Source organism: Pollicipes pollicipes, unplaced genomic scaffold (assembly GCF_011947565.3).
Source record: "Pollicipes pollicipes isolate AB1234 unplaced genomic scaffold, Ppol_2.1 Scaffold_4295;HRSCAF=5057_pilon_pilon_pilon, whole genome shotgun sequence".
In the NCBI taxonomy this organism is placed as follows: domain Eukaryota; kingdom Metazoa; phylum Arthropoda; class Thecostraca; order Pollicipedomorpha; family Pollicipedidae; genus Pollicipes; species Pollicipes pollicipes.
The window spans coordinates 8,318,531-8,386,566 of NW_023596461.1; the positions used below are offsets into that span (position 1 = coordinate 8,318,531).

Here is a 68,036-nt window from a genome sequence, read left to right on the forward strand (position 1 = left end):
AATACATTTCATCCCCAACACCATCAAGCCTTTACGTAAATACCTTTTACCGTACTCTGCGCCCAATGGTATCTTTCTTGGGCTCCATCCCAACCCCGCGACAAAAATGTTCTGTGATTTTTAGTTGGTCGCTGACATTTCGGTGACAGGTCGCCGACAAATCAATGTGTTTCTTATTGCCCGGCCGGTCGGCCAACTCGCTGTTTTTACCAGCCGACTCTCAGTGCACCAAACTAGACAGTAGAAAATACTGAAAAAATGTCTAGATATGGCGATTTATTTGGCCGCATTGGTATGTTTTAATCGTTGCGACGCAACTGAGATATGTGAGGTTGGCAGTGACTTGTAATGCACTGAGGCCTTGCAAGCGGCATTCGCATTGCAGTTTCATGAATACATTGCTTGGTTTAATTGCTGGGCCTTGTTGACTTCGTTGATTGAAGTTTCGGGAAGTCGGTGGAATAATCCAACCAAGGCAGAAATTGACCTGTGATTATTCAGATTGACTTTTAATGCACAGAAAAGCAACACAAAGGGCTGTTGACCCACAGAAGTAGTCGCAAGCTCCAAACTTTCTTCCTTTTGAAGAGAAACATGGGTTCGGTGCTGTGGACTGATGGCACTCCTCAGGAAAGGGAATGACAGGAGGTGAGAATGGTTCTGAGGTGCCAATATTTATGTTCCTGATGGAGATGGTTACCAGTCAAATTGATCTTCAAATCAGGGTTTGTACCTAGCCCTTTTTCAGATCAGGCCTCTAGCCCCCCTCCCCCCCCCCGTTTGTGAAGAAGTGGGTGGGGACTTTCTTTCAGGGACGGTCTTTCCACTTTAAAGTGTACTTATAGTTATGAGTGAGCTTGTTTCATCTCATCTGGTCCTTGTTTCAGTATCTTCAAATGCCGCACATTCCTTTTAACATCAAAACGCCTTTCAGTGGCCAAGAACGGAACATAGGCATATACAAATTTGTGGAGCCATTGGTTCAGAGTTGAATGAATATATCCAGAGGTGCATTTAGTGTCAATGGCTTATTGGAACGGATGGTTCCGCCGTTGAGTCTTAGTTTGAGCGCGACATCGGCGGATTTTAATGAAATCATTTCTTTGAATGGAGCGTCCTACGCGTGACGCTGAATCATAAATAAATTGGCGCCGGTTGGGCATAGGCTCCCCGTGGTACGGTAATGCCGCCAGCCATCAAACGCCTTAGGTGATTTGTGCTAGCCATGTTACACTGTATTTATCACGTGATCATGTGTTAAACGTTGGGTTGAACGCTGGGCTTGGCTTGCAAACAAGATAAATATGGTTTTGTTGTGCTTTCTAGCGGCAAGATTCGAAAGAAATTTGGTTCTTGTGTCATCTAGCCACAGGGCTGAATGATATGAACATTGGACGTTACGAATTTGGACATTGCGAGTTTCGATGCCTTGGACTCCGCCAATGTGTACGAAATTGCACGCATTTTGGATGTTATGAATGCGGAATGCTGTTATTTTGGATGACATGAATATTAAATGCTACGACCATGGGGGTTTTGATGGCTCCCCTACTGGATTAGTCAGTTGCTGCGTGGTGTTATTGTTATTGACGTAAGCTTCTGAATGTGAAATGGTTCATTTTGCACCGTCCAAAGGTTTTACACTGCGGCATGTACGTCCTATACTTTTTAAAGTTTTCATATGCTTGCTCAAAGACGTCACCAATAGTGAGGCCTGTATTTGTCAAACGTCGTCGTTCAATGATTGCCAATACCGCGAATGGCTTTCGATTTTCAACGTATGCGCGAACATATTTGACGAACACTTAGGATGTGCTGGTTAATAAAAAGCAAATCTAGAGTAGTGGACAGGGATGAAGTGTAATTGTACCGTTGTTGAGTTTGTGCAATCGGTGCAATGACAGACATCGGTGCTGAACTAAGCAATATATTGTATTAGCAGTGTGATGCCTCCGTGTCTCATTCATGTGAAACGAGGATCAAGATTCAGCCACGCGCGTCGGCTTCGGTACTGCCAGGCCGGGACGCGCAGCGGCACATCGCATACCGCTTTAGTTCCGGCCAACGCGCGAGACCCTGCGTGGGTCACGCGTGCAGCTGCTAATATCACGACGCGAACGATCGAACGACGCCACACAGGGGACCGTCCTCCCGCCCAGTGAGAGTCGCGGAGGCGCCGTGCCAAGCGCGGTCCCCACCTCGCCGGAGCGAGGTACGCGCGAGGCCCTGCTGCGGTTTTTACATGACAGACCGGTGGCCAGTGCAGAACAAAACCGGTGGGCCTGGAGCGAGGGCCCACATGATTCGACGTTGCAAACGCAATCCTGGGCTGCGTGCACCCAGTGGTGAATCCAGAGGAAAGCCGCGGGACCATGGCTCCCCTTGAGCCACGAAGTGGTCCACATGGGCTCCGAAGGGTCCCATGGCCAGCCCGAACGGACGCACTTTTTGCAAATTAACTTTTCGCATCACAAAGTGCGACAAAATTTAACATCTTTGGACCTCCAGGCGACCAAGGCCAGTCGTAAATGAGAGGTACAGATCCACAAGCAGACAAAAATAATTATTTCCTGATTGAGGTAATGGTAATTGGGGACATCGTAGGGTTTATTAAGTTGTCCAGAGTCCCTTTGCTATTGCCGGGGGCACTACACGCCCACTTGCAGGATCAAGCCAATCGCTAAGATGCCTTCCACATTGCCATTGATTTGCTCACATTCGCTCGGGAGCCCTACGCTGTTGTAGGGGCCCTAGCAGCCAGTATGCTGGGGCACTCTTATCGATCAGAGGTCCTCAACGGTTTGTTCCCTTCGCCCAAAATGAGATACATGCTATAACCGTGGACCCATGTGTTAACCTGCCAGAGTACTTTGGTTTCTGAGGGGTCCCTCACACTGGTCTCGGTTAACGTTCCGACGCATTCGCAATATGCTAGATATGCTGGATATAATGGGCCCCCCACATTGGTCGAAGGGCCTTCTGATTTCCTGTCACTTACGGAGGGCCCGACGCTCGTGTCAGGGGCCTCCAATTGTTCACCTACTCAGGACTACTCAGTCGTTCGGGAGTCATCCACACTGGGTCTTGGGTACTCGCTTTTTCAATGGAGGGCGGCACACTCTTATCGGGGGGCCCAACTGTCAACCTGCTCTGGCACTCTTGATCGCACCGGGCGGGCTCGATCGCCGTGGTTAGTGTAAAGCAATTCGGTCCTCATTTTTAATCCCATTTCGAATCATACGATGTCGAATAGCCCGCATTCGACAACACTCCTCAGTTCTTGGCGAAACTGAAATAATAAATGATCAGAGTTAAGTAGGCCAATAATGTTTATTGACACGGAAAATGATAAAGTTTGCACCGATCCCGATCATGCGTTGTTTTCGGTCACCGATTCCTGATGCATCATCAACGCTATCTCAAAAGATTTTCCCTCCCCCTCTTCTCTACCGGGCCAATCATAACATCCTGGGGTCACCAGACCGTCCCGTACTTCTGATCGATATGTTTACTCTCCCCTTGGTCCTCTCCGACAGATCGATCTGCTCATGGAGCGTCCACCCACCGCCCCGGAAGCGATAACGGAGTCGCTCGATCCGGTTCGCGCCGAGCTGCCAGTGCTCGCCAGTCTGGCGCACTGAGAGCACTCCCCGCAGCACGTGCGACGTGATAGATGACCGTACGGAGCAGATCCTGCAGGCGCTCTCGCTTGGATGCGCTGCAGCGGCCGCCGCCCTGGCAGGCTGCCCGACTCAGTCCAGCGTTCCCCATTTCCCGTCCCACGACTGTGCTGACGGCGGTTAACCGTGTGCTGTTTAGCCAGTAATTTGTAATAAACCGCTTTCATGGCTTTTATTTTGTGGCGAGGTGAGGAGCTGGGTGGTGATCGCGAGTTACTGAACTGACATGGGCCTCGTAACACTTGTGCCGCGTCAATGCAGTCGGTATTGCGTCCGCAAAGACCCCTGCGAGCTCGGTGGCGTGTCCTCCTGTTCGTCGTCATAGATCTCCTGAATGGCGATCGGAGGAACGGGCAGTGGCCATTTAACGGGTGACATCGGGAACGGGGTGGAGCTGGTGGGACCCGCCAAGGCTTGCGATGGGATCATCTCCGGGGGAAGTGCCATCATTGCGCTACTGGTCCGAGCCGCAGCCCTCCGCGCCACACGCCGTCTTGCTGTAATGCAACGTAACACCACCCCTGTCAACAGTCCCAATCATTTCTGGCGCTCCCGTGGTAACGCTAGCAGTAGCCGCAAATGATGGAGCATGATAACACTTTATGAAATCTGGTTCGTGCCACTTCAGCTTTCCAGTATTATATCGTCCAATGCTATTTTGTATTATTTTAGTGGCATTTTGAGCAGTGAAGAATTTTTAAAGATTTCTTCAATTCTCGTATCACTTCTGAGTCCACGGAGCCGCCTTGGGCGATGGACTTCCAGAGCTCAGGTTGCAGCTGGGAAAGGGGCGGTGCACTGGCAATCACTCGGAAACTGGTTCGCACACCTGAATGTGCCGTGAACACACATCCGTTTTCTCGAGATCAGCCTCATCTCAGCACTGTTTCATCCCGGTTGCCTCTTTGTCTGCGTCCTCAGAACTGGTTCTAACAAAATCTTTAGCAATTTCGAACGTCACAAGCATTGCATCCGGCATCCCAGCGGCCCACATCGCATCGAAGCCTTGACTCAATGGCGTCATGCTAATGTTAAGCAAGGATGATGCGAGAACCAGCCGGACAGGCTTTACCGTCTTTATAGCGACCTTGATTGCATCCCCAAAGTTTGTGACCAGTGGTTGACGGTGCCGGTGGGAGTCGTCGGCTGGTTCTGCGTATTTGTCCGGGATCTGAGATATTTGTCGTCTATTCGTAAGTCGATAGGTCGACATTCGTCCATGCTGAAATCACCGGCCCCTGCCCCCGACGAAAGAAGTTTGTTGTCCCATGCGAGACAGGATCGGACCTGCCTTAAATATATCGTCCACTGGTCTCACTTCTTGCGGCCAGATATGCAGGAGACGTACAGAGTGTCAAACTCAGGCTAGATTGAATTGCACCGAATTATTGAATGACTTTGGAATGTACAAGATGCTTTTTGCAGTATTGCTGCCTGAAATTACCTTTGCAACATGATAGTCTTTTGAAATTGGCTCTGTATAACCGGACTGCAAACAATGCAGCTCATGGTAAACATAGTATGGTTCTGGAGCAACACCTTGGCAACAGAAAGGTTTTGGTGCAGTCACTGCCAATCTCAGTCCATATAGAGCCAATGTCTCAAGCAATTGTGATGTTGCTTCTGGTAATTCAACAGGAAATGCCAGCCAATGTTTCCAAATAAAACTTTTCGAACATTCAGTACAATTTAGTGTGGCCAAGTTTGGTGTAAGCACACTCTGAGGTCCATGAACACATGCAAATTCAGGAAATCAAACAAAAAACATCCAATTTTTAGCCACAGTGGACAGATGTTTGCAGACTAGCCTCTGATGAAATTGGAAGGGACTGCAAACTAACTTGAGATTTGAATGCTCAGATTGATGGCATACATATGTTTAGATTTTTCCTGGAAATGTTGTGTTTTGCCTGGCATGTGAAATGTTTGGCACAATGTTTTTCAGTCTTGTTGGTAATGAACCATAATGGGGTTGGGTGCCAAAAGGACTTGAAGAAGGGTTTCCATACCTGCAAGCAGTCAGTTCAATTTTCATGTTCTTTTAAGCCTACTCCTTTATGACAAACAGCACCAGAAATGAATTATATATCAGGATCATAGAAAATACAACACAGTTGTAGTTGGAAAGATAAATATTTTATATTATTTTATCAAAATGTTTCTCTTAACACATCAAGCCATCTGGTGCTATTAAGTGAACCATTGATTCATCTGGTGCTAATTAGGTGCACCTGTGATGGTCTGATGGAAATGTTTAACTGACTGCTATAGCATAGTTTGCTAAAACAGTTTTTTCTATTATGTGTGCTTTTGTTTCCAGGTATCTCACTCTACTATGTGCATTGCATGTGAAATTGTACAGTTTGTTTGTGTTCTGTGCTGTTGATATTTTCTCACCATTTGTTTTGGTAGTTGCAAGTAGCATATAATTGTTCAGTGAGATTCAGTTATGCAGTTTTTTCATTTATTCCTGCCAGGGTGACAGGCAGGGATGTCATGTAGCCTCAGTAGCTGAGTATGTTGTGATGCCCCATTCATTCACACATACACACACTGAACAATTTCATCACTTCCTTAGGTAAGCAAGGAAGTTATTTGCCTCCATATGTTGTGGGTTTGCCAGCACCATATTTTCATTCAGCAATAAATGAGAAGTACTAACGAAGTGCTTACATGCTGACTGCTAGCATGCTCACCAAGCACATTTGTAAAAGAGATGTGCTTGTTAAAAAGCATTGCTAGCTCATGCTATTTATGGAAAGTAAGTTCATGGTCATCAGTTCAAGAAAGTAAGTTCAAGATATTGCCCTATCATATAAAGTGGCATATATTAAAGCAAGTCATAGACATAACAGTATGATCACATATGGGAAAGGTTTTGGGTTGGATAGAATGTTGTTGTCAAACCTTCCCAAACATTGCTGTATTTTGCAGTGGAGACTGCCCATTGTTGAGATTACATATGCTGCTCCAAAGAAAGCACAACAATATTTATAAATGATATCTGCAGTGTGTCAAAGAAAGATATTCAGCACTGTCGATCCCATGCCTTTATCTTGCAGCTCTTTCACTCAGAACTCCGAACACATAATGACCTCGTCATGACCTGGCAGTCAGTCTGCCTTGCATCCAAAGTTATCATCCCAGCACATAGCTGGAAAGTGCAAGGAATGCTCGCATAACAATCCGCCACGCTCGTGCGCAGACGTCTGGATCTTCCCAATGTCGGCCCACGCCATCGTCGCGGCGGTGCTGCTGGCTGCGCTGCTGGCCGGGGAGGCGGCGGCCGACACCATCTCACCGGGCGGCGGCAGCCTGCAGCTGCCTTCGGACGTTGCCGCCGCCGGTGCCATGCCCGACGACGTGCGGGACAGCCTGGAGCGGGCCCGCGACGGCTTCTACAGCCAGTGCCGGGCGCAGGGCATCGCCGACCCGGAGCACTTCGTGACCGAGCGGCGCGACCGCGCTGCGCAATGCGTCAAGGACAACGTCGACGTCGACGAAATCGTCCAGGACATTTCGCGGCACATGGAGAACGGCGAGCTGGACGTGCTGTTCTCGAGCCGCTGCCGCGACCTGCCGCCACGCATCTTGGACTGCATTGAGCGGCCGCTCGTCGAGCTGGAGCGCTGCCTGAACGAGACGGAGCGCGCCAAGAACTACTCCGCCACGCTGATGGCCGGCCTGCGCGAGGCGGTCGACTTCCTCTGCTTCAACGACGGCGAGCGGATTGCCATCTTCCTGGGGGAGAAGGGTCAGGAGTGTATGTCGTCGCAACAGGTGCGCGACAGCTTGACTCAGTGTCTGGAGAAACACAATCTGACGGCGTCGACGGCGCCGGACGTGCTGGACAGCACGACGCGCGGCTTCACACCCGCTTTTTGCCACCGCATGTTCGTGGCGCACGACTGCGCCGCCGACGCCCTCCGGCTTTGCGACGATCCGACGCCGTCCAACGTGGTCGACAGCCTGCTGCGGGCCTTCGAGGGGCCGCTGCCGTGTCGGCGAAGCACGTCCGCTGCCGGGCCGCCGGCGCGCGCCGCCGGCTTCGCGCCGCTGCTGCTGCTCTGCGGCGGCGCGCTCCTGCTCAGCCGGCGGAGGTAGTGCGCTGCGGCGTTACCCGCGCGAACGCGGCGCGCGCCGCCGTCCAGCGCGCTGCCACCGCCGGCGGGGAGCGGCCGGGACCCGGCTGCTGCAGCGGGCCCCGCCTTGTACGCCCCAGGTCTCTGGTGTCGTGATGGCTTGCGCGAGAGGCTTCGCTTCCGTCGGGGGCGAAACGCGTGTGCTATGTTTCCGCTTAGCGCTGGGCGCCGGGCACGCTCAGCTAGTCAGCTGCGACACGACGGTCAGTGCGAGGCCACAGTGAAGCATCGCGATGCATTGCGATTGGGATGGATGACCAGGGCGTCGGCAGAAGGGCAGCGTGTGGGCGCCCGTCAGCTGCGATTAAGGGCGGACGGGTCTGGGCTGGAAAAGGCCCGCTTGTTTTGTGTCCGGCGTCGGTGGCGGACTGGGAAGTGCGTGCGGTTGGTGACATGTCTTTCGCTGACGTAGTTGTTAGGTAATGCGTGATCGTGCCCAATGATGGGGCCTTCGTGAAGGTGACTGTCAAGTAAGCAGTGCGTGGCTCTCCTGTGCGCCTGGGCCTGCGGATGTTAAGCCTCTCGGGCCGAGCCGATGTCGTTCGTTCCTTTCTTTGCTCAGAATGTCCTTGGGACAGGTAGATGCACCTAAAGGATCTAAGCGACGAGAAAACACATCGTTAGTGTTTGCCGACTTTCGGATCTTGACCTGCTTACCACTTACCCGCTGTGGTCGATATGTTGTACCTTATTGTCTAGACTAGAGCGGGCATTCGGATGGCGCAATACCTGTGACTGGAGTTCGTCGTGTTCCCGTAACATTTAAAACGTCGAATCCTATTTCTTTTGCCTGTTTTAAACCCAGAGGTCACAGGTGGTAGTTCTTTGAACAGAGGACGGCTTTATTGTGCCCACTGAGGAATGTTCGTGTGCTTGTACGAATCCGTTCATTGTTTTGTGCGAGTGCGTACGATGCCGATTAAGTTAGAGCTTATAGTGCACGCCCACTCGCTGAACCATTCCCTCATTCTGACGTTTTCGTCGCAAGATGCCGTTAAAATAACATATATCGACTTCCATTTCGTAGGTTCGCCTCTACAGCGTTATTATGTCAATGTCGCTACAGGAAGAACGGCGCTACGGGGCTCATTAAATGATGGTTGTACTTAGTCGCGCCTTGTTTGTATTTTCTGGTCAACTTTGTTAATTATTTTCCAAGAAACAGTGTGATCATGTCTCGTGCCCAACGCACCTCATCAGCTTGAGTCAGCATTTTCCGCCGTGCACATCCCATGCCGGTTAAATAATTTGCGCTGCTCTCAACCATGTGTATTTCCTCTCTGGCGTAGAGTGTGAACGTAGCCAAGGGGTCAGGCAATGGCCAGTGCCTTCCTGGAGGCGTATGCTGGTATACGTTACAGCAATATTGATTGGGCCGAACCACTCGCTTGCCGCGGCTTTGTAAGGATATATATATATCCGGTCCGAGCGGCTCGGTGTTTCACAGCCATGCGCAGTGGATGTGGCGATCAAAGCTGTCATTGTACTTCATGCAATTTTGTTTATGCTTCGTAATGTAACCTAAGACGTAAGACGTATCAAAGGCGCCGTGTGTAGTGCTCTTGGCGCTGTCCGTCGTCATAGTCACTTTCGTGTACTATTGAGCATTTACCGTGAAGGCTATTAGCTTATACAGAAGAAGCATTATGTTTGAAGATAGGCGCATCGGCGCTGTGTCGACTATATAGACAATACATACTGGTCACCGACACAAATGATGGTCTCAACTGCCGGTGGAGCCTGTGCGACAGAGGGCCGCTGCAATGCGCGGTAATGCCGGCATCTGTCTGCTGCTCCGGGGCTCCCTCCGGCCAGGGCCAAGCGCCACGCGCGGCTGAGTCACCGCTGGCGCCGGACGTCCCGCCCCTCGAAGGCTCGCGACGCCGCACGCTCGGCCCAGATGTCGGGATGTGGTGCGCTCTGATCACTACGACAGCCCCGACGCTTTGAGGCCGAGTGGGGCAGGCTCCCGGAGGAGTCCGCTTCGAGGGTTTCGGGGAGGGGTGACAATTTCTGATTTAAATTTTGACTAGCGATGCGGGGAAAGAGTGACCTAAAGAGACTTTTTACTGCTGTCGTAGGCCGGTATCCCCAAATCATTTTTCAAAAGCGCGTTCTCCGGTGGGAGATAAGAGTGCGGTCAAGCAAGCTGATGGACGATCCAGCCTTCTCCGTGAGAGTATACATATGTGTATATATATATATATATATATATATATATATATATATATGTATATATATGTGTATATAATTTGAGGACCCGTCTGCTAGGTGCCTTTTGCATAGGCCAAGAATGAGCTCGTCTTAAAAATTTCAACGAGAACCTACACATGATTAAACGCTACAATGCTTCACAGTTGAAATGCTTCACAGAATGGTGAGCAAATCTGGCATCCGCCAACTGTCCTTTTGTTCGGGTCTTTGTTTACAAATGCAAATGAAGGCTTAGTCCAGATCGATCGACCTGGTGTACCCCAACGCTAATTCCGCCAGGACATGGGCCACCATTTTGCCATTTTGCCGCACCCGCGGTCTGAGAGGGAGATGCCGGACTCCTTATTCGGCGGCACTGGACACGAGTCCCAGTGCGAGCGCGTTGCTTGACCGAGCCGGCATGGCATGCCAGCAGGCCCCTGGCCGGTAGTAGTCATCCGAAGTCCGGAGCGGCTCTGTCGCAGCGTTGTCTGGCAAGTGAAACCCTTGCGAGTCCTTCCCAGCGAAGGGTGGAGACAGTCGTCCATGGAACTGGACAGCACAGCTGGTGGGTGAGTTCAGGGTATACGCAACAAGCTTCGCTTAACAGGGGCTTGAAACCGAAGCCACGCGTGCAAACCACACAAAACCAGTAATTCAAACAGCATTGAAATCTGTTTCATTTTGTGTTTCTAGTTTCTCCCTTTGCGGGCCTCATGAGCGCGGGTAAGCGAAATTCGGAAGCAGTTGTTGCACATGCTACTGATTCCCATGCTCTTGACTTTGCTGGCTGCAATTTCTTATAATTATTTTTTGTGGACATTGCCTTCACAAGGGCGTCAGCAGGAGCCAGTAGCGTAAGCAGAGGGGGGGGGGGGGCACAGGGGACACATGCCGACTCCTCATAGATTCCGAAGGGCCCATCGGGCCCCTCGGGACCTACGATTAAGGGTCCGAAGGGACGAAATGCCGGCCAGAGGTCGTATTCAGGGGCCCTGGCCCGCAGGGCCAGGCACTCCAATCCCAGAGGGCCCTACGCGCTGATCAGGGACCCCTGGGTCGATAACGGCCTTTATGTTGGTCAGGCACCACCAGTAACGCACATTCGGTTCCGTGGTAGCATGGGCCTGAGGGCCCATTCTACAGTCAAGGGCTCCAATGAAGGGTCTAAGGGAACGAGGGGCTGGTCGTAGTTTTATTCAGGGTTCCCAGACTTCAGGGACGGACCCTCAAATGACAGTCAGATGGCCATCTGCGCCGATTAGGGATACCCTGAGTCGATGTGGGGCAACATATCGGTCAGGCACCATCAGCGCCGCACAGTCCGCTCCGTATCAGTGTGGGACTGAGGGCCCATTTCCAATCAGCTGCAAAGCTGGGGCCAGTGGTTTACGCTGGTCGGCGCCCCTGTATCTGCCAGGTGCCTGCAGCGCTTAACAGAGGATCCTTTGCTCACAAGGGGCCCCGAGCCGACCAAGAGTACTAATCGATGAGGCCCGGAGAGGGGCCCGGACCCAACGGAACCGACTACCAAAGGCTCTGGGAGGGCCTAAGGGCCGAAAGCTGTGTGTCACATCAGTAATCGCGGCTCGTAGGTTGGTGACCTGAAATGTCAGTCAGAGGTCCCCCTGCGCGGCTTCCTGTCAGTCTGCACCTGGGGACCCATTTCCCAAGCAGGAGCAAACCCGGGGGCCACGATTTGCATTGATCTGGGTCCCTGAAACAGTGGTTGGGGCCCCTGTGTCGGTCAGGGGCCCGCAGTACTTAACAGGGTTCATGTTTCGGCTCGTGTCGCTGGTCGATCACGGGCTTTGTTTGAGGACGCCCGAAGAGGGGCCGGAGGACCCCTCGGGACCGAAGATCAAGGGCCCAATTGGACTCAGGCCCAGCCCTATCCCGCCTGTAGTGTCGTAACCTGAAATCTCAGTGGGAGGGTCTCTTTTATGGTCCTCTTATTAGGGCTATTTATCCCTCTTATACAAAGCCTCGACACGGAGCAACAGTCGGCTCCATGTCCGTCTGAGCCTTTGAGGACCCATTGTAGTAAGAGTGCCTCTTGCACTGATTAAGGACCCCCGAGACAGAGCATTCTTCTGCTTCGGCCTAGAGGTCACCAATCACTAACAGTCAGAACAAAGCGCAGACCGTGTCGGTCTGAGCCCAGGGGGCCCATTTCCCGAACAGGGACACGGCCAGGCCCGCGATTTATATTGGTCGGGACCCCTGCAACAATGCGGGGCTTCTGTATCGTGCAGGGACCCATAGTGTCTAACAAGCTGACCTGTGTCAACAAGGGGCCTCGAGCCGTTCAGGGAAGGATTTGATGAACAGGGACGCGGACGAGACCCCGAATTACAGAGGACCTCTTACGTTGTCGGGGCCCACTGTCAATGAATGGAAACATGAAAATTATGATGATTGCTCGTGTTGAAACAATGGAATTATCCTATAATAATCAGGGCCCAGTACCGGCCGTTGCAGGTTCCATCCCAATTCCAGCACGGACCCTTTAAGCCGAACTGGAGTCCACGCGCCAATTATTGGCCAATCCGCGGCGATCAGAATTGTTGTTGCGTCAATAGGGGTCCCTGCGTCGATCTAGTATCAACTGCGTTCTGTGCGGGTCGGGAGGTCTTCCGCGTCAGGGAGGGAACCAATGTGATATGATGTATACCTCTAAGAGCCTCCGGATCGGCCGGGGGACCCCGTCCCGTGTCACAATAATGACAATTGTAAAACATCCTGTGGTGGGGCTGAATGGCCCTGCAACGCTTGACCGGGTACAGCAATGTGCATCCGCTGGTGTTTTGTCAAGCGGGCTCCTTTCCGGAAAAGAAATAAGGGGCCTGATTAGTACTGAATAGAGTGGGTAGCAATAACTTAAAAAAACGAACCAGACCAGACCATGTTTACCTGACAACATCTATTCTTTTGCTGAATCGACTATTGAATCAATTTATCAACATGTTTTGGCCTGCGCACCCGCAATCTCGGAAGCAAGGGCAGCGATAGCCTGGGTTTCAGTCTCCGTAAAACCGAACAGCGTTGGCGCTTCAAGTAACACCAGGCGGCCGGTGCGGCGCCCGCGGGAGGAACCGGCGTGGAACAATGCTCTCAAATGCCTGAAAAATAACTCGTTCGTTCAAAGATTAGGCTGAGCGTATTTGTTTTCCAGCTTTGAGGTTGTCCTCTGGGGAGATTAACAGCTTCAGCAACACAAGTAGAGATTCTACCTGCACTCCTCCAGTTGTACCATCAGATTCCAGCACTACTCCGCGGTGCTGTAAAAGCAAATAAATCCGTTCAGTTTATTGAAATAAAAAACGAACGGGTGAAATACAACAGGCCACCTTTTAAATGTACGGTTTGATGTCCTTAACCGCTAAAACGTACTGATTTAAAAGGCGTCATCATTTCCGTTCAACCGTTTGCCACAGGCGTAACATTAGCCGCAGGACCGACGCTGCGCGGCCTATGGATGTTGCAACGCGAGGCACCGAGGTTTTATTTGCTAAGATTGGCGAGAACTCATGCTTCAAAACTGTGCCCTACAATGTCCATCGGTTATCAATTCAGACTCAATGTGGAGCATTTTCAGACCAACACGGTTCGGCCATGTGAGTGCAAATTGTTAGCCCATTTCGACGTGCATTAGCGGGGTCCGTAATATCTCTGCACAACCCAGATAAAGATTCTGACAGAGCCTCTGAGTTCTGTCGGCTTAGAAAGATTCCACTCAGCCATTGTACAATGACAAACGCCAGTGATGTATTTAATGAGGTCGTTTAACGCATGATTTCTGGAGTTGACTAAGCATGAAATTTGGAAAGAATTGATTTCGCGGTGGCTTCCGGCTTTTGCTCCAGGTATAGAAGGTAGAAATGAAAAGTACCAGAGAAAAATACGCTCTTATTGACAAATGGACCATATTTGGTGATTTTTTGGGAAGAGACTTTTATTTATCGTGCTTGTCTGGATATTTTCAACATTAGCCTTCAACAGCAGCCTGAATTGATCAGCGATACAAATTTGCCAAATTTGGGCATGTGCGCTCGCAAATCTTAGCTACAAATACCTCGATGATGATCGATGTTGCAGTCTCCATAGGCCGCACAGCGTCGGCTCCGCAGTTCTTATTGAACATTGGCCTACGGTTGGACGAAACTGATGATGCATTTGAAAGAAGTAAACTTCGACGCTTTAGTACATCAAACCGTACATTTAAAAGATAGCCGGACGTATATTTCACCCGTGCGATTCTTAGATTGATCAATTGATTAATTGAATGGATTGACCTTAACCACACTGCGACGTGGTGCTGGATTTGGAGGTATAATTGGAGGAGTAGAAGTAGGATCTTATTGTGTTGCTGTAGCTGTCAGTCTCCCCAGAGGACAGCCTCAAGGCTGGAAAAAGATACACCAAGCCTAATCCTTGAACGAAACGAGTTATTTTTTTCAGGCATTCTAAAGCATTGTTCCACGACGGCCACTCTCGCGCACAACGCACCAGCCGCCAGGTGTTACTTGAAGTGGCAACGCCGTTCGGTTTTACGGAAACTGAAACCCAGGCTATCGCGCCCTTACTTCCTAGACTGCGAGTGCGCAGGCTCAAACTGCTTTTTGTGAACAATTTTGTTTGTGAACAAATTGCCACTGCTTTTATGTGACAATCCTCAAAACCCTCATGTTACAGTCCATTGTCAGACGGCTCCGACCAAGCAAGAGGCCCTCTGTCACTCGGGCTCTCGTCCCCGCCCTTGGTGGGCAAATATTCCCCTGACCAGCTCGAGGTCTTTTTTGACACAATGGACGGACCCAGAGGGGGGCCACGGGGCCATGCCGCCCCTCTTGGGCCCCGAGGGTCGAACCCGTCCGCTTATATGTCCTCTTTTATCACCCATAGCCGGCTGAACAGACGCGGTTTTTTACCCAACGCGCAACAAAATGGGACGGTCTTTGAGCTTCCAGGCGACCGAGAACAGTCGTCAGCGAAAGTGAAGGGCCAACAAGTAGACAGAAATTACTCTTTACTGTTTGAGAGGGTGGTGATTAGGATGTTGTAAGGCTCATCCAGCTCTCCATGTGCCCTACACTGTTTCCAGGGGCCCTATATGTCCGCTTTATGGCCAATCCGATCGTTAAGAAGCCTTCTACGTTGCCCTTGATTTCTTTGCATTTGATATGAGGGCCCTGCGCTGCTGCTGGAGCCTTTCCTGTTGCGTGCCGGGGCACTCTCGTCAATCAGGAGCCCTCCACGGACTCATTCCATTCGCCCGAAATACTAAACGCTAGAGATGGGGGCGCTAAATATTAACCTGCCATGGTATTCTCGGTTGCTCAAAGACCCTTCGCGTTGATCTCGGTTAACCTATCGACACACGATATGATCATAAGTCCTCTCAAATCTGTCACTTGCTTAGGGCCTTACGCTCCTGTCGGGCGTCTTATCTGATAGCGTTTGGCACACTTGTTCGTTCGGAGCCCTCTACATTGGATCTTGGGTGCTTCCTATTTGAATGACGGGCCATGTTTGCACCTTCGCCTGATCCAGTAAGGGAGAAAACACTCCGCTCATTGTGAGCTAGCAAAAACACAAGTCCAAACCACCAGCAGCTTCTGGCCACAACCTAGCAAGGGCAGGGGTTTGAGCAGGGCGAGCGCACACTCAGCCAATTCATTAGTATTTAATCGACACGGGAAGTGAGTACGCCTATGCAGAATACTGATCAGGGTTTGTGGGATCTGTTAGTCCGTTCGCGGCACGCAGGTGGGACTGGTAGGCACGGTAGGTGGGGCATGTAGGTACTGCCAGTGGGGCTGGAACTCTCTCGTAAAAATTAGCCCCCCCCCCCTCCCCACTCCGACGCACCATCGCAAATTCTGGCTGTCCCCGCCCTCCGAGGTTATGCACACCTATTGTCCCGATTAGTGGTTTGTGCTCCGCGTCGATCAACGCAGGCCTACAAATATTCCAAAACCGCGACAGCTATCTGCATCGTCTCAAATAGCAACCTCACGGTGCAGAGCAGTAGCTGCCTGCTGTCGTGTGACGTAAGCTGCCATGTGGGTTTATAAGTTCCAACAGGACACACAGCACAACTGCGTCAATTTATTTGGAGCGCCGATACAGCTGAATCACCCACAATGATGTCAGAGACGGCCAATTTCGCGTGGGAAGTGCGGGAGGTGCTCAGTACAAAACATGTGACCGTTTCTTCGCAGAACGGAACATTTCTTCAAAAGACTCTGCCCCTTCAAGCACAGTGGAGCTCCAGACGACGCATCAAATGGATCAACATCACGCATCATACAAAATATCTTGTAGGTCCGCCAATAAGGCAAGTGTTAAGGCAACTCCACCAAAGACTTGCACAATGTTAATGCACTACTGACCGCACGAAGTCAGTCAAATACGCATCACAACACATCGTCCCAGAAATGCCTCCATGACTGGACGCGACCAAAACGGCGCTTGGATTCGCACATTCGACCTGATATTACAAGCCGTTTCCACAATCGGCCAAATGGCCGGAAGACGACCCAAATGGTGCTTGGACGGAGTGACCGCGGGAATATCATACTCGACCTACGCCTGGCCCACCAAAGGAGCACTCCGCTCACTCCGGGCTAGCAAAGACACAAGTCCAAAATACCAGCAGCTTCTGGCCACAAGTTAATAAGGTTACGGCGGCTGCGCACAGCGACACGCACAACGAAAGGTCGCATTGCGATTGGCGGCAGCCTGCTGCTGCTGGAAGACATCGGCATGTAGACAGCGAACACCATGGCGGCAGCACATAACGGACCGGCACACTGTCCATCAGCAAGAGTTGAGCCCCGTGCTGCGACTGATTAACAGCGTCATGTTCTTCCTGAACGACTACCAAACACAGTTCGTCTGCTACAGGGCACCATTGCACGAGCAGCAATTAACTGCGTGCGCACGATGCGACACCAGACGATGCATTTCAGAACTAATGGAAATCACATGTTCGCATGGAATACTCGTATTCTCTCGGTTAACTGTCACTAGCTCCACCAATGCCATCACAGCATAAACACAGGATGGAAGCAAACAGCACCAAGCATCGCTTCGCGGGCTGGAATGAGAAGTGCTTATCACGTGGAGCACAAAAGCCAGGCTTCACCAAAATATTAATTTCTCATTGTATTCTACAAGTCGACCGCTCCGCTCCCAGACGTGCGAAAGCACGGAAGTGGGCAAGAGATGGGGAGCAGCAAGCCAGACGTTTGGGAAAGGCATCACCGGTAGCCTGGCAGTTTTGCATGGACAACCCGCCAAATCACGCGCATCCCACCCTCACCTCACAAGACCCCAGCTTGCAAGTTTCTAGATATCTGGGGACACATGTAACGACTGATTCCAAGAAATACATACTCCATTCACAGTCATGGAAGACATGATGCCTGGGTTTAATCTTACGGGAAATTTTGATGCTTTAAGTCGCCGAAAACGTACGGGCCATACAAACAAAAAATTGACATGACATGACATGGTGGCATGCATTTCGCAGGACTTGGCTACGCCCTAATGCACCTGGAACACCCGACGAATTGCATGATTAGCTACCTTAGTGCTCACGCCGAAATGGAAGCATCGGTCCACCTTTGGTTATGGCACATTTGCAGCCTGCAGTCTCTACGAAGCACCATATCGACGATAAATACAAGGGGCAAATACGCCTCCAGCTGTCAGATTTAGGCCATAGATACCGGTCATATTGTGACACCGACTAAACACCGTTTACCACAGCGCTACGTAACACTGCTTTGAATCGCATCAATTACTTCAGTTAGTAAGCCTTTCCAACAATCAAAGCGGCTCACATACCTCCACAGCGAACCTGCAGCGGATCGGTAGTGCACCGAGCGCCCAGCGTCTGACCCGGCTCAGGCCACGTCCGCGAAGCCAGCCGCCACACCGACGCGACCGTCGGCGTGACAACCCCGCCAGACGTGACCTAGGGCGAGCTGGGGCCAGCAGCGGGCGGCGGCCTCTCGGCGGCGCCCGCCGACAGCTCCTCGCAGGCGGCCGCCTCGAGCGGCGAGACGAGCGCGGTGGCGGCGCGCGCGCCCCGGCCGCGTGTGTTGTTGTTCAGCTCGGCGCGGGAAGCTGCTGCTGGGCGCGAGACGCGCGAACTCGCGCGGGTCGCGGAAGCTGGCCGAGCGCAGCGGCAGCCGGCCGGCCTCGCCCGGCGGCACCGCCGACTGGCGCAGTGACACCTCGCGCTCGCGCACGCGCAGCTTTGACTCCACCTGGCCCTTGGTGCGCTCGGCCGTGATCAGCTTGCAACGGGCCGCCTTGAGCTCTCGGTCGAGCTTGACACGACCCTCCTCGACCTCTCGCAGGCGCAGCTGCGCCTCTTCCAGCTGGCGCTGCTTGCTTTTCTGCAGCACCTCGAACGCCTCGCGCTTCTGGCGCTCCTCGTCCAGCAGCGCCGTCAGCTCAGCCTGCAGCCGCTCCAGGTCCTCGCGCTTCTCCCACTCCTGGCGGAGCACGCGACTCTGCGCGCTGCGCACCAGCTCCTCGTCGCGCTTGGCCTGCTTCTCCTCCTGCAGCAGCCGCTCCAACTCCAGGCGAGTTTCCTCCAGTTCGGCCAGCTTGCGCTCCTCCTCGGCCTTCTGCAGCTCCAGCTCGGCCGCCTGCGCCTCAGCGGCGGCGCGCGCAGCCGCTCGGCCTCCAGCTCGGCCTTGGTGCTGTCCATGATGTTGATCTGGCTGAGGCGGCGCCGGTCGTCCTCGTGTTGGCGCGCCTCCGTCTGGTGCCACTCGGCGCGACGCGCCGCCGCCAGGTGCCGCTGGCAACCCTGAGGCGAGCCCGAGAACGAGACGGCCGTCTCCAGCGCCGACAGCCACTGGAACTTGGTCTTGTAGTCGGGCGCGGCCAGCTCCAGCGCAGCGCCGTCAGCCGACACGGAGAACCGGTTGGGCCGCACGCCGCTCTGCTCGATCAGGTTGACCACCTGGGTCTGCGGACTGAGCGGCAGCCGCAGCTGCGGCCGCGCGTCGTCGCGCCGCCGGTAGCAGCGCAGGTCGCGCGGCGTCAGCACGCACCAAAGCGGCCGGAAGCCGCGTACGCAGTCGGCGCGCCGCTGCAGCGGGCCCTTCTTCACCACGTCCTCGACGACCACGTCGTAAACGTCGTCGATGGCCTCGCGCAACGCCTCCGTCTCCATGTCCTGCGTGTAACGTGTCTCCAGGAAGGCGAGGAAGATGGTGAACTTAAAGTGGTGGATGATCTCGGCCAGCTGCTGGAAATCGGCCGAGTCCCAAACGCGACCCAGCGCCTGCACAAACTTGCTGGCCACGAAGTCGACCTCCCCGGCGTTCATGACCACCTGCACGGCCAGGTCGGGGTCGGACATGAGCTCACCAAGACAGCAAAAGACGCGGAACAGCTGGCGCACGCATTCCTCGGGCAGCGTGGGCATGTCGCGCTTCATGGCCGTCGGGGCGGTACAACACCCAGCACGTGTCCTCGACGGCCTCGTGGTAGACGCGCAGCTGGTCCGGCGTCAGGTCGGCCGGCAGCCGCGAGAACACCTCGTGTGTCAAGTAGTACTTGTAGTGCTCGAACGTCAGCGTCGGCGTGCTGCGAAACTCGCTGATGCCTGCCTCCACCTTCTGGTCGGCGAGGTCCAGCAGCGTGCCCAGGTTCTGTGTCAGCACCTTCAGCCTTGACTTGGTCACGTTTCCATGCTGATCACTGTCCCAGACTGGTGAAAGCATGCCAGATGCTGTTTTCGAGCATTGGCAGTAAATCCATGACGTGGCTGGGTGGAGTGCTCTTGTGGTCAGTGTAGTAATGAAATATCAGCAAGAATATTGCATGCTTTCCTTCATGATATGCATCATTCTGAGCATGGACTTCTGGCATGAAAACCAGGAAAAGCTTTCACTCCTTGATGCAGACTTTCAAGGACACACTATCACATAGCAAAATGCTTGTTGCCAATCTACATTGTTATCAATCACATCTCCCCACTGAGTGGAATGTGTTCATTACTGCTATATAACAGGCTGTTCAAGTCAAACACCTTCCAGCTATCCCACACATTCATTTGCAATATCTTGATAGCAAATTACCACCCAGTAGATTGGGTTTTTGAGTCCTCATCACACTGTGTCACCCAACACTACAGGCTGACTGTACTAAGAATGACCTTTTTCTTGGGCAATTTTTGGCCTGAAAGATCAGAGTCATGTCACACATGCAGCTTTGCATCTGCACCTGTGAGAAAACACCAAACACATATGTCATATGTACTTGACAGGTCCAGGATGTGGGGCAGGCTAAGAACATCTGTTGACAAACTGTGCCAATGGGTTTCAGAACCAGGATTGGTAAGGACCTATCCTTAAGTTATTTGGGTACCTGGGCATGGGTATTTGCTTATAGCACATCCCCTAGCATGCACTAAATGCTGTGATGTGTCTTCTAAGATTCAGACACAGTGGATAGTTGGCAGTCCACTGCAAAATGGTTGACATTGAAACTTGGATGGTTGCCAAACTGCCCTGGAACTTCTATATACCACAGCACAAGGCAATGCAACATGAAAGACATTATGCCAACTTAATATCACTTAGTTAAAGGCATATATTGCTGTTAATATCTTATGCTCTATACCATTCTCCTTTAAAATCATCATAATTGACCTGCACAAATTATTCTGGAAAGTTTGGCTTGAGCACTCAGAGTCCAATGTTAAGTTCACAATCCAATGAGAGGAAAGCGGAACTTGCCAGTTTCGACAAGAACTATAAAGCTGTCGCTCAATGCATGGTAATCAAGCTAAACCCCTGGCTTCGAAGTCAAATCTAAGCCAAAGTTCAAGGTGGAGCCAAAGCTGAGGAATTTAAACCTGCAGCTGGGAATCTGAAGCTAAAGCTGGCATCTGCATATCTTTAAAATGTGAAGTTGAATCTGAAAAAGTGGCTTCAACCATAGCATAGCAGGAGTAAAAAATCAACAGCTTAGAAAGTAGGAAATATAAGGTCATACCCAAGCTTTCAGTTTGAAATCATTGGGTCAAAGTCTGAGGTGAATCAAATGTTCAATGTTGTTCTGCAAGTCGCAAACCCATTTTTTATGGAGGCCAAAACTGCATCAGATAAGAAAACATCATCAGTTTTGCAGTTGATTGAGCCAAAAAGAATAATAGAGAGGACCTCAAAACCAACCTAAAATGGAGAGCACCATAACCAAATATGGCAATGGAAGCATGAAAGATGGCATCTCACATAAATAAACTAGAACACAACCAGAAAAGGCAAACCACAAACACATGCTGATAAATTATCCTCAATGTACAAATCAACCTTGGGGCTCAAATGGGTACCAGAAGTGAGACCCCACCAGCACAGACCAGAGGGCAGGCCTGCAAAGCTGCAACCTGCCCGGACGTCATTGATATAGGGCATACCGAAAAAGTATCCTGGAGTTACAGATGTTTTTTAACAAGACTGCACCCCGCGGACGGGCAATGCCCCTCACGAGCAAACTCGCCTAAAGCTTTGATTAGCGTAATCGAATCATTAGCATGCATTAGAACCCATGAAAGGAAATGTTTTCTCTCCTTGATCAAATAAATTTCCCCACTGCCAGGTACTTCCCTAAATAGTCGTTGTTTTGCAATACAACGCAAAAAAGCTCCATTGCTGCATAAAAACAGGTCCAAAATAAAAAATATCCCTTATTAGAACTGTGTTTCTGTCAGGACCCAGGAAAAACGCAACGAAAATCTCCAAAAAAAATATGGTGAAAGAGGAAGAAAAAAATATAAGAAAAAATTGGGATATGGTAGTGTTTGGTATCTCAACTTTACGACAGACACAGCGCAGCATTTTTGTTTTGTTTACGTGCTAGCCCGCGGTTCTCATGCTGCCCGAAATCCAACTTCCGTAGAGTAGGGCTGGTCTCAGGGGTAGGTGTATTATGTTTATGTGCGCATACGTGAGAGGTGGAGAGACTAAGCCAAGGATTTTTGCACCTTTTGTTCCATATTATCGTCGTGACCTTCTGTTGCAAGGCTAGATGAGGTAGTTCACGAAGGTCAGCCATGCTGAGTTAACCTATGTTTATTGCAATGGTGGGTTTAGGAAATGTAGCCAGCGGTCACCAGTAGCTGGGCCCCCTTGTTGCCAGACTGTGAAACATACGCTACACTGAAAAGTTAAGGTTTTTTTATATTGGCGATCAGAGTGATTTGCTTTACCATGTTGTCTGCACAATTTCAGCTGTTAGGGAGCCAATGGTCATGTTTCAGGGAATTGCGATGTTGTGGAGCCAATTCCAGGCATGCCCCCAAAACCCTGAAAACATTTCATGGAAAAGTTATCTAGCTTTCACGTCTGTATGCCAACGGATGTTGCTGCTTAAACAAATTTATCAGCCACCCATGCAAAACCCATAGTTTGCCTAATGTAACACATCCTGTCCTTATATAACGCTAGCTAACAACAGGTTCAACTAACCTGTGTGACAGTCAGTGTGCAAGACCCGCCCACTGTACGTGATAAATGGTGTCATTGTGATACAACTATAGCATGTATGCTTTTAATGAGTGTAACACATAAATAACCAAAAACTGCCATCAATACTTTTATTAATGTCATCATCAGCACATGTCTTAAGTGAATGTTGTATATTTCTATGGGGTTTTGAATAGAAATAGCCATATTGTCATTCCATAAGCCATGCTGAGAAAAATATTATCATCTAGGTATTCATATCTTACATTCATGAACACAATTTTCAGATGTTACAATATAACTAAGAGCTGTCAGTTGGCTTTCAATCAGTGATGTGCAAGGCACATAGAAAACATTCACAATAATGGCATCATTTAAATCCTGTCATTCCATACACAATGCTGAAAAATATTGTAGAGTTCTTCATATCTTGCATTGATCATGATTTTCAGATGTAACAGCATAACAGCTGCCAGTTGGCTCCTGAATGACAGGACAAGTACAATGACATAATTAAGCAATGATGTATCGAGAGGCATATTTCCTAAACAGACAAATTGTGTTGTCAAAAGCAATCTTTTCTTTTCAAAAGTATACAACCTTTCAGAAGTGAGCTTGCTTCATTATATCTGATATTTGCTTTATTATTTTCAAAGATGAAAGATTCCCTTCAATTGTGGCCTAATTAGTTTTGCCTACAGCCCTTATTGTGTTGTGTTTGCATGCAATTATCATTATTTTCTAATTCTGTCAGGCAGTAGCTCTTCATCTACTGAAGTTTGTGGTGTGGTTGGCCAAACTCAGAGCACTCAAATGTGCAAGGGGATACATTGTTGATTTTTTGTATGCAACTCTGTCAATGCAATAGACATGCTCAGCATGTTCAGTATTTTGTCCATCCTGGTCTATCAGGGGCCACAGACAAATTATCTACTAAGCTGTAGCATCATCTGCTGCTTGGTGGGCTTCAGTGAAAGGCAGCAGGCACATTGTAGCATGTAATCTAATTCCATTGCCAATTGCTGCTCATGCAGCTCTTTCTTAATGAATTTTGATTGTATGTGAACCTTGAAACTCTACATCCTGTTAACAGTTATCTTGGGAACCATGGCGTCCTTTGCACACTTCTCCCATGTTAAGCATTCAGGATACATATCACACATGTTTATGAAGTTGCTGTCTAGGAAGTGCCTCATTACTAAACTTGATCTTCACAGAACACCCCACCTTACTTGTTAAGGAACAAAAGTTATGGCATGCAGTGTTGTGTCAGTGCAGTGTGTGATGTGATGGCTGTCAGGACCCCTTCCTCCATGCCTGTCACATGGTTAATGGATAACCATTACACTTAATGCTTTCAACCCAGTTGTAAATGCTAAACTGTCTATGCATATTGTAAAACTTGAAGATTTTTCATGTCCCTTTACTGCCACCTGGGGTGCATATTGTAAAAAAACTTGAAATTTTTCATGTCCCTTACTGCCACCTGGGGAGCTGCTATTATTTGCTGCACATGGTTCCCACAATCTTAATGTTATGGGTCAGAAGTATGGTCAGGAAGAGGCAAGCTGTAAGACTCAGCTGATAAACTGTGCCCAGAAAGCCTGAGGAGCTCTCCATCCATCAACACAGGAAGAGTGCCAAGGCTGGGATGCTGATTACTCAGAACAGTCAGTGACTGGTGCCCTGTTTCTTAGGCCACATACCTTTCCATGGTGAATTGATTTGGTGTTTGTGCATCATGTTCATGCTGCACAGCTGTTGATTGTCAACATGTGCCCCCTCAGTAGTGTGGAGCCAACTTCATGGGATGCAGCCATGACAGCTGACAGGGGGCCACAGTCTTCTGCTCAGTCAATCACATGGAGCGTGGAAAACGAAATTCACCTGTTTGATGCAATGACTGGCTACAAACCTGTTGGTAATTATCTATAGCTAGTTCTTAGATAATTGTTTTGGTGTTTGATGGTACATACTGTCTTGAGTGCTTTTTCTGGATTCTATCATATTCTGATCCTGTCAAAAGAGGCAGTGTATGTCAATAATTAGTTCACTTTGCAACCTTGTAGCTATTTTGCCTTAGGATACATTATTTGCAGTGGAGTTGAGAGACCTGCTGTATGTGGCTCATGTATTCTGTGAACATTTTTTACATGTGTGCATTATTAATACATGAATGCATTTTTCTCCACTTGTTCATAACACCTATTACAAAATTAGTTTTTACTTCTTGTTACCACTGTACATTTACACAAGAATGCCAGCGTGATGCTGGTACCCATTAACCAATGTTGGTGATGTTTGTCTCCAGGGGTCAACAAACATTTCCAGATGCTGATGATACTGGAGCGGTTCTGCTCGCGAGTGCGACAAGACGTGCCTGCTGCGGTCATTTGGGATCGGCTGAACCAGCTATATGACATGACTGCTCTGGTGTGTATGCCACGGTTCAGGGTTCACCATCCATTGCAATGACTTATGACTGACGTTTCGTGGCCGTCGAGCACCAGCAGCACGCAGCGACATCTGATGGTGCGTGTGACCGAGCTTGGGTCTGCGGCCAGGACGAGCTGGAGAATCTGCCGTTCCCGAACAAGCAGTCGGAGTTCGGCCTCCCTGCCGACGAATTCGACAGCCTGATGCAGGAGAAGCTGCGCGGCGGAGAGCAGCGCGACGACGAGAGGACCCGCGACGACGGCAGACGACCCAAGACCAAGGAGGACAGGGGTGAGTCAGGAGCGGCGCCCGCCTGCCTCGCCGCAGCTGACGCAGTTGGTACTGCCTGGCGCTCGAGCCGTGACATGACCTGGTTATGTGCGCTAGCGAGGCGCTATGGCAATGCACTCGCGTGTGTTCCTGCGTACGGTTCGCTAAATTATTGTTCCTAGTGGCAGGGTTCGGTCTGGACGCGGCAAATGAGGTGCAGGTGCAGCTGTGACAAGTATCCTTGATGTACATAAGCAGGCATTGCGTGAAGATGAGCACGCATTGCTTACAAATGTATCGAGGCAGCTCCAACAAATCCGCCACGCTGTGCCAGACTGTCCTCAGCCTTTGTAAAGCGAGACTGGTTAATTTGAACATAGGCATTGTTTTGCCCCCCCCCGACCATATTACCATTACCTTCCATACAGGCGTCGCTTTTTAAAACGCGATTCTCCGACAGAGTCAAAGTTACAATGGGGGGGGGGGGGGGTGATAATTAGGCGCTCGTGGACCATATTGTACTACACGACTCCCCCATTGGCCCCTTTGGCACAAAGCTTTACAGACAAATTGCAAGAGACAGACATAACATTTGATGAACATCAAAGTGTCATGAGAGGCAGTACGATTCCACAACTCTCCACGTGCTAACTCGGGAACCTCCACCGCCCACATCTGCACTTGGGAACCGTCCCACCAAGCCTTCTCCGCCCTCACTTCAGCTCGTGTGGCGGCAGGGGCCGGCGCCACGCGGGAGAAGCGGAAAGGCGACGCCGGAGACCAGGTGCGGCGCGCTCCGAAGCGGGCGGCGCGCGACAGCATGGGCAAGGCGGGCAGCCCGGCCGGCACGTCGCTCCCCAAGCGGACGCGTCGCATCTGACCGCGCCCCGCTCCGGGCGCCGGCTACACAGCGTTTTCGAGCGGTGTTTGTGGGACGGTGGCGTGTGGGACCAGTCGGGGATGAGCACAAGCCGATCTCGGCGCCGGCGGTCGTTGGTCGCCGGGCCTGTTTTTACCTCTTGTGCACGCCGGACGGCCCGCAGGCGGAGGCAGTGGCGGGGCCGAGCTCGGGCTGCTGGTGCCTCGTGCGGAGCCGCGAGGGCGGCATGTGTTACTCCATGCTCCGCGTTGTAAGGCCGTGGGATGCGCTCTTGACTATGTGGGTGAAGCTCGGGGTTCTGGCCCCTTCTATTGAATAAAGCCTTCGTAGTGATTCGTTTACGGGAACGTGTTCAGTGTGGAGTTACTGCTATCGCCAGCACACCTCAAATCGGCCTCCCAGGGCCTGTACCATCCGGAGCGCATCCAATAATCCTAAAAGCTGACGTTAGTCTGTGGTGCTGCATGGTGAGGATGGGCCAAGTCACAGCGATTAAGCATTTGGACGGGGATAAATCTCTGGGAGTGCTGTCGGGGCTTGGAAATATGTTCTGTAAGACGCAATCGAATACCGCTCTGATACAACGCAGCGCCTGGCGCTCTCCAACCAACAAGAGCTCGAGACGGCCAACACAGCGGCGCCTGGGGTTGTACGCCGGTTCGGTTTATTGGAAAGTCGCAGAGAGCTGGTCCCAGCGTGGCTGGCCGGTCGGCGCCGGTGGTCACGACCTGGCCCGACCGCGAGCTGGGGAGCGGCGCTCAAGAATAAATACTATGACCCGCGCCGCCCCGACGGAACGTTAACACCCGCGGCCCGCGTCGGGCGCCGGACCGTGACGTCACGCCCCAGCCGCGCTGTCGCTGTCACGGACGGCCGCGGCGGTCCACAATCACGGCGCGTCGGAGCGCGAGGCGGCGCACCACGTGCCCCGCGCGCCCGGGTCGGACGCAGCGACGATATTGTACTTCCGAGCGCCGCCGGAGACAGGACCGGACACTGGCAGCGGTGCCGGCGCGGCTACGACCGTCCCGCTCCCTCAGCGAGAGCGACACGCGGCGGCGCCGCCGCCGACACTCGGAATAAAACCCGCCACGACACCGGCACCGACACGTCTACCCACAATTGCGGAATAACTGATGCGCTGTCGGGCAGGCCCGGTACTGGCCCGACCCGCCCGCGGCCGCCGCCCACTGACTGGGCCACCAGTTGATACCCTAGCGGCCCGGCTCGTTACTGCCAGAGCGGCCCGCTGAGCGGGGCGCCGCTGCCCAGCGGAGCGTAGGACGTGGGCGTGCCGCCCAGCGGCATCTGCTGGTGTCCCATTGTCATGCCGGCCATCTGCTGGTGCAGCTGGAAGCAGAAGTTGTGTCAGATGTACGTTTGCTCCTGCCGGTGGGCGCACGATATTTTGCGTCAAGTTTATGTTGTGACGGCTTGGTTGGGTGCATAATCCCATTCCAGCCGATCTTTGACAATCAGTTCCTCCCAGTCGTCCTGCTAGTGACCGTCAGTCGTGCTGCACTGCCCACCAAGACACGTTTGTAGCGTCCAGATGTCTACTCCATGCACTACATATTAGCGCAGTTGATGCTTTTACGAGCTCTATCAGCCTTTAGGGAGTCCGTGGTAAGGTGCTAGTATAAAGTAAGGTAGTTAGTATAAAAACACTTCAGTGTATCACTTGAAAATCTTTGAGCCGTGGTCCGACGATTTTTCCCAGAGCATGCGACCTTGGCGTCCCCATTTCAATGAATCTCAAGTCGAGGGAAAATCATATAAATGATGTCAACAAGCTTTGCAAGAAAAGCCCGCCACCCGAGGATCGCACCTGTGCGCGCATGCGCATCACGCGTCTCGACACGATCTGCGACGCGTCGGTGCGTCTGGCAGGTGCGTCCGAGCGGACCAGCCACTCACCTGCGGGTACCCGTTCTGCGGTAGATTGGTAGGCGGCATGGCTGGCATCGACTGGTTGTGGCTGTAAGCGCCCGGCCCCGCCATGTATGGTTGCTGCTGCTGCTGCTGCTGCTGCTGCAAAAGGGACGAGTGGTCTCGGTGCTAGGCTGGAGTCTAGGTTTCCCTTCACGCTTCTTTTGAAATCTCGAGGAAACCTTTTCTCGAGGTCCCGAGTGAATAGCACGATTTTTGGCTGTTAAGCTCACCAAGAGAGCTGATTTGCCAGCGTATGATACGTCCTTATCTTTATCGAGGCGATACGTTGTTTTGTTTTTGCTTTTTGTTTTATTGGGGGTCATCACGGGTTTTTCCTGAATATTACTACGATGTTTCCAAATCCTGAATTTGAGTTGACGGAGGTTCATCTATTTGTACATGACAGGACAAGTGAATTCAATTTCGGCCCAAGGGTGGGCTGTGCTTATGTTCGAAATGCAGCGCATTTATCGCAGGTGTGGGAGATTGTAAAGGAGGGCGAAACGGACGCCCGCTCGAAGCTGGGAACTATTTAACCCCACTCCCACATTGAAAATGATCATCATAAATATCATGGCGTTTCATAAGAAACCACCTGGAAGCCAATTTTGCTCTCATTCCCAACTCTGAACAGACTCCACCACCGCCGGTGGATCAGTGCTCTTCCGCACCACTCCATCTGCGAGAGTTAGCTTTGTTCTTCATAGCCACTGGTCTCAAAACCACAGTGCTAGTTCTGTTCAGATGCAGCGCCGGTCTAGGCAGTCAAATGCACACTTCAAAGCGGGACAAAAATCAGACGCCACACACGAACGCAGACCAAAATATCAGTCGCCCGTGGACACCGTCCATATCGATGTGGGACACTCATACTGCTGAGACGGGAGACATCTGGACAGCTGGCACCCAAGCGAAAGAAAAGCTAACCTGACCAAAACAAGCTTCAGGGTAAGGGCGGGGACTTCCCACATTCTGGGGACTATGTGTCTGCATGCACTTGCCTCGTATACATACAATGCACTACCATTACACCCGTAAAGACGTTGGTCCGTGCATTGATGTCCAGACGATGTATCACACAACCACAAAACAAACAAAACACCATATATCGATCAATACTGGGAATTTTAGTGATTCATGATCAAGTCTGACCTTTGGATTTCGATTGGTCTTGACTTTGACCTCACACATTACAGATAACTGCAGAAATGAACTCCCTGCCACACAGCACCCCTCAAAACCGGTATCCCACGAACCTCCAAGACACCGAGAAAAAAAAAACTTTGACACCGGACCAAAGTTCAATATGGCGGCGGCCGCCACCTTGGATTATGAAAAAATGCTGAAAGTTGCACATCACGCAACTAAGCTAAGCTGGATCTCCTGGCCACATAGAACATACTTCTGTAAAAAGTTTGCGGTAGCCGACATTGCATGGTCTCATGTAGGAAGTCTAAGGATGGTAACACGACCATATTGACAACAGCTATTTGAGGACGATTGGTTCATTTTGATAAAAAGCAGCCTACGTTTTTTTCTCCTTTGAACGACACTAAACGCACGCTCGATGCGCACTGACGCCGCTCCGTCGCCCACCTGATACTGGAGCCGCGTGGAAGGCGCCGACTTGTGGCTGAAACTGCTGCGGCTGCTGCTGCGGCGCCGGGTATCCCATGCTGAAGCTCTGGGCGGCCGGGTAGCCGACCGGCGGCTGCTGCTGCTGCTGCTGCTGGGGGAACCCTACTCCAGAGCTGGCGGGCGGCATGCCGGCATATGCTCCGAGGACACCGCCGCCTGTTGGCGGCGCAGTGTGCTTATTAAGTATCGTGGTGGTTATAGACACGTGCAGCTTGTTTGGCAATAATCGACGCCAAGTGCAGTGCAAGGTTGTTGCCGCAATAACGCTGGTAACATGCACAGCCAACGAAAACTGAACCCATAACAATCCGTGACGAACAAGCTCTGGACCAAAGCGTAACACATCACAGCCGTTCGCGCCTCGCTGCACGTTCGTCACGCCCGGCGCACCGACCGCAGAGCAACGCGCCGCCCGAGCAGCCGCCGACGAGCGGGCGTCTCCGAACCGTCGCCACCTGCCGCGAACACGCCCACTGGCCGGAGACGCATTTGTCTCTCAACGGCGGCGGGGACAGAACGAGACGGAGGCACGTTACCTGGCGGCGCGGCGCCGGCGGCCGACTGGCCGTACAGCGCCAGGATGGAGTCCCGCGACATGACCTTGGCGGCGGCGCCGCCGGCGGCCGACTCGGCCGGCTGGCTGAAGAAGCTGGCCTCCTCCGAGAGCAGCTGGGAGTCGCCGCCGGACGGGGCGGCCGCCGGCGGCTGCGGCGCGACCCCACGTGTGAGAACGGACCTCAGCCGCACGGGCCGGGGATGTTAACAGGCCGGCGGGCGATCCGTCCGCTTCAGTTTGACGACCAGACCACACCTCTCCCGCCACAATCTCGACTTTGTCTTGTCAACGCTGAACTAACTTACGACTTCAAGATACGTTTGGTCAATAACCTATATTTCAACTGCAGGTTGAGGCACAGCTACCTACATGACAATAACCTGGCAACAATACCGCCGCTAAGGATCTTAATGCAAAGGTGCGGCAAAGTAAGTCGCTAAAATTGCATAAGCGCGGCAAGCAAGTCGCTGTATTTCATATAGCTGTTGGGCCCCATCATGCATCACATTGTTGCAATGTCATTCATGCAACAGCCAGGCGCGGGCGACGGGCGGATGTGACACAGCAACACTCACCGCGGGCGCAGCAGCCGGTGCGGCGCTCAGGAAGTCGCCGAAGGGGTCGGCCGAGCCACCCCCATCGTCCGCCGGAGCAGGAGATGGCGTGTCTGCGACAGAGGCTGGGCATCAGCGGAGGTAGCGGCGGCCCGACGCTGCGGGCCAGCTGACAACGCGGTCCACACTACATGGGACGGCAGACAGAGCGCGACTCACACTGCATGGGACGACAGACAGGGCGCCACTCACACAGGCAGGGGACGGCAGACAGGGCGCCACTCACACAGGCAGGGGACGGCAGACAGGGCGCCACTCACACAGGCAGGGGACGGCAGACAGGGCGCCACTCACACAGGCAGGGGACGGCAGACAGGGCGCCACTCACACAGACATGGGACGGCAGACAGGGCGCCACTCACACAGACATGGGACGGCAGACAGGGCGCCACTCACACAGACGGGGACGGCAGACAGGGCGCCACTCACACAGACAGGGGACGGCAGACAGCGCGCCACTCACACAGACATGGGCACGGCAGACAGGGCGCGACTCACACACAAGGGACGGCAGACAGGGCGCTCACATTACATGGGACGGCCGACAGGGCACCACACACGACCGGGGGAAAGCGCACAGGGCGCGTGTCACAATGCCACTCTCCCACAAACCGAGGCGGTCTCGAGCCGGACGGGACGGACGAGTCACGCCCACTGACTGCAATCGCGTCCAATGTCGTCGCACAGGATGTTCGGGTCGTCAAAATGAGCATACCTAGCCCGAGCAGATCTGCGGCGCGCTGGCAGCGGCGGCCGGTCGAGCACCGCCGGCGTCTCCTTGGTCTTGACCTCCTTGGCCTGAGGGGCGGCGGTGACCGCGGCAAGGCCACGGGAGAGGGCGCCGCCAGCGGCTTGGTCAGCAGCGGCGCCGGACTCTCCACCCGGCCGCGCGAGCCCTTCCTGTGCTTTTGGTCCCTGATCATGGCGTCAATCTCAGCGTCCCAGTTCACCTGCAAAGGACTTCGGGCTCAGCGGTCGCCTTGATCCGCACTTGTGTATAGGAAAATCAATGACACGGAGAGTGAACGCAGACATGCGCTGCACAGAGCAGTAACACACAACATGAAACGTCTACGGTATGTTTACATATATATATATATATATATATATATATATATATATATATATATATCGGCATCTCTTAGCAGAATATCTTCTTCGGAGCACGTTTAATTAATAACGACCGCTGACTCCGCACTGATGGGCTTTTTTCGATCGAATGATCTGCGTCATTCCAGTTCCTGGCTTTTGTTTTAGCAGCATCGCCCCGATAAAAGAACTTTCCCGAAAAATCACTCATATGTTCGTCAATCAGTACATTCTTACATTTCGAAATCCTATCTCATAGTCGGAGAAAGAATGGCACGAAAACTGACGCAAGAAATAAGTTTTGAGTTTTTAAGGACTAAAACTGTTCATCACTATCTTGAGAACATCTTAGTACTACGGAAACGACACCCAAAGTAAGACCAAGTTGAAGTAAGACAAAATCCTACTGTCACTTTAATACACATAAAATGCACCCATAATAACAACAACACACACACACACATTGCCACAAGTACATCTATGGTACCAACCGCCCATCACCTAATAACTCAAGGGTTGTACAAGGCTTTGCTTAGGGCTGGAGAGAATTCCTTACTAAAAATGTTTCCCCAAATTTGATTGGGTCTTCTGTCATTGTACGTCTGAAGCATGCCAATGTTCTCCGTCAGTTGTTGTCGTGCCAATGTCCTGTCATGTTCGTGTAGTGTGTGCTCTGGGAGTGCCCTGTGACGTAAGTGCATTGTCAGGCGTCGTAAGAGTGCTATTGTGGTTACGCCGAATGTAAGTAATGGGACGAAATTTGCAGCCTTCCCGGTTACATCTGAATTGATATAAAAAACTGGTCCGCTTTAGTTAAGTCCGGTTTGTCTGAGCTGTCTATCGTAGGAAAGTTGGAGATTTCCCCATTGCAAAATAAATGACAATGTCTCTTTTGTGATCTGATTGATTCAGGCCAATTCCTAACGCGATCCTGTCCAATCAGGGCAATGCTTAAACCCACGTCTGAGGAATGGCCGTATGACACTAATTTTGTGGCATCGAGGACGCTCACTGTCAGCACTTAAACACCATCTGATGTTAGTCTGCTTCTGGTATACCGTCGTTCTAAGTCGTTCTTCTCGTCAATCAACAGTCACGTCAAGAAAGGGCATTATATTTGCAAACGTAGTTCTTTTGTGAATTTTAAACCAGATTGCCATTCAAAGATATTTTTGCGACGTCCTAGTTGGTCAGTGTCCCTGACCGCCGCAAAATTATCGTCCGCATAGCGATAGTAAATGTCCGATCTTATGTCGTCATTTTGTAGTGTGTCGGCTGCTGCATGTCCCGTAAAGAAAATGGCGAATAAAGGCCCAAGAAGAGAGCCCATCGCAACATCCTTAACTTGGGGGGCCTGATGGATGAGTGTATTACCAAACTAGGGGCGTATTTTATACGTAACAAAGTAACAACAGGATTTTGTTTTACTTCGATTTGGTCTTACTTCAGCTGACTTCTCCGTACTTAAAGATGTTCTCAAGATAGTGATGCACCTCAAAACTTATTTCTCGTGCCATTCATACTTCTCCGATGATGAGATCTCGAAACGTAAGAATGCCCAGACTGGCGAATATGTGCGTGCTTTTGTACGAACTATCTTTTATCTTAACGATACTGTTCTTCGAAAAGCCCCGAAAAGAAAAAAAAGAAAAACTCGAACAATGTATAAAAAAGCTCGTCAATGCGGAGTCAGCAGTTGTTTTTAATTAAAAATGCATGCGTGTATATATATATATATATATATATATATATATATATATATAATTTATTTGTTTTCATTAAACAACGGGATAGCGTCACATGATTACCTTGGGCCAACAACACACACTTCAAATTATCGAGTAATATCTCGTCTATGCAAGACGAATGTAAAAAAGTAGCCATCCGGGGCGACACGGCTCTGCAGAGCACCTATGCGAAAGCGCCATACCCTGTCCCAGCTCAGTGCGCACCACCCAACGGACCGCCAGCTGTGACAATGCCAACGCCTGGCGAGACACGGAGAACGCCCCCGTCATGAGTAGGCGGCGGGGGGAGGGGGGGAGGCGGGCGAATACCGACCTTGGGTAGCCGGGGCGGCACCCACTCGCGCGCCGTGTACTTGTTGTGCTCGTACTTGGCGCGGATGAACGACTCGAGCGCCGAGTCCGTCTGCGGCCGGCGGAAGTTGTCCGGCAGGTTGGCCTCGTACACGGCGCGCGCCCGGCTGTTGCCCATCTGCTGGAGCGCCTGCGGCAGCGCCAGGTCCCGCTCAGGGGGGCGAGAGGCGCCTCGGACGTGGGACGAGGGGGACAGAGCGCTCCCGGCCGCTGCTCGGCGAGCGGCGGACTGGTGACGGTTGGGCGGATCAGCACGACTGCGCAGAACTTCAGCGGACCGTTGTGTTGAAAGGCTGAGACGTTGCGAGATGTAAGGATGTAAGGCCAATGGTGAAGGGGCGCACTTGCGCACAACTGAATCATCATTTGAAGCAAAACTGGTGACTTGGATAAACAGTGGTTTTCCGAACAACATCCAAACGTGACTAACGTCTGTTTTGACTGCACTTGAGCTACAACTTAACATAGCTGCATAAAGACAGCTGTAATCTGCCAAATCATTCAAGAATGCTAACAATCTGTTGAAGGATAGGAAAATTGTACACATGGCGTCCATCCCCATTTCACGTGAAAAACAAATCGATGCCTCTCACCTCCAAAAAAGGTGCCAGATTGGCACAGAGCTACACACGTATGCCACGTGACCGTGTGGAAAGCCTAATGTTTTACTCCGACCATACGAGACTACAGGGGGACAGGGGGTCACTTGGAGGGAGGGAGGGGGAGGGATAGAGATGGAGCTGACCTAGATAGCTCCACCTAGTTCGCAGAAGCCGAGGGCTGCTTAGCATTTGGCCCGGGTTCGGCCGGACGTACCCAATTAAGTTCACGCGAAATATGTCACCAGACAGCATCATCGTTGACAACCCGTGCCAGAACCCAGCAAACTGCGCCAAAGTGCCGGACGCCCGGCGGGTCCGCGTGCCACGAGCCGTCATTAGAAACGCAAGCTGGCCCAGCACAGCGTCCGCAATTTGACACCGCGTCTGCTGTCTGCTGGCGGGGCCGCGCTCCGAGCAGCGACCACGACCGTCACACCCCCACAGCTGCGCTGTACCGGGAGAGTGGCCCGAGGTCGACGCACGGGCGGATGGCGGCTCGGAGGCGATGTGGCGCATCAGGGGCGCTGTTCGGGCAACAGGTGGGCGCGGGGTCACGGCGTAACAACACGCTAGGAAAGGAGTTTATTGTGACAACACCTACACGTGTTCGGGCACGGCGCCGGCATACCGGTCGTCGAGGATCGAGCCTGGGTAGGGCATGTCCCTGCATGGCCGCTTGCGTGACATTCATCGGGATGGGTGGACAGCGGTTGAGTATGGGGATTGGTTTCTACATCTAAACGGCGCGTCACTGCCCCCCCCCCCCCCCCCCCTACAGTGTCACTGGCACTGCACCTACAGCAACGATTATAGCGGACTCCGTTTCTGGTGAGGAGCTAGCGGAACGCGGTAGAAAACGAGAAAAATGAAGAACTTGAGGCGGCCGCGAAAGACTTCGGGCATGAAAAGAACAAAACGGAACAAGATGTAATGGTCTTCAGTAGGTCCTAAGGGCTGATTGCTGCTGCATTGCAAATTGAGCACGGATTGTGATGTTTAAGCTAATTGAGATGCATTCATCTCCAGCATTTGACTCACAACTACATGGCGTGATGTCACAATAACATGGCGTTATGTTTCTCGAAGTGTCAAATACAACGTTCATAATAGCAACAAATGAAGTATGTGCACCTGTAGCGAGTTTTAATGCTTACGTGAGGCATTCAACATATCCTCACACCTCATCAAAGTGCGTGATTGTCCATGATATTGTGCAGGCACCTGCCTATAAAACTAATTTTACTGATTTATCTCAATAATTTTTTTACAAAATATTTTCCACAAGCGGGTTTTGTACTAGTCCTTTGCCTCACATAGCTTTTTACAAAAATCCTGACACCACCACCCAGTACAGCAAGTCCAGTATAATAGGTAACTGGCCGAAATATTATGGTGTACCATGCAATGTTGTGGCATGACCAGCCTGTGCCAGCCTGAACCTCTCATAAACAATGGTCAGTTGACTGCCTGACCAGCAAAATAATCTAGTTATGATTCAAAAGCGCCAATTCATCGTTGTTGATCAACAAGTTGCAACAACAACAACAAAAACAATCCACATTGTCTACAACACTGGCTATCAGGTGTTCAGTGCTCGACTGACTGAACAGCTGGAACAGTCTTAACATAACAAATAACCAAGATCCCATCTATCCAATACAACAAAGGGCGACAGCAGCAAGCATGATGGGTGCTGGCTGCTCCATGGCCAAGCCTCCACCACGATCCACTCACCACTGCCTGCTCTGGCTTCCATGTGTCCAGGTTGACTGACTTGACCTTGGAGATGTGCACACCCAGGTTCCTGTGGATGCCCGCGCACCGAATGCAGAGGAAGACGCCAAGGTTCCAGGAGGCCCAGCGAGGACCTGCGGGACACAGCAGCCATGTGACGGTCAGCGCAGAGGAGTAGCTGAGGGTCACTGATTCTGAGGAGAACTGACTATGCTGCGGAGGGTCATTAATGTATACTAAATCTGCATCTATCTTTTAGAAAATGTGTCATGATGGGATCAGACTTGCAGGCTTCATTTTGGTGGAACCAATCACAAATCCAAATCAAAGTGAACAGAGTCGAAGCTTAATGTACTCCAGCATGACTGTGGAAAATGGGAATGAGATCCAAATCTTCTGCTGCATGGTTTGAATTGCCCCACAACCTTATGCCTATTTTGTGAGTCAGGTACTTTAAAGGCAGAAGCTAATCTATCCTGATTATGCTGCAACCTATTCAGACCAATTCAAAATCCGATTCAGTTAGACATTCAGTGTAGCTGGCACAATCTGAGTCTGAATCTGGCCAAAGCAGAACTCATTCCACACTAAAAGTTTAGTTGCCTGAGTCACACACAACTAGGGCAGGGACCATTGCAATAAATCTTGGTTAAGGTCAGTCAAGGTCAGGGAGGGGATCTGTGGGGCCCCCAGATCCTAGGGAGACATCACCTGGGGGGAAAAACCCAGGAACAATCAGTCATGACTGTGGACAGGCAGGCTGATTTTGAGCAGAAGAAAAAGACTCCTAGTTTATATCCATAATGTTTGTGGACATCCCAGTGGCATTCAAAACAGCATGACTAGCTGTTACAGGCACAAAATGACCATTGATGCCTGTGTGCCCTAGTGCCTCAAATCATCATCAACCACACTGCTGGCCGTAGCACTGTTTTCTGGCCAAGAGACATGATGGGAACAACTGGAGCATGACATGAATGAGGACCATCTACCTCACTGATGAGCATATGGCAGCTGACAGGCACCTGTTAAGTGATGTTACCACACTACATGCATTACGATCATGATAACGTGCTTTCCTGGCACGTGGCTTGCAATTAAAATAGACAACATCATCAATATCTACCTGGACTACAATGACCTCACCTTTGGCATCACAGTCAACACAGTACTTGTTGTCATCATCCTTCAGCATTCCTGTGAGTATGGCCAAACATTTCTCCTGGACTATCTTCTGTTTCTCTGCTGCCAATCTATTACTGCCATTCATGATTTCCCTGTAATGTCCTAGGGGTAAAATTCATTAGGATCATTCAGTATACCCATTAAAATATAAACGACGGCATGACTGAGTGACATCACAACATATGAAATATGTCACAAACAGACTTTTAATAGACCGCCTCTGCTAAAGCAAAAGCCGGCAACATTGGAGCAGCCATACTGTCAACTAACATTGCGTGAGTCATCATTATCAGCCACTTCTATTGGTTGTGGCAATTGATGTTTATCAAATAAACAATGTATATGCTAACACATTTGTTTATGATGTGGTTTCGATATCACACATCATATGCTACTAACAAAGTGATGGATAGATTAGGCCAGTCAGCAGCAGGCTTGAAGGAATAAGCATTTTGGCCACTTCACATTAAAAGTCATATACACTATGTCTAGTTTATTGGTTGTGCCCCCACCCCATTTACCCACAGGCCACTTCATCTGTAACTGGGCACTACTTTAGGACCAACAACAATAGGTTACAATCATATGATTATCTTGAAAACTAGACAATACGATATTTGAGGGATACTGTTTTAGAAAATCATGCTGTTCATACCCTAAATCCACTCATACATTGCACACATGAGAAATAGCGGCGTCGGTCGCGAAGCCCCGCTTTTGCACCACTAGTGCTGTTGGTAGATGTGCTGCGCATCTCTCAAGTGGTCTGGGTTCGTCAACACAAGTGCCAGCTGATGATGACGTCAAAGCCCAGCGAATACTTATTTATCCTTTACTACGCCATGTTGTTGATAACGCCGTTGGGACACCAAACAATTGCCGCGTTTCCAAAAGCGACTAACTGTTCATGGAGGTTGAGATTTACGAAGTCGCCTCGTGGTGTAGCCGTGGCCGACTCGAGGCACTTATCGCCACACGGCCCCTGTTGGGCACCATGGCCCCTGACCGACACAGGGGCCCCTCATTGTGTCAGATACCCTGCACATTACAAATCGCGGGCACCGACCTTGTTCCTGCTTGCGAAATAGGCCTCAGGGACTAAGACGGACATGGAGCCGACTATTTGGCTCCGTGTCGGGGCCCTTTATAAAGGGGACAGCAAACCCCAATAAGAGGGCCCTTATAGAAACCCTCTGACTGACATTTCAGGTCACGGTACTTCAGGTGGGGGCTGTGCCGAGTCCAATCGGGTCATTGATCTTGAGTCCTGAGGGGCCCTCCGGCCGGCCCCTCTTCGGACTTCTTCATACAAAGCCCGTGACCGACTAGCGGTCACAAGCCAATACCTGAACCCTGTTATGCACTTTGGGCCCCTGACCGCCACAACCGCCACACAATCCAAGGATCCAGACCAAGGTAAATCGTGGTCACCAGTCCTGCTCCCGCTTGGGCAATGGGCACCCCGGGTTCAGACTGAGGGGAAATCAGCTGTTCAGGTGCAGGACCTCGTAATGATGCTTCAGGTCACGAATCTACGGGCTGCGATTCTTTGCGTGACCCACAGCAGTCCTTTGCGCCCTTACGCCCTCCAACCGGGCCCTTGATAGTTGGTTCCGTTGGGCCCCTTTCCGGGTCTAATTAAACACTGCCCTCGGTTGGCTAGGGGTCCCCTGCAAGCACAGGGCCGTCTGTTAGGCGCTGTGGGTCCCTCGCAGATACACGGGCTCCGAACAGTGCAATTCACGGGCTCTGGCCTTATAGCTGATTGGGAAATGAGCCCTCAGACCCGTACCGATACGGAGCGGACAGCGCGGCGCTGATGGTGTCTAACCGACATATCTACCCATATCTGCTTAGGGTGTCCGTGATCGACGCAAAGGTCCCTCTGACTGTCATTTGAGGGTCGTTCCGCAGGCCAGGGCCCCTGAATAAGACTCCGAACTGTCCTTCCTGCTCCCAGGCCCTCCAATCGACCCCTTGATCGTCGGGTCCAGTGGGCACTCAAGGCTCTTCGTGCCCCCTCGAACACTACCTCTGGCTGACATGAAGCTCTTGCCGGCACGGGACCCTGTTAGGCGCTGTGGGGCCCCGACTTTTGTCAATCGCTGGCTCCGGCTTTGACCCTGTATGGGGAAATGGCCCCCAAACCCATGCCAACACGGAATAGACTGTACGTTACTGGTGACGTCTGGCCGGCATGTACGCCATTATCGACTGAGGGGCCTGATCAGCGCGCAGAGCCCTCTGGCTGGTATTGGATTGCCTTTGCCGTTTGTTTGATATCCTAGCAACGTCACAGATACCATGCAATAAAGAGTACAGAAACCCAGCTCGTTTGCTAATGACGTCATCATTAGCTGGCACATGTATGTACGAACGACACTTCCTTGAGAAGACAGGCCACAATCATCAACAGAACTGGCGGGGAGAACAGGCAGATCCTTGACGAGCACTATCACTGATATACGAAAAAATATGAATGGGCTAACGATATCAACAGCATTATTTTCTGAAACGACACACATGAAATAACATTTTGTCACGTTTTCAAGAAAATCATAACATTGCAAACCATTTTTGATACATGAAAAGTAACATCTGACTGGAGAGTACCCATTTCTACACTTAATGCTTAGCGCGTCACATGCTATGACAGATTCAACAGTCTGGTCTTTTCAGAGGCTGCATGAGCATGTTATCCAGCAGTGGCCAGTAGAAAGACACCCTTGCATTGGCAAGAGGTGTGCACTGAGGACATGTCAATGTCCTTTGACCTGCCATTGGCTCTGGTATCATCCGGTTAATGATAGTTTAAACAGGTAATCACAGCCCTGACTAATTGTAAGTAGTGCCAGAGTTAATGTCAGCTTTCTTGTGTGCAATGTAAGGTTCTTTTAATTAGATACCTGTACCGCAGACAGAGGTAGAAGCTACGCTGGCTGCAAGGTGTGGTTACTGTCGTGCCGATTAAATTGCTGAGACGCATCAGCTGATTGTGTGACGTCACTGATAACGGTTGCTTAATGATTCGCCACCGAACATTTTTTTTTAGCAGTTTCAGTACTCTCTTTCGTACCTGGATACCGGCAGAGCGCAGAGAACTGCGTGTGCCGAGCGCGTGCGGGTGGCAGATAATCTCGGAAAATTATCGGCAATGTTGGAAGAATTTTCCGGAATTGCGTTTGGCACTGCCCCTACATAAAAGCATCTCAGATAATTTTCAGTATCGAAGGAGAATCGAACAACTTCAGGGCATAGTCAGGATGAGGAATCTTTTTTACTGTGCCTAGCTATGCCATAGCGCGTGTATTTGTTTCCAGGTCGCTAGAGACTTTTTGCGTAGATAATTCTAGAGGAATTTGTTGGCATCTTGCGATTTTAGAAATGTCTCTAGTTTTATCGAGGCCTCGGGGACCAGTACGAGCTGTCGTGCCGGGGTCTTGATTTTGGCGGCGGATTCAATGTGGTGATGGCTGGAGCGATTCTCGTGTTATTCATGTGTGTTTACAAAGTCGCAACTGAACACATGTATTGTGTTTGCAAATGATGGTGTGGTTGGCCACTGAGCTCTCTGCAGGTTCAGTTTCCTAGAATTGCCGATTTTGGGTGTAAAGCAACATCATATGGGGAGGAGTTTTTCACTCCTTTTCCCCATATTTTTTGTGAATTTTTCACTCCCGGCTGACATCGTCTAATCACACGTGCCAAACTATTTCTCTTTCTGGGGTTTTCAAATGTTATCCAAAACCGAGCTCACTTGAAACCACCAAGCATAAACGAGGCTCCACAGAACCTAGACACCTATGGCTATGTCCTGCCTCACCTACATCTTAATCATGTCTATGTATGCACAGCGCAAGGGCGCTAGGTACCTCCAATCCCAAGAACCCCAGCGACTCCAGCCGCTTGCACGTATTAAGTTTGGTTTGTTTACAAAATGCATTACAACGGGCAGCTGTGTGCCAAATGCAAGGTTTTCACGCATCCCCTATTTTTTCGTCTCACCACCGCACCACGAAAGCAGAGCCTAGTGCAAACACCAGCAAGGCCTGGTATATAATTTTACTCCACGTGTGTCTTTCCCCGAGGAAACTTGACCACTAAACTGCATCACTCCCGAAATGCGGGAATGAAGGATTCAAGAAATGCCTTCCAAATTAAATTTAGAAAATGAATACCACCATTTGAGAACTTGTTTTAACAGATTTTAAGTCAAATCAGCTGATAACACAATTTTGCCAGAAAAGTACCAGTCTTGTATTTATTTAACTGCTTTCCTTTTTCTTAGTATCATACCAGTGCGATACCACTTTATTCTTCCCCCCTTTTTGATGGTCTTTAGAGGGACCATGTGTTGCTTAAAATGTTGACCAATTTCTCTGCAAGATTTTCCAACTGCAAACTTGTACGTATTTCATACGTAAATTGGATTAATTCGCCAGCCGCCCAAACATGTTTGATATGTACCCAAGAGTGAACAATTCACAGGGAATAAAGGAGACAATTTGAACCACGAAACTTATTTTTACCGCCATTTTTACCCCGTTAAACCCTTGTTTAAACGTTTTCTTGGTTCATGGCGGTGCTCAATAATGATAAATCTAAGCCTTTCGAGTGTCTAACTCACCAGGCTACCTGACAAGGCCATCCTAATACTGCCATATAGAGCTTTGGGACAGAGCTGACGCAGCTAATGCAGAAGTGCTTGATGGCGAATTTCTGCCCTTTGGAGGTGTTTATCATGCATACCTCTTGCTTGTTTCGCATTTTAATCTCGTAGGTTGGTGGGCGTGACTGATATTTATATTTGGTGGGTGAGTGGGTGATTCTGTCTGCCAGCAGACCACACAAGAGGTACTGACTTTTTGTTTTGAGGGAGCAGGAAGAAGCCGGTAAACCTTCTGCGAACCAAGTGATTGCTTACCTTACGTGCTTTGAACACATGATTGGTAACTAGAGTTAGCCATTTTCTGTTTCAATCAATCGAGTTTTGTCAGAAGACAAATTATGATGCCACAGGGCATGCATTGGGCTTATTTTGTTCCACATTTTCGATTATTTGTCTCAAAGTTCTTGAAGTGGTCCCTCATGGTTGCTTTAAGCAGATGTTTTCTATAGTTGCCATGGTTTGGTGACTGGCAAATGACTGTACTGTGTATATGCACTATACACACACAGGGATACTCCAAGCTGCATAGCAATTATAATATGAGTTCAATATTATTATGTATCAAATAGACCATCCTATTTAAATCATTAAGCCAACATGTCAAAAAATTGGTTAATTGCATGGCAAGCGTCAGTAGAAATTGTGCCAGAATCCGTAGCTCACAACTGCTGCTGTGATACAAACAGGTTAGACAGGATGAGATGAAGTAAGGTCTCTTTGCGTTAGCATAGTTAGGCTACTTTCATGGAATAAGCACTGGTATTTTGTAAGAAACAGTTATAAAATAGTTGTTTTCCTTGACCCCATCTCAACAAAAGCCAGAGGTATGTCTATTGTGTTTGACTTGGTGATGGGCTGATGTGTAGGTATCCAAAGTTTTTTCTTTGAGCGTTACGCTTGCTGAATTTTCTGTTATTTTGTTACTGAATTTCTTTGCTTTGTTTTGTGTTAAAGTGCTGCGGAAGGGAAGTGCAAAGTGCAGCATCAAATTATTTGTGTTAATAATTGTTTATGCTCATTGCATTGTCATGAAATAACTATGCTTTAATGTATTCTGTTTCACTTTAACGGCTTAAGATGTTAAAAACCAGGAAGTTTTGTCAGGTTTATGATTTTACGTCCATGCCAACTTGAAATAGATGTCTTTATTTGCTGAAGCATCAGTCACGAGGTCATAAGTTCCACCTTTTGTGACTTGATTTTGTCATCCCTGCACGTCTTTTTGCGATGGTATTTTTCACTCCCACCCTAGTTCAAAAGCAATTCTAGCTCCCTGGGTTAGAATGAGCCCACTGCAGGTCAGAATGGGACATCCACGGGCCAGAGTGAGCCCTCGTTACGGCAGAATGGGCTCTTTACATGCCAGAATGGGTCTTCTGCAGACCTGAATGAACCCTTCTACAGGCTGGCATGGACCCTCCATAGTCGATAATATGTTCTCTGCATGTTAGAATGGGCCCTCTACAGGTCAGAATGGCCCGCCCCTTACAGACTTAAATGTGCTCCACACAGCTTGTAATGGGCCCTCTGCAGGCCGGAATGGGCCCTCCGCAGCCAACAATGACTCTTCTTCAGGTCACAATGGGTCCCCCGCGGGCCAAAATTGGCCCTCCACAGTCAATAATAAGCCCTCTGCTGGCCAGAATGGGTCCTCCACAGACTACAGTGCAAGGAACTGTAGTCTAATGAAATGGGCCCCTAGGGTTCAGACTGACAGAGAGCCAACTGTTTGGTGCCCGTGGTATCTGGCCGACCGAGACACTTACATTATGACAAGGTGTCATCAAACGGTGCAAGAGGACCTCTGACGATAGGCGGACCCAGAGGGGGAGGGGGTCACGCCCTTTGGGCCCCGAGGGGGGGGGGAGCCCTTTGCTCTGAGGGCGACCATAGCTGGCAGAATGGACGCAGTTTTTGGACACAGAACATAGCGAAATCGGTTCGTCTTTGGACTTCCAGGCGACCAATAACAGTCTAAGCGGAAGTTACCGGCCCTCTAGCAAACAATCATTTTTCACTGAATGAGAGGGTGGTGATTTGGAGATCTTAAGACTGCTTACGCTATCCAGAGGCCCTACGCTGTTTGTGGGCCCCTATTTTACGTTGCTTTTCATTTCTTTGCTTTTGCTCGCAGGGCCCTGCACTGTTGATGGGCCCTTCTCGCCAGCGTGTCGGGGCACTCTTTTTCAGTTATGGGCCTGCCATGAATTCTTAACATTCGCCTGAAACGCTCTATACGCCAGAGCCGAGGGCCCGATATGTTGACATGCCGGAGTATTATCGGCTGCTCAGGGGCCCTTCATGTTGGTCACAGTTAAGCTACCAGCACACTCAAGATGTGCTCATGGGCCCTCTATATTTGTCTAGGGCCCTGCCAATTTTCCGACACTTGCTTAGGGCCCTACTCTCTTGTCTGGGGCCCATCTGTTAACCTACCTGGGCTGATTCGGTCGTTTAGGGGCCTCCAAATCAGGTCTTGAGAGCTTTCTATTTGAATGGAGTGCTCTATGCACTTGTGGGGGCCCTATCCGTTAACCTGCTTGGATGCACTAGATTGTTCGGGGGCCCTGCACATTGGGTTTTGGTATCTGAATGCAGGGCTTTACGTTCCCGTTAGGGCCCATCTGATGGCCTGCTTGGGCACACTCGATCGTTCAGGGGCCCTCCACACTGAGTGTTGGGTATTTCTTATTTGAATGGAGGGCCCTACACTCTTGTCAGGTCCCCATCTGATAACCCGCTCGGGCGCACTCGATCGTTCGGGGGGCCTCTTTCGTCGGGTCTTGGGCCTTGGATGCTTTCTTTTTTAATGGAGAGCCCTGCGCCCTTGTGGGGGTCCTATCTTTTATTCTGCTCTGGCCCACGCAATCGTTGGGGGTCCTCTACATTGTGCCGTGGGTATTTCTCATCTGAATGGAGAGCCCTATCCTCTTGTCGGCCCCCCCCCCCCATCTTTTACGCTGCCGGGGCATACTTGATCGTTCGGGCCCTCCACACTGTGTCCTAAGTACTCGTTATTGGAATAGAGAGCCCTACGGAATTGCCGGGGGCCCCATCCGTTCACCTGGCACCTGTTCACCAGGCACGCTGGATTGTTGAAGGGCCCTGAACTTTGTGCATTGGCGTGTGAATGTAGGGCTTTTCGCCCCTGTCAGGGGTCATGAGATAGCCTGTACGTGTACACTCGATCTTTCAGGGCCCTCTACACCAGGTCTTGGTACTTTTTATTTGTATGGAGGGCCTTACGCTCTTGTTGGGGCTCCTTCTCATAGCCTGCTCTGGCCCACTCGATCGTTCAAGTGTCCTCTACATTGTGCCGTGGGTATTTCTCATTTGAATGGAGGGCCCTATGCTCCTTCTGGGTTTCTCCATGTGGTACCCTGCTAGGGCACACTCGACCGTTCAGGGGTCATCTAAAATGGGTCTTTAGTACTTCCTATTTGGATGGAGGGTCCCACGCACTTGTCGGGCCACATTTGTTAACCTGGTCGGGTGCACTCGATCGTTTGGGCCCTTCACGTTGTGTCGTGGGTATTGATTATTTGGATGCGGTATCCTAAGTTTCGGGTTCTTTCTATTTCCTCGAAGGGCCTTGTGCTGCTGCTGGGGCCAATATAAGATAAGGCGCTGCGTCACTCGATGCTCAGTGGCCCTCTGCAGTGGCCTAGGGCTCTTTCGCTTTGAGGTCGATTGCGGAGGACCCGTCACTCCCTTCGCGGCCTTTTCCGTCAACCTGCCCGAACGCTTTTTATCGCACAGGGGCATTCACTCACGCACACTGGTCTTGGATACGCACACGGACACCAGCCCTTTATACAAATGGCCCTTTGCCCTGGCCGGGTCCTATATGTCAGCCTGCTGGGGCACTCCCGATCGTACAGCAGCCTATCATGTTGCTCTTGGGTTCTTCTCACTTGCCCTCAGGACCCCGTGGTTGTTAACGGAAGCCTTTTTTGGCCTGCCGCGGCATTCATGATCGCTCAGGTTTCGTCATTGCTGGCCTTGGTGCCTTAGTCTGAGAGCAGCAGCGGGATATGCGCCGATGAATTTTCACGCGTAACGGTCGAGCAAAATCTTACGTGCCGGTGTCGGCGTCGTGTGACATTTCTGTTGGTTGTTAAATTTGTGACACTTATTATACTTATGCATCACATTCTTATCCATTTCATATGGTATTTTTCAATGCTAGGATATTTTGTACTCCTTCATAACAAACAAAGCAGGAACTCGGCAGTTGTCATCAGTCATCAACTCGTCACATGGACCAGCCGGCTAGCTGTAAATGTGCTAGGGTTCAAGCTCTTGATTGTATTGGTATGTAGCAACCAACGTTAGCTTATTTTGCCAACTTCTTTCCGAAAAAACTTAGCCTTAAAATGACAGGATTCGCCATGATCTGGAGAAAGTCAATGAGCTTCACGTATGCACATACGTAGCATGCCAGGTTTGCTGGGGATGCGAACAGCAAGATGGGTTTCGGTATAAAAAATAGCATGCTAAGAATCTTAAAATTCGATGGCCGGACTCTGAAGATTTTTTTGGGTGAGGGGGTTAAATTATATGTGTCCAACAACCTTGCTTCCCCCCTTGGCGAGATCCTTGACCGTCCTGCCTCCGACTGACAATTAAGGATACGATCCTACGGGTCGCGATTCTTTATTTAGCCTACAGGGAGTCCTTCGAGGTTTAAAGTCCTCCAACCGAGCCCTGATTGTCGGTTCCGCTGGGCCGTTCAGGCCCTTCTTCAGGCCTTATCGAAAACTTCTTTTGGTCGGCTCGGGACCTGTTGAAAACACTGGACCCTGTTAGGCACTGCAGGCCCCTGACTGATGCAGGGGCCCGACTAGTGTAAATCGCTAACCCGACTTTGTAGTTGATTGCGAAGTGCGCCCTCAGGTCCATATCAATACGGGACGCACTGTGCGGTACTGGTGTTGCCTGACTGACTTCTAGGCCCATATTGGCTCTGGGGTTTCCTGATCGGCGCAAAGGGCTCCCTGTCATTTTAGGGTCCGTCCCTGAAGACTGGAAATCCCGAATAACACCCGGCCAGCACTTCATGCCCTTAAGCCATCCCATCGGGTACTTGATTTTCGGATCCGATGGGCCCTCCAGGCTCTTTGGGCATCCTCGAACACTTCCTCTGGTCGACCTGGCCGCTTTGCCAACAGAGATCCCCCTGTTAGGTGCTGTCAGCCCATAGCAGGCGCTGGAGCCCCGAATGACGTAAATCACTGGCTTCTGCTTTGCCCCTGCTTGGGGAATGGACCGTCAGGCCCATGCGGACACGGAGCCAACTGTGTGTATTTGGTGAAGTCTGACCAACATATAGAGCCTTATATAGGACGACGACCTTATCAACTTAAAAGGCTCCTGATCAGCGCGCAGGGCCCTCTAGATGGCATTAAACTGCCCGGGCCTGCGGCCCGGGCCCCTCAATGAAACTTCCAGTCGGCCTGTAGGGCCCTTCGGGCTCTCAAATTGGGTGCGTAATTGAAGGTGCCGACGGGCCCGAAGGGCCTCTGAAACCTAAGGGGCACGTGCATTCGGCCCCCTCCCCCCCCCCCTGTCTGCTCCACTGATTACCAATGTAAGTGCATAGGGAGCCAATGATTCAATCATTTATAATAATTCAGGAGTAATTTTAGACATGGATGCCCCACAACCCTCTTGAAACAATAATTATTTGAAAGGCTGGTGCGATTTGACCCGACCCGTGTTTGGAACATGTTTGCACCAGGTTCAGGTTCAGCATAAACTTTCAGTAGGCAAGGTTTATTAAGGAACTGAAGAAGCTTCCTCCTCGCCCGCCCTCCCTGCCTCCCTGCAAACTGGGACTGGTTCCCAAAACTGCCCCTACTTGGCATGTTTGCCTTCCCAACGTCACGCAGCATGCCAGTGCGTTTAGTAGCACTCATCTTCTTAAGCTGGCAGCATTGCTGGTGAATCCAGTCAGAACTTCCAGGCTCACCGTGAGATATTTCGGGAGGAAACGCCTCTAGCGACTTGGAAACAAAGCTACGCTGACATCTCCTTTGCTATTTTAGATGTACATGGCGCATGGGAGACGAACCTGGGGTGTAATTTCCGGACCTGCCCTGCGTAGGTGGGGATATTCGTGGACGGGCAGCGGAGACGTAATTATTCGTTGAATACGTTGCCATCGACCGAACGCACCAATAAAAAAGAGGTGAATTGCTTGAAGAAGACTGGATCGTGTACGCTTAAGGTGGCAGACCAGCCGAGGGGGCAGGGGGGAGGGGCTCGATGGAGCTCAATTTAGCAGCTTTCCGCTCTGTTTGGGGCAAGAGGCAATGATATTTGATGGGCAAAGGCTTTAGTGGTCCTCAAGGCTTTAGTGGTCCCACTCTGTAACTGATGGCCTGTGCTGCTCTGCTCAATATGGGTCAGAATGGCAATGAATACCCCTACTGCTCTGCTTGAGATAGGTCAGAATCCTACTGCATTTGAAAGCAGGCATCATGATAGCTTTATCAAATTTGTAGCATTAAAAAAATGTTGTTATCAGAAATGCTTCAAAAAGAAGTAATTAAAAAGTCATGGTTAACCCACTGAAAGGATAACCAACTGGATGTTTCATTACAGGCAATGGACAAGATCCTGAAGGGCATCCTGAAATACAGACACACCTTCAGACATGGCATGGTGGAGCAGTTTGAGCAAGTCAAGGATAATCCCATTGTAAGCCAGTTGTCAAATAGAACAGGTTGCATACACTTAAGTGTTATTTGGTTTTGGGAAAGTTTGTGTATCTATTGATTATTTTATTATATTTTCCTTTGCCAACAGGATTATATTTGTACAACATTCCTGTAAATTTAGGTTTCAGTACGGGCTCTTTTACGCGAGGTATCTGTGGGTGTACTCCTTGTGACACAGTTGTCATATTATTACCATACAAGATAGTCAACTGAAGGTGCCATTGAATATACAACAATTTTTGTTGGTTATGCCTGAAAGCCCTATTAGGTAGCATGATTTTCTATTGCTCTACAAATGACTGTCTGAAACTTGTGTTTATGCTATCTCTGATACCAGGTCAAGTTCAGCTGGGTATGAATTTGTGTTTCAGCCTAAAGCAATATTCTTCACCTGCATGGATAGTCGGATGCTGCCAACTCGTTTCACATACACCAATGTGGGTGACATGTTTATAGGTGAGTATGAAGGGATTTTAAGTGATATGCCACTGGGCACATGTGTGCTGTAGTGTAATAGTACTTAGTTTTGTTAGTGACACCACCATGTGACTCTGTGTCTCAAACATTCCTGCCTGTTGTGGACTGCTGCCCACTTGGTGCCCTTCATTGCGTAGGGCTGGTAACCTGTTGCCCTATATCATGTGACACTATTCATGTGGTAATCACCAACATATAATCAAAGAGAGCTGCCACTGGCAGCCTGGTGCCAGTCAGTGAGCAAGCCTGGTGTTTGTCCATTTGGTGCAGTATGTACTGCTGACAACTGTTTGCCCTACAGTTTAGTTAGGAAGGACCCCAGTGAGACTCCCTGCATGCATTCTCATCAGTGAGTAACCCTGGTCATCTGACATCTTTCAGTGCGCAACGCCGGCAACCTGGTGCCACACGCGAAGCTTTATGACACCGAGACGGTATCTACGGAGCCGGCGGCGCTGGAGCTGGGCTGCATCGTCAATGGCATCAAAAATGTCATCATCTGTGGGCACTCTGACTGCAAGGTGCTGCCTGACAGTCTCTGCTGGTCCTCGACCTGGGCCGCAGCGGCGATCCCTTCAGGATAGGGGTCGGCCCGAATAGCTGGGGCGAGTGAAACCGTGCGAAGCACGGTGTATGCGTCACGGCGATCAAGTGACCATGTAGCCGCGTCATGTCAGCCATGATAACTGATACGACCTTTCTCACGCAGACGTCCCTTCATGTCATGATATGTGAAGTCAAGATAGTCAATAAATTGCACATTTGGTTTGCTTGTGATCGAACCTGTTTGGACTCTCGTTACTGTCGCTGGTCGGGCTGCCGTATCGTTACGTAACTGAATCCCGTCACTGCTTCTGGTCCGACTGCCGTGTCGTTACGTAATGGGACCCCCGTTATTGTCGCTGGTCAGATTGGGCCGTTACCGTCGGTGGCGTGACACATGCGGCGTCCGCTTCGCAGGCGATGAACCTGCTGTACGACCTGCGGGACCCTGCGCTGGCGACGCCGGAGAAGCTGCACATGTCGCCGCTCTCCGCCTGGGTCTGTCGGCACGGTTCCAACAGCCTGACCAAGCTGATGCAGATGCAGGTGTCAGACTTCAAGGCGCCGCTCGTCTTCGAGGGCGAGCTGCCCATGCGCCGCTTCGTGGCCTACATCGACCCGGAGAACCAGTTCAACATCACCGACAAGCTGTCTCAGGTGCGTGCTGGCGCGCGTGCGCTCCCGTGCCACTGCCGAGCCAGTGCGCCCTATCGCAGGATCCTCGTGCCAGAAAGGCCACCACACACTGGATAGTCATGATAGCGATGCTCGTGGCGGGTCTCTACACCCGCCCGTAGAGGCCCCACCTGCCCGCCAGATATGTAACGGCGACACTGATCATAGAACATCTTCTTGCGTTTGTGATCGCCACAGCTTCCTTACGGGGGCCGCTCTCTATCGTGGTTACCAGGTGTTACCAGGTGGTGAATGCTGCATGTGCCACGGCACGAGACGTTGGCCGTGCTACTGTCACTGAAGCACAAGCATCTAGGCCTGGTGTTTGCTGCTGGATTGGCACACATTAGTGTTTTTTACTTGAAACACCTTGAATGTAAGTGGATGTGGGTGCATGGTGTACACTGACCATTCGCGTCCCTGCGCCCGCCAGGTAAACACGCTGCAGCAGCTGCAGAACGTCTCGTCGTACGGCTTCTTGAAGCGCGGTCTGACGCGCGGCGAGATCCACATCCACGCGCTCTGGTTCGACATCTACACCGGCAACATCCACTACTTCTCGCGCCAGCAGAAGCGCTTCGTCGACGTCAACGAGGACACGCTGCCGCAGATCTCGGAGGAGGTGCGCACTTTCTTCTCGGGACGGCAGTGAGGTGGTGTCCGTCAGCCCGTGGAGAGCTGGAGCCCGCCGATCGTCGCTCGGACAGGAACAGATGCCCGCCTGCCCGCCCGTGGATAGCGGCTGGAGGCTCCCCCTCGCTTGTGAACTGAAGCCGGAGCCCCTCCTCCACCTATGGGTGGGAGCCGAGGCTCCCTCCCCGCCTGTGAGCAGGGCCGGGAACAGGCTGCCGGAGATAGAAGGGCCTGTGGTGTCCAACAGCACGCCCTTGGGCGGGGCCGGCAACAGGCCGCCGCTGGTAGAACTGCCCGCCTGTGGGCGGGGCCCGGTCGTGAGATCGCTCTTCTGTGGAAGGTGGTTCGGTAGTGACGTCACACTATGCCGCCTTCCCACCCGGCTGTGGGCGGAGTCCAGTGACGACCAGCAGATCAGTGCTCTGCCGGCCCGTGCGTGTCATGACCTTGCAGTGAGGCCTGCCTGCTGAGGCTTGTGTGGCCTTTCGGGAGGGAGGGGGATGGTCCCAGCTCTGCCGGCGGTGCACGGCCGACAGGCAAGGTGTCCCTCTGATAGTCTCTCGGTGCTCAGTGGTTGAACGATTCGCTCATTATGGTTGCGCTTGCGTTTGTGGCAAAGGTTGGAAGGTGTGATGGCTTTTTAGGCTCTGTTACTCACATCCTTGTTTGATGTTTGTTTCTCGGAAATGCAACATAGCGTCTGCATTTGTTTACTTAGGACTTTCTTTTGAGCTAAGTTTAAAGTAACATCATTGCCAGGGTGTAGTTAAAGTCATACCTTATCTCCTTGTAATCTGATTTGTTACATTATGCATGACATGACAATAATCATTCCCTTTGTAGGCAGCGGTAGTGCCTTATTTGTTTACTGACCTAGCTGGAGATGGGCGTTTTATTAGCTGCTAGCTTGTAATGTGTCCCCAAACGCTGTCAACTCAGGGAACTCAAATGGGTGGTGTATGAGTTACGGTTGTGTGGTGCACATTAAGCGTTCCTTTTTTCTTTTCTTTGTAGGGAGGCTGCATGTTATGAGGTGGAGCAGTGTGTGTGATATTCAAGTCTTGTCTGCAGATGTGATAAGCTGTGGTGCTGGAGTACGGGGGTCTCTGTCTGATATTGAATGTGGATCTAAGTTCGAGCGGTTTTACCAGTGGATGTGATAAGTTACAACAGCTTCTGAAGACTTAATGTTTATTGGTGTTCTTGTTGGCCAAAAATGTATGATTATGGAGACTGTGACCATACAAAAACGTCTTTATAATGACTAGAGTATAAATGAAGATCAATCTTCCATCGAAGTACAGCATTCTGCAATTGATCCAGTCATAACCGTGGAGTGCTGAGTTTCTTGGGAGCATGAGAACACCAACAAACATCAAGACACTGCGTTGTAGACGTGCCCGAGTAGTGGTTTCGTATTCTAATGGCAAGCTTAGATAGTTTTGCGCAGGTGCATCTCGTGCTATGCTTTAACCGATAAAAAGACTCGTGTTCACGGTGTATGGTGCACGCGTTCAATACCTGTAGTTTCGTCAGTAACTTTTGTGCCCTCTACTATGTTACTGATCGTCTCAATTCGTCATGGACCCAACGCGATTAGTTTCCATAAAAGTGCCATCTCCGATAGATGGTTCAGACCGTACCCCACCAAGCGCCGCGCGTGCACAGTAGTGTTCGTTGCCGCCCGGCTGCAGTAGACCGTTTTGTGGATACCAGTACCATGATCCGTTGTCGTCCGTTCATGTACAAGCCGTTGAACGTTACTTTCCGTCCTGATGCGTTCATACCGTGTTTTCCGAACTTAACTTGCCGTCGTCCGAATGCTGCTCGCTAACGCCATGACGCACAGTCCTGTTAGCAGCATTTTCCTTCTTGCCAGGACACATAATGGCTGCAGTTGTGCCTAACATTCAATGAGTACTGTGTTCTTTTTATCGAAAGCACCGAAACGGATAATTCAGTAGCTGGTGTAAAAAGCTAAGTGTGAATCTGCGTGCACATGGCCTAGTGTCCGGGCCCTCATGGTATGGGCGTCAATACTGTGGGATGGCTGCACTGTGCTCATGCCCAGCTGCTTTATAACGCCTTTATAGCAAAGTACAATGGACTGCGGTGTCCGACGCTCCACGGTTAACTAAAAAATACACACCTCCGAACAATCTGTCGTGCTTGTGGCATGGCGCTGATGCTGACCGTGCACGAAGATAAGTAGGGACGAGCTGGATTGGCCGAGCAATGCTGACTGGGCTCGTTACGTCCGGTCTGATCGCGGATATTCCCCACCTCATTAGCTTGCTAATGCCTCATTAGCCTCATTGGCTGTATCATGATGTTACTGGCGTACCCCTGAGGCCGCCCCTGCTCGCGCCGCCAGTGCTGCTGCACTTTGGTACGCCGCTGCCCCGAATGGCGGTGTACTGCCTGGGGCGCCGCCCGCCGGAGTCGGCGCCGCCCGCGCGCTTCGCGGGTTAATACAGTTGCCGTCTCGCAGCGCTCGTGTCTGGTCTGGGCAGACAGAACACGTAGACTTGAATATGGCGCAGCCGCATTGAACCTAGAGTAAGCTTAAGCAAGCATGAGCAGCACATTAATTTAAGCATTGTGAGTTGTGAACCAAGTCGTGATGCCTGGATTTCGTCCTGAGGAATTCGACTTTACATCGCCTGAGAGGTGGCCGACCTGGCGTGATCGGTTCGTCCGCTACAGACTGGCATCGGAACTACACAAAGAGGACGGTGAAGTTCAAGTAGCTGCGTTGATTTACAGCATGGGTCCGCAGGCTGAGCATATCGTACCAATATTTAAGCTTACTGCTGAGCAGAAGGAGGATTTTGAAGTTGTTGTCTCAAAGCTAGACGGGTACTTCATTCCGAAAAGGAACTTTATTGCAGAGCGTCACAACTTCGAGCTTAGATCTCAAAGCTCAAGCGAGACTAATGAATCGTACATTAGAGCTTTGTTCTCTCTAGCTGAGCATTGCAGCTTCGCTGACGCTGATGAGCGTATCAGAGATCGTCTCATCTCAGGAATGTCTGACATGGAGCTGTCCCGTAGAATTCGGCTGAAGTCACTAGAGGAGGAAGTGTCTGCAAATACCGTCATTTCGATGATGCGTAATGTCGATCGTGAACGGCCGTGACAGCTCTGGTCCGCCTGATATCAGTAGGGTTTGTGCACCGGCGCGGCACAGGCAGCCGCGCCAGCAGCACCAGCAGTACAGACGTCAACAGCAGCCTTCCACCGCGCAACGGCAACAGCATAGTCAGCGTACCGACTTTTCAACAGCATGCAGATACTGTGGAAGAGCACGTCATGCGTCTCCGAAAGATTGTCCTGCTAAGGGAAAAATCTATGACAACTGTCAGAAAATGGATCATTTTGCGCATGTTTGTCGCTCCAACGGTGTCAGAGCGAGTACGCGGACAGAGTCCATTGAACAACTATCGCCGCCCAACATTTTTGTTGAAGTAAACAAAGCTTGCGCGCCATGGAGAGTTTCAGTCCTTCTAAATGGTCAACGAGTCGCTTTCAAAGCTGACTCTGGCGCTGATGTTAGCATTCTGACGCTGAAAACGTACAAGAAGCTGAAACTGCCGCCGCTTCAACATGCTTCAAATACTCTGACAAGTGTTTGTAGCGTGCTAAAAGTAGAAGGAAAGATGCACGGAACACTCCTGTTCAAGAACAAAGCCGAGCCTGAAGTGTTCTACGTTGTTGACTCAGCTGATGATCTCCTCTCCAGGTCTGCTTGCTCGCGCCTGGGCGTACTGAGATTCACAGGTGAAGTCAATGAAGACGTCTTCGGAGAGGCAGGTCTCCTGAAGACAGCACCGGTCAGCATTCAGCTCCGTGAAGATGCTGTTCCATTCGCCCTTGCCACTGCAAGAAATATCCCGCTGCCACTGATGAAGCCGGTGGAAGAGGAGCTGAAGAAGATGGAGCATCACGGCATCATCACGTCGGAGACCGAGCCAACGGACTGGGTCTCTGCGCTGGTCCCCGTCCCGAAGCCGAAGAGCAGCGGTGTCCGCATCACGGTTGACTACAAGAGACTCAACCAGGCTGTGAAGCGACAGGTGTTCCCGATCCCTACTCTGGAGCAGCTGACCTCCAAGCTGAGTGGCGCGACGCTCTTCACCAAGCTGGACGCCTCCTCCACTTTCTACCAGATCCCGCTGGACGAGGCGAGCTCCAAGATGACCACGTTCATCACTCCGTTCGGCAGGAAGAGGTTCCTGCGACTGCCGATGGGGATCTCGCTCGCACCGGAGTGCTTCCAGCGGAAGATGGAGGAGATGCTGGACGGACTGCCCGGAGTCATCGTCTACATGGACGACACCGTGGTGTTCGGAGATGCTGCCAGCCACGATGCACGTCTCGAGGCCGTCATCAGGAGGATCCACGAGTCTGGCCTCAAGCTGAACAGGAAAAAGTGTGAGTTCCGGAAGAACGAGGTCAAGTTTTTGGGGATGAAGATCAGCAAGAACGGCATCAGCATGGACGAAGAGAAGCTCGAAGCGATCCAGCAGCTCCAACCACCAAAGAATGTCAATGAACTAAGGTCTCTGCTCGGAGTAATCAACTTCCTGCGCCGGTTCGTTCCACACATCCAGGAGTGCTTAAGACCACTGAACGAGCTTCTGAGGAAGAACGTAGCATGGATCTGGACACCACAGCAGCAGCAGGCGCTGGATGACGTGAAAGCAGCCGTCACTTCAGCTCCAGCTCTGGCGTTCTACGATCCAGCACGAGAGACGGTGGTCAGCGCCGACGCCAGCAGTTTCGGCATCGGAGGATGTGTTCTCCAGAAGCACGGCTCCGTCTTCAAACCCGTCGCGTTCTGCAGCAGAAGCCTGACTGACACAGAGACCAGATGGGCCCAGATTGAGAAGGAACTACTCTCCGCGACGTGGACGTGCGAGAAAATGCACATGTTCCTGTCCGGACTGCCGTCGTTCGAGCTGCATCTGGACCACAAGCCTCTGATCCCGCTGGTTAACACGAAAAATCTCGTGGATGCGCCGATCAGATGCCAGCGCATGCTCATGCGCTTGATGCGATACAGCCCCACAGCGGTCTTCGTTCCAGGGAAGCAGCACCTGGTGCCCGACTTCCTCTCACGTCACCCGCTCCAGAAGCAGGATGAAATCAGCGCTGTGCTTCAAGAAGACATGCATGGATTCTGCGAGAGAATCTTCAGCGATCTTCCCGCCACACCACAGCGTCTGGTGGAGATCAGCAAGGCTCAGCAAGCAGACGAACCCCTACAACGCGTAGTTCAGCAGACTCTCTCTGGCTGGAAGGAGGGAGCGAAGCATCCCGACCTGCTGGACTACTTCGCCTCTCGGGGAGAGATGAGCGTTCTGTACCTAACGTGTGGTACACTGCTGATGCACGGGCGACGCATCGTCATCCCTCCGAGTCTGCGAGATGAAATGCTCACCCGACTACATGATGACGGACACTTCGGTCTGAACAAGTGTCGCCAGAGGGCAGCAGAATCGATCTGGTGGCCTCAACTCAGCATCGACCTAAAGCGTCATCTCGAGAGCTGCTCGTTCTGTCAGGTGAACGCGCCAGCCCAGCACGCTGAGCCACTGGTGACAACCCCAACGCCATCAAGACCGTGGACGCACGTTGCAGCAGACGTCTTCCACTTCAACAACTGCAACTGGCTCGTCACGGTGGACATCTTCAGCAGGTATCTGGAGATACAACGCCTCCCGAGTCTCACCAGCAGCGCAGTCATCGAGCGTCTGAAGCGCCTGTTTTCCCGCTTGGGGATACCAGACCTCGTGACAACAGACGGAGGAACGCAGTTCACTTCAAGCTCGTTCGCCAACTTCACAGCGTCCTACGGCTTTACAAACCGCATCACAGACCCGCACACGCCGTCTTCCAACGGAGCAGCTGAACGGGCCGTGAGAACCGCCAAGTGGATACTTCGCCAGAGGGACCCCCACCTCGCCCTCCTCAACTACCGCACGACGCCTGTGGAAGCAACCGGATACTCCCCAGCCCGTCTCCTGATGGGACGCGAACTTCAATCTCGTCTCCCCATCGCTCAGCCAACCGGAGAAGCGACATGGCAGCATGCCAAACTCCGAGGTCGGCAGAGGAAGAAGAAGCTGGAGACATGCTTCAACCGGAGACACGGTGCCCGCGATCTTCAGCAGCTACAGCCCGGAGATCATGTTCGGATCAAGACGGAGAAGGAAGCAAGCTGGTCCGAGCCCGCCACCGTCATAGAGAAGCTCTCTAGACGCAGCTACCTTGTGGAGCCCAAGGGTGCTCGCTATCGTCGCAACCGACGTCATCTGATGCAGATCCCTCCGTTTCAGGTGTTGACACAGCACGGTTCCACGCGGCGTGCTGACTGTTCTGCACACAGGGTGCCCGCTCCAGACCTCCTCTCTGGCCGCCATGCTGAGGTGGCGCCACCGGCGCTGCTGCAACCGCGGCCGCGCGAACCGGCGCCTGCACCACGATCGGTGGTGCCACGGCCACCACCAGCTGTGCCGTCGCCCGCGTCGAAAGCGGCGCCGCCGTCGTCGCTGCCGCCGCTGACAGAAGCTGCGGCCCAGACCTGCAACGCGCAAGTGCCCCAGACACAAGGCCCAATGCCACTGCTTAGTTTCAGTCCGCGTGAAACACGCAGTGGCCGCGTTTTCTGAGAGACATCAAAGAGAAGCAGCAGAGAAGCAGCAGGAAAGCAGCAGAGAAGAAGCAGTCTGAGAAGCAGAAGGGAAGCAGCAGCCTCAGAAGCAGCATAGCAGCAGCAGGGAAGCAGCAGGGAAGCAGCAGTCTGTCGCCAGTAATTTCGTTTCGCAAGCGTTTTTTTATATATTACACATTTATTTGCATTTCCTCAAGGGGGGAGATGCATCATGATGTTACTGGCGTACCCCTGAGGCCGCCCCTGCTCGCGCCGCCAGTGCCGCTGCACTTTGGTACGCCGCTGCCCCGAATGGCGGTGTACTGCCTGGGGCGCCGCCCGCCGGAGTCGGCGCCGCCCGCTCGCTTCGCGGGTTAACACAGTTGCCGTCTCGCAGCGCTCGTGTCTGGTCTGGGTAGACAGAACACGTAGACTTGAATACTCAAGTCGTATGTTTTCTGTCCGCTCCAAGGCGCGAACATACCCTACGTGAAATATGACGTGCGAACAGAGTTGTTCATCCTGGCAGCACCTCGCCTACAACTCGCAGGGGAGTGGCTGTTAAGGAGCACCTGTGAGCTGATAATTGTGCGTCGCACAGAGCACTTACCTGGGTCACAGTCTTTCACAGAGACGTAGGACCAGAGGGTGTGTAAGGACCGTGGCCCATCATCCTTTTATGGAACTTCAAGATTCAGTGATGCATGGGGAGAAATTACCTAAAATGCATAAGAAATGATGCATGGGGAGAAATTACTTACTAATGAGCTGCCCCGCCTTCGTCTTAGGATGTTCATCCACACCTTTGGGCACAACAAATGTGTTTTTTTCATCGGAAGCGCATTCCCTTTTCTTCAAAGGGACAGTGCTACGGTAGAACTGGAAGAAACCATGCGCACTGAAGTCAGATAGCCCGAGTTGATGCGTAAACGCCTGCTCTTCACCTCTACGGTGCGCCCTTGTGGCGTCGCCTGACGCGTGCAGGCCTGCCATGTTGAAAACGCCCCACAGCTTGAGCGTTAGCGTGCAAGCTGCCTGATTTATGCCAGCTTAGACCTGCGGATTAAGACTTCCTGAGCAAATCTCTGCACCGTTGAAACCCGGCGGCATTTCCTGGATCAGAACTGAGTCAGAGGGCCATCTGGTGAGCTTTGTTCGCGTTACTCGTCTAGTTCCGACTTTAGCCACTGTTATAGATGGCGGTCTGTAACAGTTCGAAATGGGTTTGAGAAGTCTGGGGCATCATCAACTTCGCGTCAAGCTTTTACCCATTGGCCAAGGTGAGATCAAGGATGTGCCATCATTCAAGCTGCATGGCTGAGTCCGGGTCTTTGTGACTGTATACCAAAAGTTGCACCTCGGTTATCAGGCTGCATGTCCCTTCTCTACAAATTTGCCAGTGACAATATGTGAAAAATAACCCTTTTCGAATCTCTCTTTAATTTATAATTTTTGCCTGGAAATGTGACGGGACCAACAGAAAGCGTAATATTTAAAAAACGCACCTTATAGTTTTGCACAAAAATTGGTTATGGGTGGCACCAGTTTCAATTCCGGTACCTGATCGTAACAATGTTTATATCGAACATGACCTATTTCAGTCAAAACGTGCACTACAAGACTGTTTACTTGCAAAGAATAAGCCAGCCAAGGGTTTTTTTTCTCTTTGCCGACTCGGTCGCCCATTCAAGTAAAATATGGATTGTTTTTCTCATAGGGGCTTTTGGAGCAACCGTGTGTCTCCCTTCCGGTTATTATCGGGTCATTTATATTTGAGCACCCTAATTAGGCCTGTATGGCTATGGCCTGTATAGGTATAAAGGTACATGATTCCTGATCCCCGGACATTAGATGAAGGCGAGCAGTCCGGATGATCCTGCAGTTACCGGCAGCTCAGATCACTGGAATATACACCAGTTGTGATCTCAGGCACATTAAACATTCACGTAATTATATTTACCAAATCTCCACTGATATTTTATACTTGGGCATGTGGACGGTGTTTTCGTAAATGATTTCTTAAAACACATCTCTGTCAGAAGAGCCCTGAAAATTATGTAGTAATCCTATTTTGCGCTAAAATTAAAAAGGCTTGTAAATATACATGCCTCAAAGCAGTTCCTGCTGTTAAGCACACTTTTTGGTTGTGAGCAATCATTTAGAACCTGACAGAGGCTGATGCGTATCCGTACGCAGTCCTACATGGAACGTTTAAAGAACGTAAATTATCTAGCTCATAAACAACCGCACGACGGCTCCTAAGCGTGATTCAGCTTACCGACGACAGCCGAGTTAACAATAGCTGAGTTGGGCACAAAATGGCCGTTGTAGTCGACGCCCCCTGCCCACCCCCCCCCCCTCCAAAAAATGATATATTTACAATGGCTGAATTGTGGATCTGGTAATGCCTGCTTGAGTGTCGAGATCCATGCGCATATTACGTCAGGCATGCCACGCCTTGTTTGTTGATAGTGCTACTAGAAAGACCAATAAGAAATCATCACATTGGTGACCACCGATATTCTCCACGGATACACCGACATCCACTCGTCCGGGTGGGGGGTCAATCTAACCCTCGAGGGTTTTACAACATAATTTCCGAACACCGCGGCCTGTTTAGGCCCCTGTCAGTGGATGCAATTTTAAGGCAATCGTTCAACCTGATGCAACGACGAAGGGCTGGACAAAGCCATACATCGCTGCGATAGTTTCCTAAGCAAGAAAACATTTAGGGTTGCAACAAATTCTACTGACCGGGGGTGAGGTATGAAGGTCAGACCGAGGTCTAAACTAACTTGCTTTTTACTCGAGAGCTTCCTATGTGGGCAGTTTCTGGTGCTCATTTCAAGTTTATTTCTAACAGTGACCCTAACAGACATTTTCCATGGACTTCTTAAAGATCAGAGTAAGTCACTGATCTAGAATGGTCCCGGCCAACATTTCGTTTTCAGGAACATATCGCCAAGCGCAATCCTTGACGCTCATTCAAATGCAAATTCAAAACAATCTCGTAGGATTTTGGCGACCATGACCTTCTAAAGTTAAAATAAGGTCACTGACTTTGGATGACCACCTGTGACCTTTTGCTTAGTGCACGTATCCAAGTTCAGGGGGGTTGCATGAAGAGGTCTTAGTCAGTTTGGACACCAGTCTGAAATATGACCTAGTTGGACTTCATTTTATCCGAAAGTCAAGGCCTAGGAATCCCAAATTTTCACGCAAGTGAGGCCACATGCTGGCTAGCCTACCGTGTGAATTTGGTGTTGCTACCCTTCTTATCTTTTTTAGATCCCGGGGCAAAATTGACCCTACCCGAGCAAACGATATTTATCCGGCAGCCCAGGCACTTGTTGAAGTCTTGTACAAAGCTTTTTCCATGACCCTCGAACCCTCTTATCCTCTTTCTTACTTCATCGTGCATACTCGTGACACCCCGTCTTTCCGAGGCAGGCTGCGTGTGCCATCCATGAATGGGCCGAGAGACCTCCTGGGAAGGAGTACCTCGACTGGGTACCCAGCGCACATGCTCAGGTTAAAGCTCGTTGGTTGCCCCCCCCCCCCCCCCCCCCCCAGGTGCATGCCAGCCTGCCCCACGGCTAACCATTCTCATTCATCCCATAGTCTTGAAATGGTCATTTCTAGTCGAAAGGGCTCTAATCCAAACAACCAAACAACCAACTATTCTCCGTGCTAGATGTGCCCTTGCTTGATGTTTCCCTGCCATTGGCCCTTAATTGGGCCAATTCTTTACATAATTTGCGTACCGCTTGTAGGGCTCTCAGAGCAAAGAGAAAACAAAAGCAAATAAATCAGGCGAGTCTGCAGCCACCTCCTACATGCTTCCTCAAATGTGAATTTCTGGTATCGTAAACCCTCCAACTAAACATCCCAAATCACGCGATTTTGTTCACACAGTTTTTACAGCGACTCGAAGGTCCCGTTCTTTCATCACTGCGCTGGTTTCCGTATAGTTCATGAATTTCAGCTCATACGGAATTTTGGTTTGTAGGCCCACCCAGTGGCATTGGGGAAGTAAACCTTAGTCGCGTGCACTTTTAATCTGGCGTGAAACACCTGGCACGCCGACAGAAATGTCCCAGCGCTGCTCAATGGGCTCTGCGCGGTGGCGAGGCCTGCTGGCCTGGCGGCTTGTGTGGCCACCGTTTTCACATAACGATCGGGCCCGCGCCGCCGCGCCACTGCCGCCCCGGGGCCGTTAAACAACCGGCTCTAAATTAGCCGCGCGATAACTTCCATCAAACTGTTTAATTTGTCACCGGGGTGAGTGTCAGTTTCCGGGCGGGTCAGGTGTCATTTGTCACCGCCGGCGCGGCGGCGGCACTACAACAGCCGGTGCTGAGTCCTGTGAAAAATCGGGCAGCGCATTCGGCCGTCATTTGTCATCCGTTTAGAACTCGGTTACGTGGGGTGACGACGGGGCGCCGCGTGTTCGGGCACGGAGCCGTGCCAGTGACGCCGCCTCGTGCGCGGTGCTGGGGCGAGCTGGGGCAGCTGCTCCGTGTGCAGTTCCGCGGCGCCCCGCCGGCTGGGGCGAGTTGGGGCAGCTGCTCCGTCCGCCGTTCCGCGACTCCCCGTCAGCTGGGGCGGGCTGAGGCAGCTCCAGCGTGTGCCATGGCGGATCGCGGACTGCCTCACGCACAATCCCGGCGTGGCTGCATTATTTAGCAAGCTGCAGGGCAATCGCCGCCGGCTGGTGCTGTGCGGGCGCCAGAGCTCAGCTGCGGCAGCTAATGGTCTCGCCGGGGAAGCTCTCCCACAGTCACGACCGTGCCCGGTCTGTGTTCGCCAATCAGCACGAGCCACTGAGCTGGAAATACACCGGACCTGTCCTGCACCACGAGAACTGTGGAGCTGGTCGGAAGCACCTCTCGTGCATTCGGTGTCATTTCGTCCAAAATAGTGCACACGTGTCTACGACTTACAACATGTTTGCTGTGAGCAGGCGGAGCGGAAAATCGGCAGCGCTGAACGTTACCAATATCACCCGTATCTGATTTGTTTTCTTCATCATATTGTTGATTTTAGAGTAAAGACTAATGCAGTGCATATATATATGCATATATATATATATATATATATATATATATATATATATATATATATATATATATATATACTTCATTAATATACACCTAAGTACAGTACGACTAATCGGCCAAACAGGGACCTTACCCACCCCGTTCTCGCGGCTTGAAATGAATGGATTACAGCTGTTCAGAGCCGTGTTCCAGCGACTCGCTTTCGTTTTTGTCACAGCAGCAAGGTGTGACGTAGCCCACGCGAATTACCTCGCGGCATTCCCCAGAAGCGATGTGCGAACAGAATTTCCTTTCGAAGGACGCCAACCGAGTGCTGACAAAAATGAAAGGGCTACATCATTGCAACTGACTTCGGCATGTGAGATATGATTTGCATTTTCCACGGCTACAAAGGTGATTTTGGATGCACTGCAGCGTTCATGATGTGTTTTGGAAGTACAGCGAGCTTCTTTACATCACACACGACACTTTACTGTCAATGCGTAGCGTTAAAGAACTTCTCAATGTGCCCGTTTTACTTCTGCGACTCCCCAGGCGTTTTGCCCTAACTTTACACCAGTGGACCAGCGCATGACAAAACCTCATAAAATGTGGACTTTCCACTGCTTTGGTCACATGTACGGGTATCAGCAGCCAAAGATAACTGACTCCATCAGACAAGCTTGGGCATCATTTACATGATGACAGCAGACACCCCTCCACATTTGTTGTGGCCTCGCTCGTCCCCCGCCGCACGAAGGCTCCTATTGGTCGACATGATCTACGTGATAGCAGCTGACAGCTCTGACGTCCGTTATCGCCGCGCACGTCCCACGCCACACAAGACGTCTGACGGGCGGTTAAACGCACGACAGTGTTCGGTTTTACACCTTTAGGGCAGCTTATGCCATCTCACACGTCTGGTCATCCCGAACAATTGATAATAAAAAGCTTGGATTCCTGAGACAAAAACGTACTTTTGTAGTAAAGAAGAAATGAGCTGATTGCACTGTTAACTAAGATAGATGTCAAGTGCTGATATAACTGAACTAAGGTTGACGTTGTTTGATTATCTTCTTTACAGGCATGACAACGAAGCCGGGCGTCTGGTTTCGAAGCCGAATCCGCGGCCAAGACAATAACAAGAAAACGAATTTGGAGCCTAAGCCGAGGCCGAAACAGAACCCAACAGCTCTTTTTTTCTTCAAAACGTGGAGCCAAATCCGAAGTCGGTGGCTTCGAATGCTGTACAAGCAAAGCCGGCGTCAAAACCAGCGGCCTTGGAAATGCGAAATCGAAGCCAAATCATCATCGGTTCAAAATCACTAGGCCGAAGCCGAAGCCGGATCTAGTGTCCAATCTGTGCTCCTGCTTACCCGATTTGTTGTTCATTGCCGATTTCACACCAAGTTAGGCCCCCGTCTATGATTAAGGGTTGCGTGAAAAGGGCTACCATATTTATATATGAAGATTACAGACAAGGCTTTGGGCCAAGCGAAGCACAGCTCAGCAGTAACATAATTGTCGGGAGCGGGTCGCCCCAGCGTGGAAAGATGTTCCATTTTCTAGAAGCTAACACAGAGGTAAATACTAATATTTTTGTAACCATCGTCACTCAGCGCGGGCGAATGTACCGTCTTCATGTCACTACACCAACACTGTCCAACTTATTGTGATGTCATTGATCGATCACGAAGCGGCTGTTGAAACACGTCACCTTTATTGAAACGTCATGAGTGCGCCACACTGTGCTCCTAAACCAAAAGAGATTCAACCAACACAATGCCACAAGCACATAGCCCATTAAGCCTAAACGATGCCCCCCCCCCCCCCAAAAAAAAGTGTTGACGTCTTTTGACAATACTTCGGGCAATCAACAGAAATGTGCGTAATAATGCAATGCCGACGGCTGATGGGCATTAACGGCTATGACAGTCAATGTCCATCAGGTAGGAGCCAATGACTGACCACTCACCGGTGGTCAGTCAGCGCCTTGGATCCACCAGGGCCCATTATTTCACCATCCATGGCCTTGGATACACCATCCACAGCCATTTGCCGATCGACGCGATTTGTGCAGCGCTGTTTAAACGCCTCATCAGTAAACCTCTACCTGCCATATTTTCAAGAGAGACGGACAACGCCAATGGGCTGATTGGACCTGCGTGTAAGAGATCACAATGTGCTCCTGTTCCATTAGCTCGGGCTGTGGATGGTTCATGAGATTATAATTGACAACTTCCAGCCCTGTTATTACCTCGTTCGTCCCCCCGTCGCGCGAGGTGACTTACTGGTTGGTGTCCGTTACTGAAAACATGACATTTTTTGTTCTTTCATTGGTGAATCTTTAAAGCCAGCAAAATGGCAAGCGTTTGCATCAAGGAACAAGCAACTATCTCATATCGGTATGGCAATCCATGCTGTATGGGCGCTTAGGCACGTGCATTCGTTTTCGAAGCCAATAGTGGACGGGTCCCCACAGCGACAGACCCAGTGTAGTGTCCCAAGGTGCCGAGAGAGCGATGTTTGAGTTGCTTTTGTGAGCCATGCAGGCTTAGAACCCAAGCACCAGTCTTTTAAAACAGAATTTGGATGCGCTCAAGCGTTGGTTCTGGAGCCCCAGATCTCCGTAGAGGCTAACAAAGCGCGTCACCTTCTTTCTTCGTGACCTGCGTGATTCGGTCGCGGGCATGTTTCCGCTGCGACAAAAAATGAGCACACATCGCCACTAACCCAACACGGTATGATCGTAAAATGTTTAAGGTGAAGACTTATATATGTATTGTTCCATGCATATAAGCCAAAAGGCCATAAAACCGTCTCTTATTATTTCATATTCACATGACCAATTTGAAAATTGATATCCGATAACAATTTCCGATTATTTCCTACTGGGACTTCCCAACTCTAAATATTTCCAAGGCGAGACAACCTGTAGCAGCTTGTCGGGTAAGTCCCAGCCGGGCCGTTGCAGGGCGTCAGCGGCGGCGTGTTTCTGTGGGCTGGTTATTTCCCGCCGCCCGTGTTTACGGTACGCCCTTCCGGTCCCCGCGGCGCCCATCGCTCGCCCCGGGGATGAATTAATCTTCTCGGGGAGGCGCCCCCGAATTGATTATCAGCCGCCACAGAACGCGCCGCGACGCCAGCAGGAACAGCCGGCTAATGGCGGTAATCCGGCGCCGGGCGACAGCGGGCTGACTGACCAGGCCTCACAGGCGGTCAGTCAGCGCCGGGCGACAACAGGCCCACTGACCAGCCCTCACCGGCGGTTAGTCAGCGCCAGGCGACAGCAGGCCCACTGACCAGGCCTCGCCGGCGGTCAGTCAGCGCCGGGCGACAGCAGGCCCACTGACCAGACCTCACCGGCGGTCAGTCAGCGCCGGGCGACAGCAGGCCCACTGACCAGGCCTCACCGGCGGTCAGTCAGCGCCAGGCGACAGCAGGCCCACTGACCAGGCCTCACCGGCGGTCAGTCAGCGCCAGGTGACAGAAGGCTGACTGACTAGGCCACAGCAGGCCAACTGACCAGGCCTCACCGGCGGTTAGTCAGCGCCAGTCGACAGCAGGCCCACTGACCAGGCCTCACCGGCGGTCAGTTAGCGCCAGGCGACAGCAGGCCCACTGACCAGACCTCACCGGCGGTCAGTCAGCGCCGGGCGACAGCAGGCCCACTGACCAGACCTCACCGGCGGTCAGTTAGCGCCAGGCGACAGCAGGCCCACTGACCAGGCCTCACCGGCGGTCAGTTAGCGCCAGGCGACAGCAGGCCCACTGACCAGACCTCACCGGCGGTCAGTCAGCGCCAGGCGACAGCAGGCCCACTGACCAGACCTCACCGGCGGTCAGTCAGCGCCAGGCGACAGCAGGCCCACTGACCGGGCCTCACCGGCGGTTGGTCAGCGCCAGGCAACAGCAGGCCCACTGACCAGGCCTCACCGGCGGTCAGTCAGCGCCAGGCGACAGCAGGCCCACTGGCCAGGCCTCACCGGCGGTCAGTCAGCGCCAGGCGACAACAGGCCCACTGACCAGGCCTCACCGGCGGTCAGTCAGCGCCAGGCGACAACAGGCCCACTGACCAGACCTCAACGGCGGCTAGTCAACGCCGGGAGGGTGGGGTCGTGTCCGGTACGGGCGTGGCGTCGCTTCCTCAACCGGAGGCCGGCAGGCGAGGCCGCTTATCACGGACTGTCTGTAACACAAGATGATTAGGGTGTTCGTGCGGCGGCAGCCCGGTCACCACGCTGGCCGATGCAGGTCGTAATGCGGAACTCCAGAACTGCTATACCCGTGAGACTGTCCTGAGTGGCAGTTTTGATTCAGTGAAGCTCTCTCCGATGAAATTCGAACAGCGCATATAGGCTGACATTGCTTGAGCAATGGCATCTGCATCTATCAGCAATCGCATACTAAAATCACGTCACTTCTTTGGGTTTCTAGTTTGATGTTGTTATCATGACCGTAAGACGTGACGGTGACCCATGACGCGATTACTTATTTGCCTAGAGCGGATGTCACGTAACTTGTGTGACGTCACCTGTGGTGATGTTGACACGTGCTCCGTTTCAGTCTTGCTGACGCTTAGAGGCAATAGAACGATCGAAAAGAACAACCTGACCCAGCAATAGAACAGTTCTTGAGGTGGAGATCCCAAGCACACAGTGAGCAGGCCCCATACATGTAGCGGGACAAATAGCCTGGAGGCATCAGGTCGACAGAAGGTCGACAGAGGACCTAATCTGTCCGGGTAATTCATATCCGTCGGCACAGGAGGCCTGAAACCTGGAAGGATATCGGGCCCCTTTGATCCACCAGGTCAGCAGGCTGGAAGGACGCACCACAGACAGTAATGGAGACGCACTCATGTACAAAACAAGGATTGACCGCGTGCAGCGGCTGGCTGAGAACCACGTCGCGGGCGATGTCTGGGAGACTGATGTGACGCATGAACATCCCTCACATGCGGCACGAGACGACTGATGCCGGGGGGAGGCGAATATGACGAGACGCCAACGGCGGTGCCAGGGCAGCGAAGCGGCCTCCGGTGAGTCACGCGATGCAGACAGCTCTGCCGAGGGC

At 51.4% G+C, this 68,036-nt stretch overlaps 5 protein-coding genes, 1 long non-coding RNA gene and 1 pseudogene across 8 annotated transcripts; 3 read left to right on the forward strand and 4 right to left on the reverse strand.

Moving 5' to 3' along the window:
• Window positions 1-7,031: 7,031 nt before the first annotated feature.
• LOC119096646 (27 kDa hemolymph glycoprotein-like) lies at window positions 7,032-9,660 on the forward strand. The gene is made up of 2 exons (XM_037219546.1): window positions 7,032-7,680; window positions 9,638-9,660. The coding sequence occupies exons 1-2, from the start codon at window positions 7,032-7,034 to the stop codon at window positions 9,658-9,660; spliced, it is 672 nt and encodes a 223-aa protein (XP_037075441.1).
• An 8,268-nt stretch (window positions 9,661-17,928) lies between these two features.
• Window positions 17,929-19,752, reverse strand: LOC119096647 (differentially expressed in FDCP 6 homolog; annotated as a pseudogene).
• Window positions 19,753-21,907: 2,155 nt separating this feature from the next.
• On the forward strand, window positions 21,908-26,146 carry LOC119096873 (MRG/MORF4L-binding protein). Of its 2 annotated transcripts, none has more exons than XM_037219857.1 (5): window positions 21,908-21,965; window positions 24,300-24,433; window positions 24,824-24,945; window positions 25,077-25,239; window positions 25,956-26,146. In XM_037219857.1, the coding sequence occupies exons 2-5, from the start codon at window positions 24,331-24,333 to the stop codon at window positions 26,096-26,098; spliced, it is 531 nt and encodes a 176-aa protein (XP_037075752.1). In that variant the 5' UTR covers window positions 21,908-21,965; window positions 24,300-24,330; the 3' UTR covers window positions 26,099-26,146. The 2 variants fall into 2 exon arrangements, with proteins under 2 accessions (XP_037075752.1, XP_037075753.1); XM_037219858.1 differs by lacking the exon at window positions 21,908-21,965 and adding an exon at window positions 22,012-22,093.
• A 579-nt stretch (window positions 26,147-26,725) lies between these two features.
• Window positions 26,726-28,126, reverse strand: LOC119096996 (uncharacterized). Its single transcript, XR_005094113.1, has 2 exons — window positions 28,016-28,126; window positions 26,726-27,448 (listed from the first exon to the last, which is right to left on the reverse strand). It is a non-coding gene; the product is annotated as an uncharacterized LOC119096996 (long non-coding RNA).
• Window positions 28,127-28,795: 669 nt separating this feature from the next.
• On the reverse strand, window positions 28,796-30,720 carry LOC119096648 (protein EARLY FLOWERING 3-like). The gene is made up of 4 exons (XM_037219547.1): window positions 30,682-30,720; window positions 30,205-30,373; window positions 29,627-29,824; window positions 28,796-28,806 (listed from the first exon to the last, which is right to left on the reverse strand). The coding sequence occupies exons 1-4, from the start codon at window positions 30,718-30,720 to the stop codon at window positions 28,796-28,798; spliced, it is 417 nt and encodes a 138-aa protein (XP_037075442.1).
• Window positions 30,721-31,665: 945 nt separating this feature from the next.
• LOC119096649 (stromal membrane-associated protein 1-like) lies at window positions 31,666-38,300 on the reverse strand (the record flags this gene model as incomplete). Its single annotated transcript, XM_037219548.1, has 5 exons — window positions 38,203-38,300; window positions 37,509-37,649; window positions 36,363-36,496; window positions 33,989-34,156; window positions 31,666-31,788 (listed from the first exon to the last, which is right to left on the reverse strand). Coding segments are annotated over exons 2-5 (549 nt in total), but the record flags the coding sequence as incomplete, so codon positions are not given.
• A 10,045-nt stretch (window positions 38,301-48,345) lies between these two features.
• Window positions 48,346-52,086, forward strand: LOC119097061 (beta carbonic anhydrase 1). 2 transcript variants are annotated; one of them, XM_037220093.1, is made up of 6 exons: window positions 48,346-48,406; window positions 48,823-48,918; window positions 49,310-49,394; window positions 49,797-49,936; window positions 50,376-50,615; window positions 51,067-52,086. In XM_037220093.1, exons 2-6 carry the CDS (start codon window positions 48,826-48,828, stop codon window positions 51,283-51,285), a joined length of 777 nt encoding a protein of 258 aa, XP_037075988.1. In that variant the 5' UTR covers window positions 48,346-48,406; window positions 48,823-48,825; the 3' UTR covers window positions 51,286-52,086. The 2 variants fall into 2 exon arrangements, with proteins under 2 accessions (XP_037075988.1, XP_037075987.1); XM_037220092.1 differs by lacking the exon at window positions 48,346-48,406 and adding an exon at window positions 48,592-48,665.
• The last annotated feature ends 15,950 nt before the right edge of the window (window positions 52,087-68,036 follow it).

What these genes read in the sequence shown, in the direction of transcription:
- LOC119096646 (XM_037219546.1), top strand. Translation starts at nt 7,032, where the DNA reads ATGCCCGACGACGTGCGGGACAGCCTGGAGCGGGCCCGCGACGGCTTC. An exon ending in CTTCGAGGGGCCGCTGCCGT is followed by an intron (nt 7,681 to 9,637) that starts GTCGGCGAAGCA and finishes CCCTCCGGCCAG; the next exon opens with GGCCAAGCGCCACGCGCGGC.
- LOC119096873 (XM_037219857.1), top strand. Translation starts at nt 24,331, where the DNA reads ATGACAGCTGACAGGGGGCCACAGTCTTCTGCTCAGTCAATCACATGG. An exon ending in GACTGGCTACAAACCTGTTG is followed by an intron (nt 24,434 to 24,823) that starts GTAATTATCTAT and finishes GTTTGTCTCCAG; the next exon opens with GGGTCAACAAACATTTCCAG. An exon ending in CAAGACCAAGGAGGACAGGG is followed by an intron (nt 25,240 to 25,955) that starts GTGAGTCAGGAG and finishes GTGTGGCGGCAG; the next exon opens with GGGCCGGCGCCACGCGGGAG.
- LOC119096648 (XM_037219547.1), bottom strand. Translation starts at nt 30,720, where the DNA reads ATGGGGCCCAACAGCTATATGAAATACAGCGACTTGCTT. An exon ending in TGAAATACAGCGACTTGCTT is followed by an intron (nt 30,374 to 30,681) that starts GCCGCGCTTATG and finishes GTCGCGCCGCAG; the next exon opens with CCGCCGGCGGCCGCCCCGTC. An exon ending in CGCCGGCGCCGCGCCGCCAG is followed by an intron (nt 29,825 to 30,204) that starts GTAACGTGCCTC and finishes CGCCGCCAACAG; the next exon opens with GCGGCGGTGTCCTCGGAGCA.
- LOC119097061 (XM_037220093.1), top strand. Translation starts at nt 48,826, where the DNA reads ATGGACAAGATCCTGAAGGGCATCCTGAAATACAGACACACCTTCAGA. An exon ending in AAGTCAAGGATAATCCCATT is followed by an intron (nt 48,919 to 49,309) that starts GTAAGCCAGTTG and finishes TTTGTGTTTCAG; the next exon opens with CCTAAAGCAATATTCTTCAC. An exon ending in TGTGGGTGACATGTTTATAG is followed by an intron (nt 49,395 to 49,796) that starts GTGAGTATGAAG and finishes GACATCTTTCAG; the next exon opens with TGCGCAACGCCGGCAACCTG.